Source organism: Cavia porcellus, unplaced genomic scaffold, assembly GCF_034190915.1.
Source record: "Cavia porcellus strain 051 isolate PalLab524CR breed Dunkin Hartley unplaced genomic scaffold, mCavPor4.1 scaffold_28, whole genome shotgun sequence".
Classification (NCBI taxonomy): domain Eukaryota; kingdom Metazoa; phylum Chordata; class Mammalia; order Rodentia; family Caviidae; genus Cavia; species Cavia porcellus.
Window position 1 is genome coordinate 20,939,458 of NW_026947511.1, and position 72,089 is coordinate 21,011,546.

At 35.5% G+C, this 72,089-nt stretch overlaps 1 protein-coding gene across 1 annotated transcript; it reads right to left on the minus strand.

Moving 5' to 3' along the window:
* Positions 1-1,884: 1,884 nt before the first annotated feature.
* On the minus strand, positions 1,885-44,639 carry Tmem26 (transmembrane protein 26). The gene is made up of 6 exons (XM_023566695.2): positions 43,929-44,639; positions 29,604-29,682; positions 25,213-25,326; positions 20,071-20,291; positions 9,310-9,386; positions 1,885-5,820 (listed from the first exon to the last, which is right to left on the minus strand). The coding sequence occupies exons 1-6, from the start codon at positions 44,117-44,119 to the stop codon at positions 5,402-5,404; spliced, it is 1,101 nt and encodes a 366-aa protein (XP_023422463.2). The 5' UTR covers positions 44,120-44,639; the 3' UTR covers positions 1,885-5,401.
* Positions 44,640-72,089: the final 27,450 nt, after the last annotated feature.

The following is a 72,089-nucleotide window of genomic DNA, read 5'->3' on the forward strand; positions in this document are numbered from 1 at the left end:
CCAAAAAGGCTTTTGGATCTTTGAATATCTAATAAATAAAATGTGGTTATGTTGTCGTTTAGTCTGCATTTGAAAAATGGTATTTCATTGCTGTTTGATTTGCCTTTTTTTTTTTTTTTTTTTTGTCTTTTTCCTTTTTATCGGTACCAGGGATTGAACTCACGACTGCCTGCTTGCAAGACAGGCACTTATGCCGCTGAGCTAAATCCCCAGCCCCTTGATTTGCATTTTTATTCCTTTTGCAGTGAATCATATACTTATGCCTTTTGCACATTTTTCCCGTAGCTTTTCACCTTTTTTCCTTACTCAGAATAACTGTTCATTCACTAAAAAACTAAGATTGTTTAGAGTTGTTACAAACATACCTATCCAGTTTGTTTTTATTGTCACATTTACTCAATTTATTGTTCACCTTTTGAATTTGTATATAATATTTTATGGTGCTAAAATATTCAATGAGCTAAATTTATGAGTCTTCTTTGCTTTCTTGTTTTGTAACTTGTTCAAAAGCATTTTCACTGTTGCAGTTACAAAATCAGTGTTTGCTATGTTTGGCTTTTATTTATTGTTTAATTATTTGATCCATCTGGAAATGTTTTGGACATAAGGATTGAGGTGGAAATGCAATTTAATATTTTCCAAAATCTAAACCATTTATAATATTTATCCCAGCCCTATGATTTATGATATATCAAAATCTCTTAGTAGTTCAGTCTATTTATTAATTTTATTATGTTCATCTTCCTGCCTGTTCATGTGCCAGAACTAAAATATCTTGGTTAATTTAGCAGTATAATACAGTTAAATATATTGAAAGCACAAGTTGTATTTCTACACAGTATCATTAAAACATTTACACTGTTTTCTTCAAAATACTGTAGAATGTTGTGTTTGTAGGGATGACATTTGATTAAATAAGATAACAAGAAGCATTTTCTTCTTTCTTTTAATATTTTTCAGCTTTCTTTCATGTTTATTTTAGCGTGAAATTTTTAGAATCAGGTTATCTAGTGACTAAAAATTAATAACTTGTTATGAGCCTTACGGAGATTGTGTTACACTTATAGATCAATTTAGGAGAAATTATTAATTCTTAAAATATCGACATCTTACCACTAAGCAAAGAATGTATCTTTGTATTTTTTAAATTATTCATGCATGATTCTCAAAATTATTTTAAAATTTTCTTCACATAGATCTTATACATTTAAGTTCATTCCTATGTATTTTATAATTTTAGTTTATAACATAGGGAATCGTTTCTCCATATATGTATTCTGTTATATTGGCATATAGAAAAGTTATTGCTTTTGTGTTATTTCTGGTTAACTGTTAATAGTTACTTAGGCTTTCTAAAATATCTAATCTCATATGACTTCTTTCAATTTCTTGGTTCTTTTATATGATTTCACTGATTTTTTTCACAAAAAAACAGTGGTGATATATTTATGATACCTTTTGCTATTCAGAAATGTTAAATGATGATGCAGGAAAATATGTCAATCTGTTCTTTAGCTTCTGGGTCTCATATCTTGCTTCAGAAGATCTTTCCCAACCCCCAAATGGTAAAGACACATTCCATATTTTCTTCTGATATTTATAGTTTTCATTTTACACTGAGGTCTTTAATCCATCTGGAATTTATTTCTATATATTGTATGAGATAATAATCTAACTTTATTTTTTCCAGATGTATTGCAAAATTTCCCAACATCATTTATAAAATTGGTCATCCTCTTTTCATTGTCTTGAAATGCAACTTTAATCATATTCTAAGTAGATCAGTTTGTTTTTCAAGTTACATTTTGAAAACCATAAAGGAAATGAATTATAGCAGAGAACAAAGACATGAAATATAGGCAAAATATAGTAGACACTGAGATAAAAATTTTCACTCACTATTTAATGTATATAATACAATACATAGGTCAATCATATCAAAATACAAATATTTTAAAAAACCTTACACAGTGTTCCAGTAAGAAATAGTCAGAAAATAAGCACCTATAAAATATAAGGCTGCAGCAATTAATTATTCAAATATTATTTGGTTATTCCCCTCACAGAAAGTTATTTGAAGTCTTGAAGCTGTAAACATCCTCTAGCTGCCTAGTTTAACTTTATTAGATATTTCCAAAAGCAGACCAAAATATACCCTAATTTAAAAAAGCAAAATATGAAATTATAAAAAGCAATGATTTTTCTTTTTCTCTGAAATTCAAGATTGTTTGCTTTTTCTTTTGTATCTCTGAGGCTGTGTAACATACTTTAATTAGCTTTTTTTGGAGTGAAGGGAGACAGAGGCCTGTTTTTTGCCACTTTTTTTCTTTGTTAATAGAATAACTGATATTGAGTCATTTCTATTCAATGCCAAAGATGAAAAAGAGTCAATGCTTAACTCTGAAACCTGGTGGAAGCTGCAAACCATGAGCATTCTACTCTTTTGAAAAATTTTTTTATTAATTAATTGGCTAATGATTTATATTACAATACCAAATCTTGGCATTTCTTGCCTGAATCTATGTAGCTATTAAGGAGCAATGAAGCTATAACCATGCTAATGGATAAACTTGTCTGAGACTCTTCACTGAAAGATTAGAAAGAATATTACTTATCAATTCAAGTTTTTACTTTCTTATCACAGTTTAACTAAAAATTAACAGAAGAATCAAAGATAAGAACAGTTTCCTCATTGTTACACTTTGGCATGTCATCTGAGCCTAGTCCAATAAGGGAGTGAAACATACAAGATAGGCTCAAGTTGTATTTCTACACAGTATCATTAAAACATTTACACTGTTTTCTTCAAAATACTGTAGAATGTTGTGTTTGTAGGGATGACATTTGATTAAATAAGATAACAATGATGGCAATCAAAACAGATCCAGCAACTACAAAGAAAGCTCTCTTTTCAGTGTGGGGAACTGACCTGTGTTGTGTCTGAAGGCTGGCGCTGGGTGGGGCGCGGGTAGAGGGGTTGGCCTGTGTCACATTATACACATGATATGAATCAGTTAGCTTATTCCAAATAAAATGCAAGTCCCAGGATGCCATTATACAAGAGATAACTGATACTGTAACCACTTTAGAGTAAATGCTTAGATATTTTAAAACATAACAAGGTTTAGCTGTTCAAGCAGAAACATACAATTAACTGAATATGTTTATAAGTTTTTATCAGGCACACAAACTGTACTTAGGGTTCTTTTCAAATAAACTAAGCAAAAACAGATTTAAAAAAAAAAACTATAAAGACAGCCAGTCTAAGAGAATGGAAGTACAAGCAATTCGATTAAAAAATGTTGCCCTTGGCAAGTTTCCTTGAAAACTTTGCAGAATATACGTCTATTTTTTATCATCATTAATTTCCAAGATGGTCCTAGGTGCTCTTTGACTTCCTGGCACTCTAAATAAAGCCAGATTTGGAACAGGCCTTTTCTTTCCCAGGCCTTTGGAAGAGTGCTAATTACAAAATACTTTATTTAAACACTAGAAACTCATTCACAATTCCAAGCCAAGTCTCAGATTTAAAAGCACTTAAAATATCCTTGCAACAGCCTTACTACTTTATACTAAAAATAGAGGCTCAGTGTTTGTTTTGCTGGAAGAAAAAAATTAAAACATGAAGAGTGTGCCACAAGCAAATTTGCAATAATAAGCAGCACATACATGTTGTGGAAGAAAGGAGTCAACATAAAACAGTCAACATAAAAACAGATTCTGCAGGCATTTTTATAAATAGCAGTTATTATTTTGCTTTCCATTGCTAAGCACTTGAAATAACATGCCCTTAAAAGTTGTCAAGTTCTTTATTTTATATAAATATAATTTCCTCATCACAACTTGCATAGAATTATTATGTATAATTATAAATGTATTCCACTCATTTTATGTGTAATTTTATAACCCTTATATTGTTAAAATTAGAAGCATAGGAAGAAAAAATGATTTATTAAAAAACATGCATTACTCTCTGTAAAAGCAGAAGGTATTTGTGAAACTTTTTTTATCAAATGTTTGGATACTACGTCACAGAGAGATTTATAGATAAAATTGTGACACAGGTCACAACCAATTAGGGGTGCTCATGTCTGAAAATGCCCCTTTGAATTCCTGAGCATACTAACATAGGAGGAATGATACTTGGAACCCTTACCGTTTTGGAATTCTTTGCTTCATATGTAATTACTGCTACACAACCAAGTAAATTTTTCCACTTTATCATCAAAAACAAAAATCACTTTAAAAGTTTCAGAATCACCTCCCTCTGGAAAGTACAGAGGTGCGTAAAGAGGACCAAATGGCTATTTAAATTGTGGAAAAACGAAGTCTTAACACAGAGAGATGAAGTGAATTGTCTGAATCTAATGACGTGGAGGCAGTTCCAACGCCCTCTGTCCCTCATCGTGGGCCGTGGCTCAGGTGGCCACAGTCGTCCATCCATCTTCCTGGCCCGAACCAAGGGCCAGCTCCAGGGGTGCCAGCCTGGAGCTGTTGCACCTGTGTTTGCTGCTGCTGGCAGACACTAGAAAGCCTGGTCACCCTGAAGGCCCAGAACACCTTCATTCATGCTCCAAGCATCCCTGAATCACCTCCGGTGATCCGACTTAGTAATGGAGAAAATGGTGATGTGGGGTTGACACCACTGCAAGTTATATTCCAAGTGGAAACTATGACTGTGCCAGCATTTTGCTGGTGTTTCCTGACTTGCCACCAGCAGATAGGTAACCGAATGACTTCCTGTGAGTGCTGTAGTACCCAAGCCAAATACAATAACACTTCTATAAAAGAATGTGTACCGTGGTGTAGCACCACATCAGCCCAGCAAAACAGTTTTCCTGGGAAGCTTGTGCAGCGGTAAATGTGGGTCTCTGATCTGGAAGCTGAGCAGACGTGTTCACTGCCGCCAGCCCCCAGTGAGGTAATTGTACAGGCACTGGTCCTTCATTTGTTCTGCATTCAATGAATGTATACTTTTTGATGTCGGAGGGATATGGCAGAACAGATCAGAGGAGACAGTCAGATTTGGGAGCCAAGGTTCAAAGTGTCTGTATTTTCAGGTAACAGCCGTCACAGTTTGCACTGAATCTTTCAAGGACATGTCACGGCAACCTTGTGCATAGCTCTTCAAACAGTTCAGCACCAACAAATCACTTAGTCGTTGAACAACTGTAACATCTTATACCATCACGAAGAAGTTGTGGCCTTCACCACTAATCAAAGTTCCTTCCATTTCATTGAAAGAAGAAAATTTCTTGACTTTAGTTTAAGATCACCTTTGCAGGATATTTCTTTAAAAATTATTATGTGCTAAGATGGAAAGAAAATAAAAAGAGGCAGAAGTCTGTAAGAAGAGCTGGCAACGTCCATCTTTCTAACGCATCCTGCTGGGAATAAATGACTATGGTGTGGGAGGGGAGGCGTCAGAGGTGGCTGGTGAGACTTGCAGTGGAATAGCCAGGCCCTCCCTGGAGCTCCCCTCGCAGATCCCCAGTCCACTCGCAGGTGGTCCACAGGAGCAGCTCTGTTCTGCTTTGAGGCCTTCTGACTGCCTTCGTAGGGAAGCACGGAAAGCTGATGCCAAAACTACCAAACGGTAAAGGTGTAGCAGCAGCACCAGGAGATTCTTGACGGCAAAGAACACCAGCATCTGATTGATCACATTGAAATGAGCCATCAGGATGAGGCGCAAGGTGAGGAAGGGGCCGTCTTGGATGAAGACACTGATCCCGATGTTCCACAAGTCAGAACTGTACTGGCAGAAGAACAGGCTGGGGAATCCCCTGGCTGTCACAGAGGAGGGGCACACAACCTGCTGCACTGGAAGCACAAGACGGACCAGTTAGCTTTGCCCTCGGAATGTGGACGTGTTAGACAGGTGAGCTTGGACAAGTTGATAGCTCTGGGTGCCCTGTCATGAATGGTGGGAAATGATTCTGCAGTTTGGTTCTGGGTAAAACGTCTTGCTACCTACTTCCCAAACACATAAGACTTTTCAGATTGCTCTCACTCTGAAAAAGGCACAGCTAAATAGAAAGAATAAAAGGAGATGCGTGCTGCAGTTTAGAGTCTGCAGTGTGGGGAGACAGCACCAAAGTGGGCTCAAGGACTTGAGTCAGGAAGCCCAGATGCCTTAAATCTAACAAGGAGGTAGGTGCTGGCACCATGACTTAACCTCTCTTAACCTAGGACTCAGCTTTTTCTTGTGAAGACTGGGATAAAAATAGATGGGAGAAGAGAGTCTGTTCCCTTGACTCCTTTTGCTTCCATGAGAATAGCACTTCACCCTTCTCTCCACTTTCTTCTCTATCTTCCCGTGGGGTAGTGAGTGACTTGCTAGACTGCGAAGTGTGGAGATGGAGCTACACGGTATGGCCCAGCTCACTCCAGGTATTTTCTTTAGGATCAGCATGTTTAGTGGTTCACTCACTAAGTCAGATGTGCAAATTATGCTGTGAAAATTCAAGTGCTTAGATTCAAATTTAAATTCAATCAACTTCTTTTGCTAATAGACGAACCCCAAATAAATGGCATTGTTATTTGCTTTGCCCTGATTTCTTATGCTTTTGTTTCACAATTTGCAAGAAAGACATTATAATTATTGATTTTACAGATGAACAAAAAGAAGTTGCAATCAACAGATAAAGTTTTTTAAAATTTCTAAAATGTAAAATTAATTCAGGGTCAGGGACAAAAAATTATTCCTTCGTAATAATGAAGCCTTCCATTTGGAGTTTTTAAACAAAGAATGCCTTCTTCTTACTACAGTCTGCAAGTATTACGAAGCTGCTTTGATATGGGCACACACAATGTACTGTTTGTTGGAAAATACAATACTGATTTAGTCACAAGTAACATTTGGTCTTTGTTTTTCAAACAGCTGCATAACATTATCACCTCTCAAAGTTTACAAAATTTCTTTCTTAAATAAATTTTTCTGCAAAGCAGTAAACCACAAGATAGCAGAGGGTGAGAATCAGCAGGGTGAATGACAGGAGAAAAACATTTTAGGATTACTAACTGCCTTTCCTAAGAAGTCAGGGTCATGAAATAGCTCACAAAGGGCTCCCCAAAGATATTAAAAGCGATATGTAAAGGGATGGTATCCATCATTTTATCAGTAGGCCAACTAACCAGCTATTATTCTACCAGGTGACTAATAAGTATGATGTACTAACTAATGATATATTACCAGCTTACATTTGTTCCTAATCAGTAATTAGGTTTTCAATATTTTGAAAAAATCACAGCAATTTTTCTGTTTCTCCTGTTGACCATTTTGGGTGTTTCAGAATGTGGATGCTATGATCTAAAATGTTTCAAACTTAACTTATCAAAGTTAACCCAGAATAGATACAAAAAATGTTCAACATCTCTGTCTCAAGGATTAATGCTAATTCTGAGGCCAGTAGGTAGAGAGATTCAAAAAGTGAGCCAGATTCATATATAGTTTATATATAATTAAATTCTAGAATTTCATCAAAATAATGTGACACGCAAGAAAACTCCCAGATCAAAATTCCAGGGTATCACAAACTTACAGTATCTCTCTAGGTGAGAGTGAACTTGTGAATTTTCTGAAACTTTCAATGATATAAACAGCCCACTCTAGCATGTGTGGCATAGCATTGCAACCACTGCTCTAGGCTAACAATGTCCAGATGAACTTTCTATGGTAGTAAAAATGTGATATATCTTTCCTGTCAAATATGGTAGCCATCTGAGGATTTGAGCCTTTAGTTTTACTTAACTTTAACTTTAATTTGAAAAGCTGTGTGAGGCTAGTGGGTACTCTACTGAACAACGTGGCTGTGAGGCATCACTGTCACAGAAATCCACCCCGCCACCAGCCAGCAGACTTTAGTTTGTTAGTTGCCCAGGTAATGGTCCCTGCTCCAGTTCTATTGCTTCTGTGTCTTGGAAATGCTGTTCTCTCTGATCTGCAGCTGGTCACTGTGATGCACATTGTATAAGCCAGTCCCCAATTGGCAGGCCACTTTGCCTCTGTACTTCCTGTTTGCTCATGCAGTCTAAGCCCTAGATCACCAGACATCAAGGCCTGATATTCTGGGAATGAGCCTGATCAGTGCCCATCAACATAAATAAATCTGCCTCTAAATCCTGGATGTTGTTTCCATGTGTCTGCCTGCCATTGCATCACTAGTATGAAATTCCTAGGAAATAGTTTACTTTTTGGAAAGTCTGTTGAGACAGGGTTTCACTCTGTTGCCCAGGCCGGCCTTGAATTCACAGCAATTCTCCTGCCTCCGTCTCTCGAGTGCTGAAATTATAGATTATAGATTACCACCATACCCGGCCACTTCTTGAAAAGTCTTCAAGATTTATATCTTTGTTGAAGTAAAAACAAATGATATCCAAAGGCCACTTCTGAGGAAAATGTTAGTATTCCATATGAGGCCCTGGAACTGTTCTTATTAGCTTAATACATGCTTGATAAAGAAATGAAAATGATCCCTTATAAATATCAACAAAAACCAGATGTGTTGGTACACTTGTAATTTTAGCTACTTAGGAGGCTAAGGCAGAAGGGTTACAAGTTCAAGCTCAGCCTGGACAATTTAGCTACTTAGTAAAACTTTCTGAAAAGAATAATTTAAAAGGCTGGATGTCCTCAGTGTGAAAACACAAGATTCAATCCCTGGGACCATAGAAGGGAGTCAGGGGGAGGAAAGGAAAGGGATGACAAGGCAATGGAATGAGACACTTTAGCAAGCCTTCTTCAAACTAAAGCTGACGGAATCATTATAAGCACTGTCAATCCCAGCTATTGGGAACACCATCCCATTTCATGGATGAAAACCTGAGGTACAGATATGTTAACTAATTCTCAGAAAGTTTCACAGATCGTAAGTGGCAGAACCAGTGTTCGAAGTGAATACAAATCTATATTTTCCAATCAATTATCTTGAGCTCACTACACTGGAATGAACCAGTCTACTTTCCTTCTAAACTGAACTGGAACTAACATAGGGATATCAGAAGGATAATCCCATCAATCACTCTCTTTTTAGTGGTTTGTAATCAAGAGTTATAATTTTCTGTTTCTTTGCACAAATATTGAAGATAGAGCTGTAGGACACAGTTGCCTCAATGAGATAATAGTGGGGTCTTTAAAATTTGATTTGGAGATAGGATCTCATTATGTAGTACAGACTGGCCTTGAACTCACTGTGTAGCCCAAGTTGACCTCAAAGCTGTTGTTATCCTCCAGCCTCAGCCGCTTGAGTGCCGGGATCATAGGTGTGCACCACCATGCCTGGATCTTTGCACAAATATTAAGCCATTTACCTGCCAGGTCAAGTGGAAACTGCAGCATGCTCCACGTCCATATCACAAGGATGGCACAGACAAGGGAAGTATTTGTCCTAGGATGTGAATAAATTTTTAAGTTAGTGATTAAAGGAGTGATCACCTTCAGAAGATAGAGCCCTCTACCCATATTTGAGTGTATTTTTAACAAACCTTTTGAGTTGATGAAGTATCATGGTGACATAATAAATACATGGAAAAAATCCATGCATGATTATGAAACATGAAAATTCTAACACTTCGGCCCAACATAAGCATAAAGTATAACATATCTTCTTGGCCTAATATTGTTTACCTTAGTTTTATAAAATAATACAAATATTACAGGAGAAAAATATTAGGGGAAAAATTAGATACTGACATGAATTTTCAGGAGTCTGATTTCAAGAAAATATAGGAATAAATACTGATAATTCTTCCCAGAATTCAAGACTAATTGAAGAGAAATCTCAGAAGGGCCAGATGATACTCCAAAATTAGAATCTCAGCATGTAAAAGAAAACTGCTCTTAAGTGGAAAAAAGTGGAGAAACAAATGCAATAAACAAAATTTATAGTAAACTAGTATATTCGAGCGTGTGTGTGTGTGTGTTTGTGTGTGTGTGTGTTTGTGTGTGTGTGCACGCTCCCGCATCTGTGTTTGGGTGGGGTTTTCATTTGTTGGTTCGTTTTATGATGGATAGGGATCAGACCTGGGGTTTCATGAATGCTAGGCATTTGCTCTTCTCTCATGTACACCTCTGCCTGGGTACTCAACATGCACTCCTGTAAAGAATAGTTACTTGGGGAGCCATACAAATTTCAGAAACCTAGAAGGGCCTGGAAGACTAAAGTCCAAAAGCATAAAGGTTAGAGAAGTGCAAAGGATATTAAAAAACTACCAAGTCACATTTATTTTTGGTAAATATATCAAAGAAATAATTGAAAGTCAGTGGTGCAATGACAACTGGTTTTTGGGCTTTTTTTCCCATTTTTTGTCGAGAGGGATTTTCAACTGCAGAGGGCTAGGAAACGATGACACCAGAGTAATTGAAATATAACTACATAGAGAGACAGCAAGGGTTGAGATGCTAAAAATTAAACCCCAAGACTCAGAGAATTCGTAAATGAGATTTCGAAGCCATCATTATCTGTCTAGGCAGGTAATGGTAGACACAGTATTGGAGACAGAGAAATGAAGTCTCAACTTTCAAAAAGAAATAGAAATATATCTGAAGCTACCAAAGACATATTGCTATTGATGTGTAGTATATATAAGTGATTCTTCAAATGATTTTTGAGAGTCCTTACTGAAGAAGACAATAATTATTAAGAATCAGTACAAGTTTCCAAGAACAACTGCATTCAACTAAGATTATTTCTTCTTCCATTAAAAAAATACAATTGGGGATTACCAAGCAGGTACTACTACATAAATTGATAACGGACATGGATTTAAATAATCCTCCTGAAAAAAGTCTCCCATAGTTCGGTGTTAGCAAAATTAAGAAATATTCTCAGTGTGAGAACTCAGTTGATTTCTAACTGTGTAAACGACTCTTCAAAGAGTGGGAGTCCTCTAATGTGTTTCATTGCTGTAGGCTCTATCTGTGATTCTCTTCTTCTTCACATTTCATTAGTGACCTGGGTAATACACTCATAGAAGGCTTCTCATCTGCACATATGACACGGAGCTTGGATAGGAAACCAGCACCTGGAGAACACAGTCAAGGTTTCAGAAAATACAACTATATAGTATTTTTCTATACTATATAAATTAGTATAGACTAAGATAGAAAAGATGCCTTAAGGATTTTCCTTATTATCTAACTATGGGTCCAGAATGTGACATGATTAATGATTGTCTACAACTATATGCATTCATGGATCAATTCACGAGAAATATAGTCTATAATTTTAAGTGAAAGTGTGTTGGGCCTGTATACTATACTTTTCCCTCTTTACAACATCAATGTCAGTACCCAGTAAACCTTCAATAGAATGCCTCAATTTTTAAATAACATCAGGTACAGTTTCTGATGTCTCCCCTTATGTAAGGAGCAGTTTTCAAAATGTTTAAATTCTTGATCCCCATGCATAGTCTTCCTATCAACTTGACAAATTAGACATAATTATTATTTCTGTTGACCAAGAAGAAAACTGAAGCATAGAGAGCTGAGGAAATTGGTACGAAGTAACGTGGTTATAAAAAGTGAGAGCAAAAACCAAAACCAGAAGTTGATTTCAGCAGACACCTTTTCAGTAATTACACTGTTCTATTTCCAGGAAAGAATGGCAAACGTCAGTCTAGTCTATTTGGCAATGTTCAGAACATACTTGAAATGTTATGTATTGAGCTTTGTGTTTTATGAGAGTTTTATAAATTGACTTGTAACAAACAGAGACTGTAGGGTAGAACGGGAGCTTGAAGTTATATTATACCCGGATAACTAAAGAAACTAAAAACTAGAGAAAATTCCTTAGAGACTGTTTTATGTATTTAAACCACTATAATGGGGAAAAGAAATTACATTTGCATCTTATGACTTCAGAAGACAAATTCCGGTTCAAAGGATTTACTTGTATCTATAAGAATCCATAATGTTATAAAATACTTTCTAATAATAGCACCTCAAAGCACAAAATGTATCTACTTGATTTATCTACTACAGGATTTTTCAAACAAACCTGCAGAAAAAATAAAACTTATTGCTATTTTGGAGTGGATTTTCCAATAAATGCAAAATAGACTTTTCCTAAAATGGTCACTTTTAAAGTTTCCTATAATCTCAAACTTCAGTAATTCACCAGAAACAAATGTGCTGTTTAACTGCGAGGCAGTGAGATGCAGTAGTAAGGTGCCAATTTAACAGAATTTTAAAACAAGCTCCCACTCTTTTTACAGAAATAGGATGTGGGGCTCTAATCCCTGATCATTTATCAGCAATATGAAAGAGAACAACTAGTTTAACATCCGAATACTTTTTCTCAGCCGTATTGTGAAGTAAGATTATAATGCTTATTGGATTTTATATGACAATTCTGAGTGTGTTACATTAATTTGTTAAGTGTATGAAGATCTTGGAAAAGCACCTGACAGGCTAAATATGACAGAACATTGCCAGTTAGTTAGTTTTTATTACATGCAATCTTGAGAATTTCTAAAACTCTTTTGCTCATAAAATAGCAATAATAATAATATCTGCTTTATAGTGTTAAACAGTAACTCATTAAATTTAAGACCTTACTGTATTTGATACACAGCAAGTGGTAGATAAATATTATGTAAAACTATTTATTACTAATAAATTTTAATACACTTCTTAAATTCTTTGTGTCTCAATTTCATCCTCCAGCCCAGGTGTCTCCAATTTGAAACATACAATATGAATGTATTCCTGTTATATATCTATCCAAACTCCAAATATAGAAAAATATGTATGTTGAGAAAGATACTGAAAAAGTGAACAAAAATAGTTTTGGAAAAGTAGGTCAAAATTTTAAAGCAGACAAGTATGAATTATTAAATTAGACAGTGTAATTACTCAGGAAAGTTAAATGTTGGAATGTAAATAAAATCACTGAGTTTAAGTGGCTAACACTCAAGATTGGCGAAGGAAATTTGGAGTGGTTTATGAACTAGTATGCCATTTGTATAATCTGCCTTCACAAGTGTCAAATGAGAAGCACGGTTGGAAATGGATTTTATGCATATGGAGACAAAAGATCTGTATAAATGAGATTATCTATATATCACTTTTCTACTTGTGGCATTTGGCCAATCAGCACACCCAACCAGATGGGGGGAAATTAAAAATAAAAATTTCCCAACTTGCTTGAGTATCTCTTTTTGGAAATATAAATACTTTTACAAACAAGAAATAATCAGGGAATAGAGCTAGCTAGTTATTAAAAAAAATTGGTCAACACATTAAGAGGAGGAAAAAATAATGTAGAATTAAAGAAAGAAATAAGGTTTTAACCTATACTGAAAGAAATGTTTTATCAACTAAAATAAAACAGAAACTGTATAAACATAAGAGGATTTGCTTTTATGTAAATACAATGAAGTATCAGTGATGCTATGGAAAAGCATCTTTTTAACTCTTTAATAAATGATTTGTGCTCAGAAAAATATTTCTCTGAGTAATATCCGTAGATGTAGATAACCAATAAACTGTTTCTAGCAATAACGTTGAAATTCAGACTTGTGAAAATGTTGTAAGGTAGCTATAGAAAAATGAAAAGGTCAGTAACTTCTCCTCCCATCAAATATATATAACACTGGACAGATTGTCAAAAATAAACATTCAGCACTTTGGAAATCAACCAGGGATGAACAACAAACTGAGTGAAATTTATTCATGGAAAGCTGGCAGAACAGTCTGTAAGAACAGCAAAAATCTACAGCACTCTTTCACCTGTGTATTGTTATATCCTTAACTTGTCTGAGTTAAAGAAAAATTCCACTGAATTCGGAATTTTAAACAGGTAAGGAAGCATCTACTCGCAAGTATTGCAGTATGGAAGGGAGACTATTTCAACAAGGCAGAAAGACTGAACTTAATTCTGGAAAAAAAAAAAAAGCAGAGATTTAAACATTGGAGTGAGCTCATAAAAAAAAGTACTGAAGGATCTCATTGCTGAAGTAATTAGGTCACCTGAGTTTGGTAATTGGCAGAAATCAAAAGAGACTGGCAGATAGGATCCTATCCTTCTCTATGACATTGTTAACACAAACTACATTCTATATATGTTTCAAAGATAGGACTCCAAGGTCCTTTAAGAAAGATAAGATTCTTGGGTTAGCAAGGCTGGGAAAAGATTTATATCTCAAAGACGCAAAGAAAGAATTTAAATTTTTTGAAAGTAAGTGATCTAAGGAAAAGGAAACCGGACTTATAGTCAGAAAATTTTTGTATAAAATTAACTCAACTTGTGAACATGTCAAGGATATCTTGATCCACAGCATGATAGCCTTACGAAGGATGGTTTGTTGATGACGAAGAGGCTTCTTGTGGCCAGAAGTTGCTGACTTGATTTGGTGAAGACTATAGAATTTCACAGCAGGAGATGTGATCACTAAAAGTAACAAACCTAGTTCAAAATGAAAGGAAGAACTCACAGCTTCTACTTTGAGGTTGCAATTTAAATTGGGGTGAGTGATGAACTCATTTTAAATTTCAGGGGGAGATTCTAAAAGTGAGAGAAATATGGAAGGGCTACATATGTTATCCAGTATGCTTGACTGACTGGCAAATCAAGCACAGAGAAGACTCGGGAGGGCCTAATTTAAATTAACAGCTGACAAATATATGAAAACATCTTCAGCTTTAAATGTGCTACTTAGTCTATACACAGATCATCATAGGGTGGAAACTCTAAGGCCTCAAAGTGTTTGATCACAATTTATGTCCAAACTGTTCGCTAAACATACACTAGTTACACAATTCAGTGAGTAGAAAAGTTTGAGGACAATCCACAGTGCCTAACAGACCTAACGGGCATGATTAAGTACTTTTAAACAGGAGTCCCAGAAGAAAGGAGAAAAACAAAGCAGAGAAAATATTTAGAGAGATAGTGACTAAAATTCCTGAGGTAAAACAGTTAATGGAGTTCAACAAACCCTTAAAATAGTTAAAAGCAAACATATGCACAACTAGATACAAATTAAAGGACTAGAAGACCAATAGGAAGATGCATCTAGAAAACAGACAGAAGGTATTGATTCATCATGTACAGGACAACAACTTAATAGGTAACAGCTAACATCTGATAAGAAATAACAAAGATAAGAAGACAGTGGGATGGTAGCTATAGATATTAGCATTGAAAGAAAAAAAAAAAAAAAACCCTGTCAACCAAGAATTCTATGTATGACCAAAACTGTTCTTTAAACATGAAAGTAAAATAAGCATATTTTCAGAGAAATAAAGACTAGAACAATTTTTTGCAGATTTGGCTTAGAAGCCATGGTAAATGAATCCTTTAAAATAAAAAAAGAACTACACTCAAAAATGGTAAATATGCAAGTAAATAAAAATAACATGAATATATAATATAGCTATATACACATATTCTTCTTTTACTCTCTTTTAAGAAAACCTAGCAAACAGTGTGTACACTTGTAATGCTAGCACTTGGGAGGCTGAGACGGGATGATCACCATAAGTTCAAGACCAGCCTGAATCATATAGAAAGAGCTTGTCTCAAAATAAATATATAAATCACCCCAAAAGATGGCAAAGAATAATAATTATGAAGTGATACTGTTTGCTTTATAATATACAAAGACACAACATACCCATTATAACAAAATCCTAAGAGCAAAACAGGAAGGGAATGAATTGGAGCTCTGAGCACTGAGAATGAGACTATGATCAAATGGAATGATGTTGGCGTGTTTTACCGGAATAAAGTTAGTATTAACCTATGAGAAGGTGTGAAGAGGCGTGCACATTCTTCTCCAGCATACATAGAACATGTAGAATAGGCCATATTCTAGACCAGCAGGAAGCAGAGTAGGCTATATTCTAGATAATATTCTAGATCATGAGTCAAGTAGAGCTTATTCAGGAATAAGCCATGTTCTAGCCATGTTCTAGAGTAGGCCATGTTCTAGACCATGAATCAAGACTTGATTAACTTTAAAAATATTGAACTAATTTAAATAATATTCTCAGACTATAATAGAGTTTTATATTGAAAAAATCTACAAGAAGTAATTTGAGAAACCTCTATATATATAGAAGTTAAGAAACTGACAAATACTTAATTAGTCCAAAGAAAAATCAAAGGTAAAATTTTAAAATATTTTGAATTGCATTAAACACAGGGTTGCATATCAAAATTTACAGAATTCTAGGGAAGCAGTATTAGAAGGAAATTCATTGCTTTGGTTCTTTATATTAAACAAAGTAGGAAAGCGTCAGGTCAATAACCTAATATTGTATATGAAGAAACTTGCGGGTCAATTAGTCCAATGCAAATATAAGGGAAATATTATACAGAGCAGAAATGGAAAAAAAGAATTGAAGAGAAAGATTAGCAAAGTGAAAAACCTGTAGTTTGTTAAGATCAACAAAATCAATAAAGCTAATAAAAAATAAACATTTCCATCCCCTCAAAAAACATCATAAAATGCATAAATTTTCAAATCTAAGAATGAAAATAGGGCGTAACACCTGACTCTACAGAAATAAATTCCTATGTAAGTATCTTTAACAATCATATGTCAAAGTTTAGGCCATTCAGATAAATGGAAAAACTCCTAGAAGCAAAAATACATCCAAAACTAATAAAGAGAAAATAGAATATCTAAATACACCTAAAAGGAATAATAATATTGAATTGGTAACTTTATTTATTTGGTACTGGGAATCAATGCTTGCCAGGCAGCCGCTTATGCCACTGAGCTAATTTCCTGGCCCTGAATTGGTAACTTTAAAAAATACAACTTTATATAAAGAAAACCCTTGTCTAGATGGCTCTCTAGGTGAATTCTATAAAATATTTAAAGAAGAAATAACACTAATGCTGAGTAAAATTATTAGAAAATAAGAAAAAAATATGGATGCTTCCTGAGATATTCAACAAAGTCAGTGTTATGCTGATACATAACCAAGAAAAAAAATTAGAAAAAAACACTACAGATAAGTACATCTAATGCCCATAGATAAAAACAAACAAAATGCGAGCAAATTGAATCCAAAAAAATATTAAAAAATTCTATATCATAGTAAAGTGCAGTTTACTTCAAGATATCAAGATTGATTTAATATCTGAAAATTAGTTAATGTATTCTTATAGAATAAAAGTCAATTGATATAAAATCATCCAATAAAAGCATTAAAATTTAAGGGCTGGGGAATTAGCTTGATGGCAAGTGCCTGGCAAGTGTGAGGTTGCGAGTTGGATCCCTAGTACCAAAAAATAAATAAATAAAATAAAAACATTAAAATTTAATAAAATTCAACACATTAGGAAAAATACTCCTCAAATGTGGAAATTGCCTCAAGTTGATAAAAGTATGTATAGCTAATATCGTATTGAATAAAGAAACTGCATATTCCTTGAGATTGAAATATTTATTCTTTCTACTTCTGTTCAACATAGAAAAGTCTAGCCAATACAATAACTTAAGGAAAAAAAAAACTAAAGCCATGTAGATGAGAATGAATAATGTCTTTATTCACAAATCACATCATCTTATGTGTAGAAAAAGCTTAGGAGATAGAACAAATTAGTAGTACCATACAGTAAGTTCATGGGGGAACTGGAACTGTCATACATTGTGGGCTGGGAACACAAAGTGGCAAACCTATTTTAGAAATAGTTTGATGACTGTTTCTCAAAAAGTTTAATGTGTACTTAACTTAAAACTAGCCATTATACTCTTAGGTATTTATGTAAGAAAAAATGAAAACATATCCACCCCAAAACTATAAGTAAATCCTCCTTATATCATTTTTATAACAAAAATTATAATTAATACACATATACATGTATAGTTTAAACATGCATTCAGTGAAATAGTATTTAACAATAAAAAGAATAAAACATGTAACAGCATGGGGAACCCCAAGATCATGTGGAAAATCCAGTCAGTCTAAAAACAAAAAATCTATACAGACAGAAAATATATCACTGGCCGCCTAAGGTAGGTGGCAGAAATCAAAACTGACTGCAGATAATCATAAGAAATCTTTTTGTAGTGGTGGGAATATTCAAAATCTTGTGGCATTTATAGTGACACAAATCCATAATTTACCAAATGTCAATATAATTAATAATTTAGTAATTCACCAACTATAGAACTACAATACTTGAATTTTTGTTCTTAATGCTATTAAGAAAAAAATTGCAAGATCACGGATTTTGAAACCTTTGTAAATTATAAAAAGAGAGAAAATGAACTTCAGAGTATTGCTTACGGAAAAATGACAAAAGTTTGTATATGTTCTGTACATGAGAATTATTACTGTATTGCTTACTATCCATGAACAGGAATTTGAAATATATAAGGCCAACTGTGCTTTATATATAATCTTGCTTGGAATATAACTCATCTAAAATTTTAACAATATGCTTTCATGAAGCAGTCAGACTAATTTGTAGCTGAAAGAAGAAATGGGTTTTACAATGTCTTGAAACACTGTGCTCTCTAACTTCTTAATGAATTGAAATGATCATTTTTTTAGACAGAACTGTGCATTTTTTTCTTTTTGTTTGCTCACCATTTGTTCCTCAAACTGTGCCTAGCACAGTGCTGGCACAGATTAGAAAACAAATTCATAGTTGATAAATGAAAAAAAAAACCTCATGATTTTCAAGGTTGTGTACTTTGTTGTTATTGTTATTTGGGTATGTAATTAAAAGTATTTAATAATCAACATTTATTGGCAAATACAGATCTATAAAATTTCCTCTGGTGTTATTTCTGGATGGGACAGATAAAGAAAGAATTCATTAATATATCTAAATTTGGCATAACTCACATTTTTATGACCAGCTTCATAAAACTTAACTCTATTTACTACTTTTTTTTTCTTTCCTATGTTTTCCCCATCTTCTGAGATGTATGTATTTATTTCTGGAGAGGTTAGTTTGCTATTATATTGTTACTTTATGATATTATAAATATTCATTATTTTTATGTGCTCTATCACAATTTTTCACAACTTTCTTGTCATTGAATAGAGTTTATAATTATCGTAAAAGTACTCATAGTATGATATAAAGCACTGATCAACTGTAAGGAATTAAAATTACAAAACTAATAATACTTTGAAGGCAATGAATCGATTACATGTGATTCTTTTTTTTTTTAAAGTCACCTTAAATAGCTAAAAGAAAAATTAGTATGAATGAAACAAGAAATGATCATGCTAAGATAACATATAGTTATAAATATAATTCATACTATAATTGAGATATTAAGTTTACTCAATAAGTTAATGTATTTTGCTCAGCTTTATGTCACATTGCTTGAAAAAGACAGTACAAAGTAAACTGTAGCATTAAAAGCCAGCCCCATTCCAATTTATTTTTATAGCATAGTGCAAAACAACTCAAGCTTAAAGTACATTCAGACACTAAGACTTAAATCCCTAATGGGACGAAAGTAGTTCCATAACCAGATGTGATCATGGATTCTGAATTTATTTGCTTGTGGCAAAAATAAAAGTACCAACTCAATAAATTTTAATTTATAAGCATCTACATCAGAAAGCCTTTGGGCACTTTGAACAAAACTGACTAAAAATAAATTTTAAGAAAATAAAACTTCATCTGCCCCATTCTGTATTCACACCAGGGAATGTAAATTCTCCAACTGCAGAAAAGAGAGATTTCTCCACATCTCTTGGAATTGTGGCTATTCTGTGCTTTAGAAGGTTTCACAATTGTCTCTGCTTGCGAGACTATGAAAGGCATGATAGGTGAGAAACTCACTGCAGATTTCTAGATAATCGCAAGCCCACCCGATCTGTAGTCAGTCATGCAAATACACATAGCTTTTCTGTTCTCACTCACAGGCGTATTATGTGTCTCCTTCTCTACCAAAAACCCCATTTGTGTACTTTTCATTATGAAACCTGTGCTATTTCCCAGTATGTGTCTAAATAGCAGTAAATGCTACAATCCTAACAATAAGCATATGCTACCCTAAAGTGTTTATTCATGCAAAATATAACTAACAGAATAAAGAGACAGATGTGTGGTCCTGACCTTGAAAAGAAGGTCATTTCATTGCAGGGCTCACCTCACATTTTCTAAGTCCAAAGTCTCGCTGGTAAATTCCAGTATGTCAGCAGCGGTTCCCACGAACATGAGAAGGAGTTCGGAGAGCTGGTCTCGAGTGATGGTGCCTCCAATGGGGAGAAGCCATCTTCCAATGATGAGCATTAGCAGGAATGTCTGATGGAGGCCCAGGGTCCAGTACTTCTCACACACCGTAGACAGGTTATTTACAAAGACTTTAGCCTGTTTAACAGAGATGTGACAGAGAGAAAAGCAGTATGAGCTGCCAGAGAAAACTGCCTTCTTCATCATGGTCTTCAAGCAAGAGTTTGCTTTTCAGTGTTGTCAGGAATTATTCTGCAATTGTTAACAAAAGTAACACTTCTTTCAGCTGAACACTCTAAAAATTTTTTAAAAATATGATTCTTAACAACCACCAAGTAATTTAAAACTTACAGTGAGACTGATACTTTAAAAAGTCAGTTTTATAGTTTTTAAAGAGTTATTACTTATTTTATTGTATGCTATAATAATGTATAACTCACAAAAATTTTTATAAACTCTGTAAAAATACAAAAAACAATCTTGTATTTGTGCTCTATGGATTTTAAATCTGAAATTACTAAATTGGAAATATTTTTAGCATGATACAATCTTTCCTTTTGTTTATTATTGCTTTAAAATTCTGTCATATCTAACCATGAGGAAATGTAATAATGGATACCATTTATATAAAGAAAAATGATGATAACTACAATTATTATTTTTATTTTGAATATGTAACATACCCAATAATCCATAGGCTCAAAAGCAAACCTTTCTCTGCCTTCACTCTTGGACCATAAGAAAATTTTTCATCCCACTAATATACTCTGGATGATATCTCTTATCCATTTACCTTTTAAATAAATTTCAAAACTGTTACAGACCCAACAGGCTATAATCTTTTAGACAACAAGGTCATATATTTCAAGGGGCTGGGATAATGACTCCAATTCATTTTTTTCAAGTGACTTAATTATATTTGTGCCAAATCTGTTTACTCCTCTTGATGATTTGCTGAAAACAAATGCACCACTACAGGAAGAAAAGGATAAAAGCGTGCAAACCCTCACGGAGATCTTTCACTCCCAGTTCTTTATATGAAACTTCATACATATCTTATTTAATTCATAAAGTACATTAATAAGATAAACATTACTATTTTAATTGTCAGATGAAATATAAAGAAACATAATTAAGTTACAAAAATAAATTGTGGTTAGAAGCTGGAAAAAAAAAACCCCAAAATTCAGTCTATTCTACTTCAGGGAATCAATAGCCTGTCCAACTCTGAGAACATGTTTCAGTGATACAGGCCTTGCCTGCAATCTCTCCTTTATAACATTTTAAAACAAGTTATGGGCATCTCAACAAATATCAGACCTAAAAGGAAAAAAGAAGCTATTCTATTTTTGACTAAAACTTTTTTCATTTTATTAATTAATACTTAAAAATATAGAAAGTGGAATTTTTAGCTAGCTTAATAAGACAAAATAAATTAATAAAAAGATACATATTGGGGAAGGAAGATGTGAAGCTGTCTTTGCTCACTAATAATATAATTGTCCATGTAGAAAATCCTAAAGAACTGACTAACAAACCTGGAAATAATAAGCACGTTTGTAGGATAGATGTTGATACACAGAAGTCAATCTTTTTCCTACATATTAGTGAGGAAGTAGAATTTGAAATTAAAAATGCAGTATTAGTTATATTTGAGCTCTCAAAAATGAAGGAAAACTTAGATATGCAGAAAAATACAAAATTTTGAAGAATGAATTAAAAGAATTAAATAGTAACATATTACATGTTCATGGACAACAAAACTCAATATTGTTAAGATGTTACTTCTTTTTAAAAAATCCAAAAATTTGATACAATCTCACTCAAAGTCCCAGCAGGACTTTTGTGGATATTGACAAAGAGTTTCTGAAGTTTATATGGAATGCAAAAGGTTAGAATAGTCATACAATATTAAAGAAGAAAAAGCCACCTGACACTACCTGACTTGAAGATTTCTATAAACTAGATTAAACAAGATAGTGAAAGAATAGACAAATACACCCATAAAACAGAGTTGACAGCCAGAAATAGACCCACATAAACCTACAGTTGAATTTTTAAAAATTAGTAAAGAATACAACGCAAAAAAGATACTATTTTCACCAAATGATGTTGACACAACTGGACAACCACAGGCAAAAAGAAAAAAAAAAATGAATCTAGGCCTAGAGCGTCTACTCCTCACAAAAAGTAAATCAAAATAGACCATGGAAGTAAAGTAAAGATACAAAACTATAAGCTCTTAGAAGACAATATAGGAGAAAATGAACATGACAGTGTGTATGCCTATGTCTTTTTAGATAAAACACCAGAGGGGTGATCCATGGAAAATAATAATAAACTAGACTTCATTACAGTTAAACTTTTCTGCTTTGCAAAAGGCAATGACAAGAGAACAAAAAGACAAACACCAACTGGGAAAAATATGCAAAAGACAAATCCAATAAGGGAGACAAGACCCTAATAGGTATCTCATGAAAGAAGATATAAAAATAACAGATAAAGATAAGAAAAAGATGCTCCATATAAAAGATAATCAGGGAAATGTAAGTTAAAATAGTAGTGAAATGTTACCCACACACACATATTAGATGACCGAAACCCAGAGCACTGACCGCACTGAATGCTGGGAGGACGTGAAGCACAAGGAAATCTTGTTCATAGTGATAGGAATGGGAAGTGATATAACCAATTTGGAAGACAGCTGTCAGTTTCTTACAAAGCTAACCCCATCCTAGCCATACAATGCAGGGATCACGCTGCTTGGTGTTTACTCAGCATTGAAAATACCTGTTCACATTAAAAAAATGCCCATAGGAGTTTATAGCAGCTTTATTCATAATTTAAAAACATGGGAAAACCAAGATGCTATTTAATAGGTAACAGGATAACAAATAGTGGACAATGGAATGTTATTCAACACTAAAAATAAATGAGTTATCAAGCTCTAAGAAGACATAGAGGAACTTTCTGTGTAGTATATTGCTAAGCAAAACAATCCACATGAAAAAGCTACACCAGAGAATTCCACCAGTGTGATATATGCAAAAGGTAAAACTAAAGAGACAGAAAACAGATCAGTGATTGCTGATGGCTGGGAAAAAGAGGAGAAATAAAGTGTGAGCACATTCAAAATATTTTTAAATCTTAATGACAGTGAAAATGCTCTACATGGTATAACATGGTGTGTTCATGTTACTATATGGTAGTCAAAACCTAAAAATGTACAGTACCAAGAATTATTCTTAATGTAATCACAGACTTTTAATGATAATCACTTGCAACGTAAGTTCATCATTTTTTTAACCACTTAACCATTCTGATGCAAAATGCTCATGGTTAGCAAGGCTGTGCCTATGTGAGGACATGGGGCATAGAAGAAATCTCTGTCTTCTCAGTTTATCTGTGAACCTAAAACTATATATGAAGTCTTTATCTTCCTTCATTTCAGGCTAGGATTTTTTTTTTTTTTTTTTTTTGAGAACTTGGCTGAAGCTCTGATGGGGTTTTGAACTCACGATGTGGCCAGGCCAGCCTCCAACTTGCCTCCACTCTGCCCTAGCGTCCATGTGCTGGGATGTGCCCCACCATGACCCGCTCAAACTGGACTCCTTTACTTGGAAATATACATTAAAATTCTTCGTATCTTTCCACAGATTTTTTTTTAAACAGGAAAGAGTAAAAACAATGATAAAGAATTTCAAAACAAAATAATAGTAATATATTAATCTCTTTTATTAATATATTATTAATATATTGACACTGGCTAATTATTGCATGTCATTATCTTCAAAGTAGTTGTTCAGATTACAAGATATAGGCATAAAAATGATCAAACAATTGGATCATGAAAACACAAACTGTTCTTTTTGATGAACTAACAAAGATTAGCAGCGTAGTTATACAACCTCTAATAGGATAGTTATATACATATACATATACATATATATATATATATATATATATATATATATATATAATCTTTTCTCTCTATTCTCTTTTTTACTATCCCAGTTGTTCTTTACTTTTGAGTAGTTTCTTTCCCTTTCACAATATCTATTGTACATTTTGGATCATATTTACTCTTTCAGTTTTTACACTAGGGAAACAGTTATGGTATTTACACATGAGAGTCCAATTTGTTTTACTTATGAGTATGATCTCAAGTTGAATCCATTTACCTACAAAAGCCTCAAGTTTATTCATCTTTATAGCTGAGCAACACTACATTGTATAGCTCATTTATTTTTAGTATTGAATATTATTCTATTGTTCACAGTTGCTTATCCATGTATATAATTTATATATTTAGAAATCATAAATTTTTGAGTATATAATTAAAATATTGAAGTACTATATATCTTAGCTTATGTGCTTCATGTAAATATTGTCTGAATTGTATTCTTTAATGCTGTAGGTTACAAATACTTACTAAAATATTTCATACATACATACATACATACATACAGATATTCCTCATTAATGACCTACTTGTTTAATGATTGTTTGAACTTATGATGGACCACTAGAATTTACAATCTGTTCTTTGATTTTGTACATCTCAGTCTTTTTGTGTTAGGTCTTCAATGTCCCTTTTGTACAGGATACTTTGTTTATACAGTCCTGTGATTTTTTTTCTGATTGTATTGTATTGTAGAGAACCAGAATTTTATGTTCATTATACATTACAGTACTGCATGTAAGAGTTATGCAAATAAAAGCAAAGTCATCAAGTTGGAGTTTCCTGTGACCATTTGTTCTGAATATTGCAATGTAAAAACCATATACAATTCCTCATTTAGCATCCAATTAATTTAATGACCTAGTTGCCAGACCAGAACTTGATCATTACACAAGGACTGTCTGTATATACTTATCGTGCAAGTAATACATGCTTACTAAGATACAAGCAAATGACTGTTGTATGAATTTCTGAACCAAATAATTAAATTGAAAAATTTCTTCAGGGAAGAATAAGCTGAGAAATATAAGGCATGTTTTCTTCATCAAAATTCCAACTTTTTATATCTTTTTACAAATATTGGGGATTAGCTCTCACCGTCTCAATGATATCCTCCACGCCTTTGCTTTCTTCATTGAACAACAATGGTTGTTTGAAATCATCTTTTCTGCTGGTGTTCTGTGATATTCTTTCAGACTGAATACTGCAATCCTAAGAATTGGGGAAGTATGACAAAAAATTACTAAAATAAGGCTTCAATGTATTCAATAGATTATAAACAAATATGTGAAATTTGTACACAACGCATTTACCAGGATCAGAATATAGACTGGAGATTAAAAAAACAAAACAAAACAAAACAACAAAAAAAACTACTTTTAAGTTGAGGTGAGAAGACTGTCAACTATTCAGGACTCACTGTATAGGTCAGTGAGGATGTAGATGCTCTCAGTCATTATAGAAAACTATAGAATTTATGGATTGACAACAAATGTTCCCCCTTTGCCATGGTTTATTTCAGTGGCCCCCAAACCTCAAACAATTATGCGTTTGTGATTGGCTGATTGTGTAGCGCTCGGATTGGTGGTGCGAGTGCTACACCCGCCTGTGGGTGGAGCCAGGATATGATGTAAGGGCGGGAAGAAGGTGTGTCTCTTGCTCCTTCTGGTTCCTGTCTTGCTGTTTGCCAGTGGCCATGAATGGCAGCCCTCCATGCCACTCTGACGCTTGGAGACAACTGAGTATGGACTGAAACCTCTGAAAAACTGTAAGAAATAAACCCCTCTTTTCTTCATTTTGGGTGTTGTCCTAGCAACGAGTCACAAACAAACAAACAAACCCCCCCAAAAACTAAAAAAAGCCCCTACTGTGATTAAAAAAAAGAAACACCCAGTGACAACAATAAAACATTAATGATCTTGGCCTTTGCAGCCTCATTGTCTAAATACCATTCTATTTCAGTAAATAATCCAATTTCTTTGCCTTTTGCCTGTCAAAATTATAATAAGCAAAAAATAGGCATGTTTGGTATTATATAAGTTTAAAAGTCAGTTCAGAAGTCAGCTTACAAAAATTTTAACAATTGCCTTAATATTTGGTTCCCTGTTTCTTCATTGTGCATATAACTTCCTTAAAATGAATTCTACATTATTATTTTCCAACCAGATACTGGGAACCTAATGTAGAGTAGAAGAAGGAAAAGAATATAAGAAAAGACATAGCCACTTGAAAATATAGCTGTAGTCATATTTTACAAACTGAGTTTTTAAAAGGTTGAAGTTTTAAAACATCTGCAGTACTGTAACACATACACATATATACCACAACCATTACCACCTCACAGCCACAATCACACATTTGTTTTTAGGAAGAAACTATTAAAAGGTAATATATATATATGTATATTAATATATATATGTATATATATATATATATGTATATATATATATATATATATATATATAAATTATTCTGGGTACTTCACTGATCATTCTGCACACTACTTGAAAACAATAGATTAAAAAGTCTGACAAGAAACTATTTTTGTCTACTTTCTATCCAAATAACTAGGTTATGAGTGAAATGACAAGAATAAGAAAAATAGCTATGTGCCACATTTCTAGAAGCAAAAATACAGCTGTTTGTATACTTGCTGTGTGTGTATGTATTTATGTGTGCGTGCAGCTAAGCCTCCAAGAAAAAAATTGAAGATTAAAAAGTATTTTTGAACTGAATTACAAATGCCCATTGCTGAATAGTTTTATGATTAGCTAAGAATTTAATGGTCGAGAGGTAGCACATTTTTATCACTTTTTCCCAAGGCTTGAAATCAGATGTATTTTTTACATCCTTATTACTAAAAAATCCATAAGCATTTTATTATTTAGGAAAAAAAATCATTTTAGTGCAATATAAGCTAATTTGGGAGCAAATAATTTTGCAGCCCATTTTATAGTGTGATTTATCCAAATTTCTCCTCACTGTTATTATGTTACAGATTGACAAACTTTCCTTTATGTGACAACTATATTAGATTGTAATGAGCAGGTGATTTACTCCTTAAACCTAATTTGACTTATAATTGTTTTTTGCTTATGTTGTTTATATTCATCAGTGTGTAGGCAATTTTATGAAGATGATTTGAGCAGCAATATGCAGACTTTTCATGGGATATATTTTTAAAAATTTCAGTAGCTTCAAAAATATGTCTTTGGATCAAACGGACTGAGACACTATCAAGACCATATTATGCCATTTCATAAACAGACCTCTCCAGTGCTCAGGGTCACAGTCATCATAACCATTTTGACCCACACATTCTACAAGATTCAGAAGTCAAGGCACCCAGTTGGTCATCTAAGAGCAATGTCTTCATGAAATAGGTCAGGATGTTTTCCTAATGTCAAGTCATAGCTTAGAACATTTAGGATGGTAAATAAATGGAAAAAAGGATGCCATGCTTTTTCATTATGAAAAACTCAAATTATACAAATTCCTCTAAAACATTAATATATATAAATTATATATTGTATTATTATATAAGTGTAAAATGTGTATCATATATATTATCATACATTATCATAATATATATTATGAAGTTTCTATCATACTAACATGTATGTACTGTAATTACAATGCATGATGTCTACAAATGAGAAAATGTATCTGAAAATAGAAACACAGGTTTCTATAAAATGAAAATCAACTATCACAACCAAAATTCCTGAGTGGACCAAGGGAGTTGCTCTAATTTACCTTATTCCATCATTTCTTATTTTTATAAGTGTAATCCCAACATCTTTTGTTTCTCTCACTTTCCCTACTTTTATCTCTGCTTACCCTGCCCATTTCAATCTCTGGGCATTCATTTTAATTCTCAGTGTCAAATCCATTACTACTAAAGGTTCAATTTCTTTTGTAGTATGAAAATTAGAGAGGTACTGCCTGGGGCTCAAAAATCTCTTTTTATTAAAAAGAGAGCTCTTGGTTGCATGCGATTTGTTGTAATGGGATTTGACCTGTATATCAATTAACTTCACAATGCAGACATATTATTAAAGCATGTGGGGAAGTGAGTTGTTATTGTGGATGATGGCCATGTCATAGACTTGCATATGTACAGGAAAAATATTAGATTCAGATCACCAGAGCTTATTTTCATATCCCCCTAACAGTAAGAATGAGAAGGTAGAAAGAGACCCTTAATTCCTCATACTACTTTTTAAAAAGGTCATGCTAATTTAAACAAAACAATCTACAGTTAACAAAAATCTTTTTGGTCCAGATGTAGAAATAGCCTATGACTTTAACGTTTTTCAGAAGGATACTTAAAGAGAAAATAATTTTTCTTTTGTACCTATGGTTGGGGGCAAGCATTAACCATAAGAGGTTGTAAGTTGAAGGTTTATGTTTGCTATAAAATGGCTAAATATAGCAAAAAAAAAAATTTTGCTCGGGGTCAAATTTTCACAGCTTTTGTCCAAATATTTTATCAATGAAGGTAAGAAATATTATATAATAACCACAGTCATCTGTAATACTGTGCTGTAATCTCAACCTTAAAACCCAAGATGCGGGGACTGGGGATTTAGCTCAGCGGCATAAGCACCTGCCTTGAAAGCAGGCAGTCATGAGTTCGATCCCTGGTACTGATAAAAACAAAAAAGACAAAAAGACAAAAAAAAAAAAAAAAAAAAAAAAAAAAAAAACCAAAAAACAAAAAACAAAAAAAAACCCAAGATGGAATGTGATAACTTTGCTGAATGGCCTTTATAGTTATTCAAGAGGAAGCACAGCCAGAAATGATTGAACTCAGGCTAGAGCTGGCTAAGTAGCAATGTCTGTGTAGAAAGAAGCTCAACTAAAGTATCTACATAAAAATTACAGACTCTCATTGGAAGCCACAGTTTATTTTCTAGGTCAGTGTAGTTGAATACATACAAACTTCTCTCCTTTGACTTTAATTTCAGGGCTCTGTAATGACATTGTTCATTAACTAAGATAACCCATAAACCCCCAGAATGAAGCTGCTACAATCTGTGTGACTTGTATTTTAAATAGTCACTTCAAATTTGAAAAAATTTATATAGCACACAAGAAATACCTTTTTGTTAAATTGTTGTTTCTAAATATGTCACTTTGCAGGATTTCAAATTATTAGGGTCTGCTAATTCTTAGCACAATAGAGGAGTGCATTGAAGCTGCCAGGGCTACAATCAAATTGTCACAAGAAAACATTAATATATTGTAAGTGAAGGAGAGAGTCTTAGGGACAAAATTACTAGAACAACATGTTAATTAACTGTGTTAATTCTGAAACAAATGGAATTTTTGGACAGATATTAGAGTCACTTCTTTCCAGTGCCGCTTATTTATTCAGGTCTTCATAACTCCAGCCCCTTAGAAAAGTGCATTTCTGAAATAAGTCAAATCATACTGTGAATCTGATGGCTGAGTATTCCAATTTTTTGTTTGCTAAAGGTTAGTACCTGGGTCTTACGATGCATTTCAAGGAGCCATAATGATGGAACGATGCTAATCAGATATAAAAATATGGCTGGTGAAAACCTGTGTATGGGGAAAAAAAAGATTCACTTTTAGAAACAAATTGAAAGAAAAAAAAGAAAACAAATTAACACACATCAAATCAAATCATTTTATCTTAAGTGCTTAATTCCATGAGGGAAGAAACAATATGTGATTTTTGCCATATGGATTTTAGAGAAACACAGTAACTGTAAAAGGCACTAGCAGCTGTCATTCTCACTGAATTTTTAATCTAATTAATAGTTGTTAATTTTAATATGGTTAAATGGGACACTGCCAATTGGTTACAGGTACAACACTGGATATTTAGTATTTAATATGCTTTACAAAATGCAAATACAGCAATAGTAAATACCTGATTTTTCAACATTGCAATTTCAGAATGATTGGCTATATTTTTCAACATTAACCTGAAATTCAGAGAGCTCAGATGATAACATCCTGCTGGAACAAACAATATCAGATAATAAGGATGAAAAATAAGAAAAACTCACTGACTTTTTGTTGATCTACTAAATTTCAAAAATAAAAATACATAAAAGAAGCCAAAGGTGTTTGGATCTTTTGAAAGGCTATGCATTATTTTCTGGATCAAAATTCAGAGAAGAATCCTAAGGGCACAGTTTTGAGGTCAGACAAGCAGGGGCTTAAATGCCATTCTACCATTAACTACGTAGTTTGATTCTTAATTTTAAATGGATATAGTCACCATATCAGTCAACATGGGATACACTATGAAGTACCATGGTCTACATGGCTTAAACAAGAGACCCTGATCTTTGTCTTAGTTCTGGAGGGAGTCCAAGATCAGGATGGTGGCACTGTGCAGCTCTGGTGAGGGCTCTTACTGGAGGGCTCTTACTGGCCTATTTACTCACCTGTTCCATTCATCCTCACAAAGACTTTCTTCTGCATATATACTAGGAAACCACAGTTTCTACTTCTTTTAAGACCACCAATTTTATTGGTTTAGAAACCCACAATTATGACTTCATTTAATGTTAATTACCAAATGAATCTCCAAATCCTGTCTCACTTGTGGTTAAGTCTTCAATATATAAATCTGGAGGGGGACATCATTTAGTCACATTGAGGTCATAGGGGTTTTTATTACACTTTCTGTAAAGCAGTACCTGGCAGAGGACAGCACTGAATAAAAGACAGGTATTACTAGTAACATCAAGAGACACTGTGCAGTTGAAATATATTCTTAAAAATTGATGGGGCTGGGGATTTAGCTGAGCGGCATAAACGCCTGCCTTGCAAGCAGGCAGTCGTGAGTTCGATTCCCGGTACCGATAAAAAGGAAAAAGACAAAAAAAAAAAAAAAAAAAATTGAAATAAGGTAAAATAATATACTTTCTAGATTTATGTCTTCCATTCACATTTTATTTTATATTGGGCTCCTGTTTGATAGAATGTCTCAAAGATAATATTGTAAGTCAATATATTTTATTAAAATGCTTTTAAGACACACTTGTACTCTGTGTGTGTTTGTGTGTGTGTGTGTGAGTGTGTGTGTATGTGTGTAAATACTGAGGATTGAAACTAGGACCTTCTCAAAGAGATTCATTCCCAGCTGATTTTGTTGTTGTTGTTTAGACAGGCTCTCTCTAAATCAGGCTGTGCTCTAATTTGTATCCTAATGCCTTGGTCTCTCAGAGTTCTGGGATTACAGGATTGTGTCACATGCCCTGTCACACTAACACTTTTGAAATGAAATGAAATGCAATCAAAACTAAATCAAAATCCAGAGAGAAAACTAATGAAAGGGTGAATGAAAAGGGAAATACTAGGACACACTTTTAAAGGCTATTAACTCTTTCATTAAAATCTTCTTTCAGCTTCTCAGAGAAAAGGAGAAAGGATAAGACAAAAAAAAAAACTTTTTAAAAATCAATATTTAATATAGATACTCCCTACCTTTGATTTCCTGCCAAAATCAATTTTGAAACAAAGGTTACGGGTCAAGATATTATTCAAATCTGACTTGGAAGATGGCTGGGCTACAGGGAAATATCAAAAGCTCATGTTGAGCAAGCTCCTTTTTAAAAAAGGAAGAATAACTCTTTGACCTTACATATCAAAGGAAACACCGGGAGAGATTTCCTGTGTGAAACTGAGAAGGAAATAAATTCTGGTCAGAGGGACAGATAGAATATGTAAATTTTTGTTAGAACATGTCAAATGTTGGACAGAAATTTTGTTGGCTCTTGGGATTAATTTTGAGATTAACTCCCCTAACAGTAGTGCTAAAATAATAATCTGGAGAAACAATAGACTGAACATATATTGGCTCTTGAAAGAGGCTAGAAATAAAACAAAGAGCATAAATATCTTCAATTCATAAAATTTATTTCTATAATTGGAAAAATACTCTCATTTCAAGAGTGTTTTCTTAAGAAGCCATTTATAGAAACACATACATAGCACAAGACTTAAGATTCTCTGTTATCTAGTATTGAAAATCTGAACTCTGAACTCTGATATTTGAGGCCTCTTTATTTGGTTTGATCTCCATTTCCTCTTCCTTTTCCCCTATGACGTCTTATCAAGCTGGACAACTCAGTACTTCCTCTGGCCGGTGTACTTAAAACAAAACAAAAATGCACACTGGGGTTGTTGCTTAGTGGTAGAGGATTTGATATGAACACTAGCACTGAAAAAATAAAGGATTAGAAAGTTACCTTATCTCAATGTCTCATCATTAGATTTACTTTAGGGAAACAAAAAAAGAGATAGGAAGAAGGAACCATCCGCAGACTCTAGGAATTAACTGCATTTCACTCAATCCTTAACATTCTTGAACTCAGCGTAGACCCCTGTTCAAAATCACATGCTTTGCATTTGTCCAGTTTGGTTAATAAAGGCGTTTTAGCAAACATCTCTCCACATGGTGGAAGTTTTTTAGGGAATATAGCCTTTGCTCATGGCGACTCATCTACATCCCACTTGCATTTGCAGGGCATGACAGGAATTACTCTTACCTTACCCTGAACTGCTCCAGTGACCTGACACGTGTTTGATTAGCTTTTAGTGTGTGCACATAACCTTTCTCATGCAAGCTCCTTAATGGCAGACCCCAAATCTTACATTTTCGTATGTCTTGCCTTTCTCCACCTCTCCATTTTTGTTCGCCCATAATGTCACAGTCTTTTACTAAACTTTCACTTCATGTTTGTTAAGTGAATGTTTAAGTGTCTGAATTTATGAAGAAAGGACAACTAAATTAATGAAAGGAGTGAAGGCTACTAGCCACTGAAAGACTTTTATTTCAGGGGGCCCAGTATTGTGCACGTTCATTGAGCTGTGACTGTTTAAAAAGGTGTACATGCTAGTAGAAATTTCACAAACTTTGAAGAACCAAACTTGAACTCTGCCTCTTCTTTTCATCTGTCTTTGGGAATTCACTATTGCCTTGTGGCTCAGTGTTCTCTCTAAAATGGGGAAATCACATGACGATTAAATGAGACCCTGTGTGCAATGCAGCCAGTGTTACGAGTGCATCATACATGTAGCTGCTGTTTCCTTGGGCTCGGCTCTCCAGATTTATTCATGACAACAGGTTTGGCACCTACACTTCAAGATGACTCAGGCCACCGGCTTTGAGAGATGGTTTCTTCCAGTAACCTGTGATAGACCCTGGTTTTGAACCATGATTCTCAATACTAAACCTGTTAGACATGACTTGAATTAAGAAGTTTTGCAATGCAGAGGACATCATGACGCCTAACTCTGCAGTCACAGTTAAGGCGATTGCTGTCACACAGCTACGGTTTGCATGGGTCATTTCCCACCACAGTTCCCAGACACTGCACAGCCAGGCCCCTGCCGTCTTCTGGGCTGTGTTATTTACCTGTTCCCTCACATGCTCCTGCAGCAGTGCTATTCTAGTTGGAGGAAGGAAACTAGATGCCTCTTAACTTAGACCTCACATGTACATCAGTCTTCCTAGAAATCTCAACAGCTCTGGTCAGGTGTAGGACTCCTCTAGAAAACTCTGCCAAACCCTCAAGTCAGAATTATTTTTCCTTGTTCATTTTTACTCCAGATATTTTCAAAATTTAAAATTACAGATAGATATGAGCGTGCACACATTTAATGCCATCAAATTGTTGTTCTCTCATAATTTCAAGAAACATAAGCACGAGAACTGTGTCTGTGTGCTCATAATGATAGCCTTTTCTCCTACCAGAGTGTGGCATTTGGGCTGCCCACAAATACATCTTGTGATTTGGTAAAACTCTAGTACATCTATCCTTGTGACTTTCTCAATGCTTTGTGCCACTTTAACTAGGAACCTTATCTTGAAGTATCATCACATGCTGATTTTCATTGGAAGTTTCACTGAAATTAATGTAATATGATTCTGTGCCTGTGAAAGGTCTAATATTTCATTGTGACATTACAGCTATTATTTATTGTTTTGAGGGTTGCAGTCTGGATGTTATCCATATAATTCATTTTGTGAACTGAGATAAACTTGAATTCTAAAAATTAGTAAACCAGCTCTGTTCTTACCTTTTGTTATATAATTATAAACCTTTTCTTAGGAAATTAATTTTACTTAAGTATTGGTTTAGATGCTATCAGGAGTCAGTAAATGACAGGCACCTTAATTGAAGAATAATACTATAGAAGGAAAAAAAGAAAAGATAATACCATAGAAAGAGCTGGACCACATAGAAATGACTTACATTTGGTTTCTAGATACTTCTATATGAAACACAATATACAACATGAACAGAATATATAAATATATATATATATATATATATATATCACATATACATATATGCAAGGGAAATATTTGCAAAACTGATAATACTCTATTACCAATGAGCCAGGTTCTCTTAGAAATTCATATTTATTACAACTGAAATAATTACTCTCCTATCAGAATACTAAAGTTGGTTGTGATAATACCTTAATACCAAATTACTTTGCTCAGCTGATTTCTCTAGATTAAAATCTTCCTAAATAATTCTTTCATTCCACATTAATTTTGGGAGTGTTAAATTCCACAATCATTAGTCAAACCTACTAATTGTCTCCAAAGTACATAAACAATATCTTACAAGTATTTTTTTCTTTATTTGCTTATGCATTTTTTAGTTAAACTTATCTTACTTATTTTGTTTGCCCATTGATCAACTATGTATATATCTTGCTACATTCTAAATGCTGTTCTGAGCTCTTTAAGAGCTATACTTATTGCTTTTTTATTTCATTTTATCCAAAAACAAGCCATTAGTTTTATACAAAGATGTCATTTCAATAAATTATGTGTTCACAAAATGATTATGTCATGACACTTAGCAGTTTAGTCTTGCAATGGATTTATTTATTTGTTTCAGCTCACCATTAGTCTAGAATTAAGTTTCCATTTAGTTCTTTGTAAAAATGACAATTAAGGTTAATTTCTTATTGAAAAAGTAAAATTCATTTTTGAAAATATCTTTTCAGAGAAGTAAAGAAGTGCAGCAAAGACGCTCTCTTTTGAATCCCTAAAGCCCATCCTAAGAATTTAAGATTGTCTGTCCTCCTTACAAATTGGTTGCTTTTTCTAAGCCTTTGCATACACAATTTCTACTGATGTGTTCAGCAAAGACTGTATCAGTGTGCAGGGACAACATGGTGACCAGTACAACAACCTCTGAATTTCACCTCTTTCCACAGCACCTCAAAATGAACCCCACACTGCTGCAGAACACCCAGTCTCTGAATGTCTAAAAAGGCACTAACTAGCCCGACCCCAACCTCTACCCATTTACCTTCTTAACTAGTGGTTCCTTCTCCACCACTGCCCTTGCAAGGGGCATTTATATGTGCCTGCCCATTGGCAAGAGAGGCCACAGGTCAAAAGCTCATCAGAATCTCCAAAGAAATGGGAAATTAGATATGGTCTAGGTATGTTTAATAAGTGCCAAGATCAGATGATAAATTTGCTTTCTCAAGGATCTTGTGGGCAAGTATACAAATAATAACACAGGAGATAGGGAGGAATTTCAAATGGGTCAGGAGTACGTACTGCAATGCAATTATTCTATGTACTTCTGAAACCTTTGAGGAATGCAAACATTTAAAGATTGCAAAGGAGAAATACTTCTAAAAGTGAATATTAGGGCTCTGAAGGGTGATTTCATTGTTTTTATTGTCAGTTTTTAAACTAAAGTGATATTTCCATATTATGATATAAACAGAAAACAAAATGAGTATTCCACATACGTGGCTTAACCTCAAATTTCCCAAGAATATGTCTGAAGCCAGTACAAATTTTATTATATTTCTACTTGAGCAGTGTACTTCATTAATACAGTAATCATAGGGGGAAAAATCTTAATCAAATTTAGGATCTACTGTACTACTTTTCCAATAAAATATTTCTGAGACAAAGAGAGCCACAACATCTTCCTAAATGAATTGATTCCACTATCATGATACTTCCTCAACCTGAAAAACCTGTCTCTCCTCTCTCCTCCTGTATACCTCTGGCTACTTGAAAGACCAGTACAGAAATTCTGCCTCTGATAGTCTCCTAGTATAAAAAGCCAACCTTGCTGATTGCATCTGCATGATGTACTTCCTGTACTCTGGGCCTTGTGGAAAATTATTTGATCCTCAGAATATTACTTTGTACTGCTCTCATACAACTGCTTGTATTTTATACTCCTTCAAGAACACCCTAAGAACTTCTAGTATAATACATACCTGTTTAATGAATAAGTGAACTTAAATTGCTGGTGACTCTAGGAATTTTAAGGCTCTCTGAAACTATAAAATGCATTGAGAATGTTGTGTGTGGAATACTTTATTTTCTTTTTTATAAAGACAATGTATTTATGTCTGTTCTGGAGAAGAGGTTGTTTCTTTGCTAGGAGACCCAAATTGAAGACAGTCTAGATTTTTTTCCTTTTATTTTTTTCTACCACTTTCTGTTTTTACAAGGATATCTATTTGTACACAAATGTCTCTGGGCCTCATGTTTGCATAAAAATTTTTACAACCTCATACTCATCGCAAAATCATCCTTATCTTCCATCAGTAGGTCACCTGGAATTTATCTACCCAAACTATGACAAAGAAAAACAGCAACTCTGACCTTTTACTCACCAGAGAAAAACCTTAATTCTAATAACTACAGGTGAAATCCAGTTTATTGAATGCAGAGCTCAACAAAAACGGTAATGGACTAAGGTGACGACTCAACATGGGATTACTATGTTTTCAGTCCTGGGTAGAGGAATCCTAAAACTTGACTTTCCTATCTGGAAAGAGGAGCAACAATACCACCAGGCCAATGTAAAGATGTTGTGAAGTCATGCGCAGAAGACAAATGTGCGCCTCAATAAGTGTGAGAACCGACCAGATGCTTAAAATTGCTTTTGTGATTTATTATGATTAGTTGTGGGTGTAAGTAAGAGAGGTGGCCTTGTTGTGTATCAAGGTCCTCATCCTAAAATGGTAATGCACATGGGAATGAACTCATAGAGTCATCATGAGGATGGCATGAGAGAATGTCTGTAAAGCAGGCACAGAGTGCTGTCAGTGCACAGTCATTGATAACTGTTACCACTTCTATTATCATTATCACTGTAACTGTTATCTGCAACATCATCCTCATCACTACAGTTAGCAGAGTGCCAGAGAATGGCACAACCAATTTATCAGCACGTTACTCTGGGTGAACTAACATTTTATGAGACAGGAGGCTCAATCTCGGAAATAAGAAAGCAAAGAATACGTCAGAGTCCAATCAGGGCTGGCAGCAGAACTGATGTTAGGCAGATTTCTCTTTTTTTCTTAAGAATAATTAATCTTTATTACGCGTGTAACATTAAGTCAGTTGTATATTGTCTGCTCTTTGAGGGCAATCAGATAAAAGGAAGATAAAATATAACCTCTTCCCTAAATACCTAGGTACTAGGTATATAGTCTGAGAAAAATAATAAAATCGATACCCATCTTGACTTTTTGCAATCTCTTTGCAATGTGATTTTCAGAAAAATGTTTTGTGGTACACATATTAATTATTTTTGTTTTCTTAAAGGAAACACACCTGTTATTAAACAAAATTACTTAAGTACCTGAAACTTTACTGGCCTATCAGCATTTTATAGAAATTTCCAGAGCAAGGGGGATATGCACTCAGAGAAAATAAACCTTGATAGACACGTGAATTTTCTACTGTTAGAAAAAAATTAAATAATCGTTTATTCTGATATTGCATGCACAGTCACATCACTGTCATGAAGGAGAAATGCATGGAATTTAGAAGTAGTGATATATTTATACTGACCTATTGGAGTTGCCCACAAAAATTTGTACTTTTTTCTCTCAGTCAACAGCAAAAAACTGTAAAATAGTAGTAACCCTAGTTCTCAGTTTTAGAGGCCTTTATGGATATATTCATGCAGAAAAGCATGGTCAGTGTTCAATGGTTCATTTTCTTGGAGATCTTATTCTAAACTCAGACATAATAATTATATTGGTCCCAAGTTCATTGTGAAATAAAGGAAGTAAACATAGACTTCTTGTTAAGAGTGTAGTACAAGACTAACTTAAGGACAAAAGTCTTCTTTCTCAACTATGACTTCAATTACTCAAACAAAGTTATCTACTGGTAACATTCAGTGTTTTCTTCCAAAAATGAAAACTCAAGTCACATTTTAGTTTGAGCTAAAGGCTTAGAATACAGAGCACAAATGTTCACAAACATATCGGAAGATAATATTATAAAACTCCAGATACATATTGTAGGCTGTATGGATAAATACAATGCACAGCAGATAATGTTACTGGAATAACTAAGAAGCTAAGGTTAGATTTCAGGAAACCTGGACCACAAGTATGAAGAGGAAGAGAAATAGTCTATCTTCTTGTTGAATTTCCAGTGTGCAGTAGACCATATGGAATTTCCAGGATGCCCTTCCAAATTTCTCCCCAGGAGATAGGGTGTGTGTGCTTATTTCTCAATTTTTTCTTTGGCATTTTTATAAACATTTTTGGTGAAGGAAAGTACGTATTTTTAAATTCTACAGAATTGCATCATACCAAGTTCTCCTGTACAGCTCAAACTTTTTAATCAAGATCAGACTTTGCACAGTATCTGTCAAATCAAGATTTTTTTAATTTCACTGTTGAACTTTTCACATGCAATTTAATAATCAAAAGAGATTTCATTAAAGTTTTTTACAAAATTGGTTTGAATTTGAGATCGATTTAAGAAACAACCTCCTCTGATTCCCAATTGGTCTTTTCTGTTCTCAGAGAATCATGTTTGGGCCATCTGGACAGTTTTAACATGCAGTGATTAAAATGAGATATGGCAAAGTTTTTTCAGTTTTCTGTGCTTGCTATGCTCAGCTCCTCATCCTTGAAACCTTGACTCAAAAGTCACTTCCCGACCACCTCTCTGATCACACAGTGGAACCTTCCTTTGCATGCTCCCTGGCTCCGCCACCCATGCTGTGTAGGCCTTCTTTCATTTTTGTACTTGCTTATTGCTATGCATTAGGGTGTTTGTTGTCAGTTGCCTTTTTGGTTATTTCCTGAGCCTCTTGCTTAAAATACAAGATTTTATGAAGGCATTAATGTACCTGTTTTGTTTACTTGCAGTGTCCAGGTTGTGCACTCCTCTCTCCAAATGTAGATGCCACCAATTTGTCTTGCTATGACTCAAAGGCTACCAACTGAAGTTCCTACTCCTCCACCCAGCAATCTGAATACAATGAGTAGGAGTTGAGAGATTTTATTAATCTTTATCTTTCACTAACTGTATAATAGAGAAAAGTTTTAAGAGCTCTGTGCCTCAGTTTCCTGTTCTAAAAATGAGAGGAACAGAAAGGCAGAAAATGGTTGCAACTGCTGTCAAGAATAACTAGATTCCTATGTGGGACCCTTGGAAGAACCAGGAACACAGGAAGACATAAATATTTTATTCTTATTCTATACATTTGAGCACTCAATCCAAATATTATCTTTCATTTCAAAATTTTAGTAGTGTTTGTTTTTGGTCTTTTTTTTTTTCCTGCTTGATCACACAAAATTAGGTATAGTGTGTTTGTTTATGCATCAATTCAATATATAATCACTTGATTTAACATAATAAAAGAAAAACTAAAGAGGGATAACAATTAGTTATTTCCAATTAATTAAAAATTTTGGATTTTCTTTGCAGACTTAAAACATTGGTGAACAGGCTCAGTGCTTAAAATTCTCTTATTTTGCCAGTACATTAAATTTATATTTCTACTTATTCTCAAATACTGCCTGCTTTCAAGTGAACAGGCTTCAAGCTTGTCACAATCTTGGTAATTTTTCTATCCTCTGTGGAATATTTTATCACTATTGGCTAGAAAGCAACTGAAATATTGTCTCGTATTTGACTTCACCTAAATGGTAATTCTCAGATCCATTGGATTGTTGCCCAGACAACTGAAAATAAAATCAAGAAAAATATTAAGCTAAGTAATACTCACTTCCATCTTAAAGAAACATAAGTGATTACACAGGTGAAATGAATACTAGGTAGAAAAAGAGCAAAATGTACTTGAGTACATTTGTTAAATTTAACAAGACTTGCGTCATCAGCTCACCCGCTCAATCCTATAGGATTCCAACAAATTAAACTTCTCCAACTGGCAAGTTAATAGTGTTGATGTAATGTTGCTTGTCCCTGGACAGCTGAACTCAGCAACTCTAGTTCCATTTTTCCTTTCCAAAGGATAGCTAAAGAAACATTCCTTGAGCACATGTAATAAGTTTGCTACATTTCAAGAAATTTGGTTCACATGTTCCTCTATAGCATCGTTTCTTGAGCCATTATTTCTACAGATTTTCTTTCTTTGTGTCCAGGTATAAAGTGTAGTAAAAGCAATGTTTAAAATAACTCAAAATACTACAAAGAGATTCATGGATCTGATGTTTAAGGAAAAGGGATTTTTCATCCCATATGCACACGAGGTTTAGTCTATCCACCATTCAAGTTTTACTCTGTTCTGTCCGTTTTCAGAATTGGAGGGTGACTATTGCTGTTGCTGCCTCTTTGTTCTCCTCCTCCTCATCCTATTGCTCCTTATGGTGCTGCTGTTTCTCCTTCTCCTTCTCTTTCTCCTCCTTCTCCTCCTTCTCCTTCATATTTTCATTAATCAAATTGCTGAAACACAACTTCTAATTGATGCAAAGGGTAATCCTATTCCAAGTCTACTTTTTAAAAAAGGAATTATTAGTATGCATCACCGTGTGCTGACAATATATGACGAACATGCCAAATAGTTCAAATCTAGCCCATTAGGTTTAATATCACCAAAATATGATGTGGCATGAGTATATCATAATTTTTCCACTATTCCTCTGATGGATAATCAGATTGTTTTCAGCTTATTTCTCATTAATATGATTCAAGATGGGTCTTTTTTTGAGTTAGTATTTTTGTATGTGTGTTTAAAACTGGAGATTTTGGTTCCATGAGGTAAATTTTCAAATACAAGACCCATGAGTCAAAGATCTACCAATATGTATATACTTCTGTGCACAGATTGATATTCAGTAATATTTATAATATAATATAATATTTATAATAATATAATATTTATATAAATATTATAAATATAATATTTATAATAATAGTAGAAATAGTTCCATATTGTATGCTTTAATGATTTTATCAGTTTAGATTTTTCCAATGAAAAATTGTTCTTAGTATTCAAGAGCAACAAACAATGCCTTTTTTACCTAGACAGCTTCAACTAAGAAATGAAATATGTCCCAACTGAAATTTTTTCTATTATTACTATGTCATTTCAAGGGTAACTTACTCTATTGTTTAGCAGTGTAACTTTTGACTGTTTTTTCTAAAATTAATAACATGTTGTGTGATATTCATCTATAGGACAAATTACCATAATTAACACATTTAGTTGTATCTGGTAACATCAAAGCAGTACATTTGGTAGAACAAAGCATTATTAGGCACATTTCTATTTAGACTGCTTTCATTTGTTTCTAAAGTTTTATAATAACCCAAATCTATCAACTTCTTTGATTATTTTCAAATATAAATTGAGTTTATGCCTTAAGCCAGCAAGACTTCTTTTCAATTAGTGTTAAGATAAGTCTGTTTCATGAGATAAAGCTTTTTAAAAAATTTCTAACCCAGGACTAGGGATTCAGCTCAGCGGCATAAAAAAAAAAATAATTCTAAACCAGTGGCTTAATGGTTAATCTCTCAAGCAAAGTTGTCTGACTGGTACAAGCATAAAATATGTCTAGTTGATATGATAATATTTTAATAAGAACAACACAAAGGGAAACATATGGATCTAGAGAAGACCATTGCTTTTTATTCATTGACCATCACATTATTAGTTCACATAGTTCTTTAACAACCTATGAAATAAGTGTTTACTGATTAGAGTCCAATGCTCAGAGACATGGAGTAATATATTCAATGTATCACAGAATGTAAGTAGGAAGGTGCATATTTTACCCCACTTATATCTGATTTTGAGGTCTATACTCTAAATACTAGCACATTCATTCTCTATTTGACTCATTGACCATGACCTATTTTTTGCTCCAAACATTCTTGGATTAAATTCCATGTCAATTTAAATCAGCAACCAGAAATGGTACAGACACAAAGCTAAACTTCCTTTGGTTATAGTACTTCTACACAACTGGAATAAATTTGTTTGACTCTTGGAGAGAAGGGGGTTATTTCAGGTCCTGCTGAGCTGGCTCCTTTCTGCAGTTGACACTTGCCCTAGAAACTTTGATGGTTGGTGGCAGGATTACTTTACATGAAACATTTTTCAGCCTCAGACTTCATCTTACTGTTATGGAAGATATTTATACATAATATATTAAAGCTATTCAGTAAAAACTAAATGTTATAGGACTTGGTAGATGAACAAACACTTTCCTTCTCTTTTGTTTCTTTAATTCTGTGGTTTCTTTGGAAAGCTAACACCATATTTCTTTGAGTTTTCCAAAAGGCATACTGGAAAGTATGCTGCTTAATGAACTGTTTATGAAAAGCAAGGAGGTGGTAACATTTCAGTCTTCAATGTATTAAATTAATATTGCTCTTGAACGAACATTGATGATTCTAGAAATTTTTCAGCATTGGAATATTTAGGCGAGACCCCCATCATATTCAGAGATAACATATTTTCCTCTATGCTCTATCATGAAATACATACCCTTTTGTAGTTTAAAACTGTAGAGCCTTTTGGTTTTTTTTTCCCCCTCAGAATTAGATGGTGAATATTGGAATGTGTGTAATTTCAAATTGGCTAATAAGATTATCTCCTTTTTTGGTATTAGGTATTTTTACAGGATTAAAAATTGTGCAAATACAACCTTGCTGATGTTAGATAAATACAGGAAGAGGCATAACTTGGAGAAGTTTTCAGCTAAATGTACTGGTAGCTTATGGGTGGGCTTGGGGGAGGCACTTAGAAAATAGCCAAAGATTCTTTTTCTCTATTCTACTGCCATTCAAGGCTCTGGGGAAGACAAAAAGCACCATTGTAGCTCCTGTACGTTGAGGTTAAGCCTGAGCCACTGCCTACTGGTTCCTCAGCCAGTGTGGTACACAGCCCAGGGCCTGGCAAGCTGAGTTCCGAAGCCACCAAACCCAGACACCTGAAGCTGCTCCACCGCGGAACTAGGATGCTGGTGGTTAGAAGGCTGAGAAGTGGCAGAAGCCCATAGGCGCCGCGCCAGGGGCTGGAAAGGAGCGAAGTAGCTGAAATCAAAGATGCCCGGCTGGTGGTTTCTCCCTGTGCGAAGCTGCCCAGGGCGCACAGCTCTTGGAAAGACAGTTGATGCCCAGAGAGAGAAACTGCCACACTTGCGCGCACGCAGAATAACCGGAGCGCACCACACATCCTGAATTTCCAAAAACAGACCACAGCAACCTCCTCCTCCCGGGTAGCTCCTGTCTGGGGGGTACTTTTGTGCTAAGCAGAAGCTCTTCCCCATTCCTTTCTCCCACCCCCGTTCCAAGTTTCCAAACCTGGGCTGAGTGACACTTGGCTGCGCTCAGGGTTCCAGGCTTCCCAGGGATGCCCTGGGACCCAGTGGTGCCACCGACGCGCACTAAGGACGCACAGGCATCTCAAACCGGGGTAGGACAAAGGGGTCCGAAGCGAGCCAAGGAACGCGGGCTGCAGCGAGGTGAGCTCTGAAGCTGCTTCCAAGTGTCACGGGAACAATGCCCAGGGCCCCCGTGCACCCTCCCTTCCCCAGAGCTCTCTCACCATTTGTAGCCTCTGCCGCGCTTGAACTTGAGGGTGAGCACAGTCTCCAGGACCAGCAAGAGATTGAGCAATGCAAGCAGCCAGTACCGCGACTCCTTCATCACCACGGTCACTCGCCAGACCCCGACCAGCGAGTGCAGCAGGAAGAGCAGCCGGGTGACCAAGGCGTTGAACAGAACCAGACCCTCCATGGCTACCCTGCCTGCTGCCCACCACCCTGCAGCCCTCAACCGCCGGCTGCACCCGGAGCCCGCTCGAGGGCAGGACGGTGACAGCACTGAGACCCGAGGCTCTGGTCGTCCCTGCACGCCCTATCGCGCCCGGCGCCGGTAGGATAGGAGAGCGTGGCTCGCCCCTCCCCCAAAACTTCCTGAGAACTCTAGAGAGGAGAATCCAAACCCAGCTTTTCTAGACAGAAGAGATTTCCGGGCGTCTGGAGCCTTCCCTCCAGGGCTCCTGGGCGTTATTCTCCCGCGCTGCCCACCCATCACTGTGCGTCTCCTCCCCCGGCCCCCGAGGGTCTGCGCGCATCGCCCCACGCCCTGCGCCCTGCGCCCTAGAGAGGCGGGAGGCGGACTGAGGGTCCAGGTGCTGCAGCCAGGAAAGGGGAGGACCGGCGGGGCGCCGCCCCCTCACTTTCCTACCCAAGAACTTTCTCTGATTTACTCCCACGTTTCTCAGGAACACGCTCTCAGGGTGACTGGAAGCCAGGACGCAAAGGAGCCAAAGAATTCGCTGTCCAGGCAGTTTTAGAGAGGCAGTTCCTGTCCAGTTTGAAGAACTGAAACTTCCCAGGACCTGAGGAAGTCGGAGGAGCTGGGCCGTCCTGGACTTACTTTCTTGCTGTTGTACCAGGGGAGTGGGTCGCTCTGGCCACTTGTGGTCTTCTGTCTCAGCGTTATTAAAACAAAGGCGTTTTCCCCTGACCAGATGAGAGCAGGGAGACACAGGACACAGGGGAAAGTGAAGAAGGAGACAAAGGATATTTCATGAATAAAAGTAAAAGGTGAAATTGGTCCATAAGGACCCACACTCCGGAGATCACTGACCCATGATTTTAACTCGGGTCTTTCCAGCTCTAAAGTTAGAGGAGTCTGAAGTCAGTTTCCAAAATCATTGATCTCTGCTTCCTTGTTTGGTGTCCAATACCAGTTCTGTTACTATTTGCTTAACATTTTTCCCTAAAGAAATTCAACTTTTACTGCAGTGAATTTATTTTTTAAAGACCTTTTGCATTGTTAGTGAACTGAAAGCCCATATAGTTGACTATAGGTAATTATAAAAGTAAAGAAGAAAAATGAACTCTCAGTAGCTGTTATCACCCGCAAAGCTCTGCACCTCAGTTTCCCCTTTCTTTCCTATACAGGGAGCTAAAGAAATGATAGTCTTGTTACTATTGATAGGAATCTTTTGTCCACATCAGTAATATTGAAGAAAAATATAAAGAGAATGTCTTCCTTCGTTAGGTTTATTCAACTTCTAGAAATCAAGTTGAATAACTGAGTTAAATGATTGTCACCACCAGGTGAAAAAGAAATCTGACTTCTTAAAAAAAAGCATCGAAGTTATTTTTAGTACTGAGACCTGGAAGAATTTATTATTATTATTTTTTTTTTGTATTTCCTGGTCAGAGTTTGCATTCCTGCACATCTTACAGGAAACCTAGCAATCATTTCCTGTTTATTATGTGCCTTTCAATGCAGGCTGAAGTCACAGTGATCCACTACTGGGCCAGAGGAAACAGTGGAGGCAATAGAACTGGGTAGACAGAACCCCAGTGCCCACCAGCTGACTGTCTGGGACTGCTGGCTCAGTTCCTTCACTTGGTAGAGCTGTGGTTTGATATTCATTTTCTTTTTGTAAACTGAGTATTAATCCTGTCTACTTATAAAGCGTTGAGGGATCAGATAGAATACTCCCCGTAAAATATCTGCTAGAAAATATTTGGTAGACATTGGTGATTATTGTTAGGTGCAAGAAAGTCAGTCTAATGAGCTGCTGTTTTCTGAGAGAATGAAGACCAGGAGTGGGAGAACATGACATTTCTAAGGCCCACTGAACTTTCTCCAGCCTGACAGTGGAAACATAGAGGGTTTACTACTTTTTAAAAGGGGGAGGGGACACAGCGACATCGGGAGCCATAAGGCATCATAGTAAGAGAGTGTTAGTTAAAAAGTGTTAGAAATTGCATGCAAGAGAACATTAGGGCTTGGAGTAGGTAATCTTGAGGATTAAGAGAGTTAGACTTTAGATTGGATATTATCAAAAAGTGGGATGACTTTTATGACTGTCTTGATAAATGCAATTTAGATAGAGAAATGTTTGATCACTTTTGTGTCTTGTACCATGTTCACGCTTTGACTGTTCTCAAACATGATTATAAATCAGTCTTATTTGTGTCTTGATCTGTCACAGTCACGGACTTGCCCCTGCTTCATGCTGTGATACATTTTTATGTTCAAAAGGCCGTTACTAAGTCTTGAAGGATGGGGGCAAACCAGTCTCCTGCTGTCAGGATTTTCTCTTCCTCGTGCATACTAGGAAGGGCTGTCTTGAAGAAATTGGGAGATTAGCTGACATCTTCCAAATACCATTGCTTTCCCATATTTTGAAGGTTTAGATGCAGTACAGGTAGCCTTGTTTCTGAATCTGAAAAACAAAGCTATCATTAAAGAGAATTTAAGGGTTATTTCTTTTTAATTTTCTCCTAAGCCCATTTAAAAAGACTGGAGGCTTTGAGAAATATCTTGAGACCTCCAATCTAATAGTTCAAAAGTCTTTTTTAAAGAAGAAAAAAAATAAGCAATTAAGGAAAATCTGCTCTTGTTGAAAAAGCAGTCTCAATCACATGCAGTAGTTCTTGTGATGCAGACTGGGAAACTGTAAAGCAGAAGTGGCTCATCTTACTATCTCAAAGGCCACCAGTCACCAGACCTCTCTTCCCGTCTTACTACAAAGTGAACATCATGTGTCATGTCATCAGGTATCTTTGAATTAGAGTGATTTGGGTCTTAAGAAGGAGAGTTATTCAGGTTAGTGCAAATAAAAGGAGTAGTTATTAGAAGGAAATTCATGATCTAAAAATGGAGGTGGAATCCCTTGGAATGATGAATAATCAAAAAGTGACAGTCAACTGTGGACTCAGTAGCATGTTTGCAGTTCATGTCTTTTGCAGAGCAACTCTCTGACACTATTAGTCCCCATTTAAATGTCTCCAAATTGAATTCAAATTCCAAAGAAAAGGGACTTGAATGGAATGATTTCTTTATCTTCAGATTCCAGGTCATATCATGAGCTATAGATGGACTTCACAGGTTGTAGACGGACTGCAGTATAGTCCTTGACCATGCCTATGAAAAAGACAGTTTAGTGTTGCCATAGTTCAACATGAGATTCTGCACAGAGAAGTTTGAGAAGGAGAGGAATTCAGATGGCAGCCACATTGACTGACACCCAGTACCATCCAGCTGTGGGCTGACGTGCACACACACTCTGCCTGTAATATCAAAGGTACTCTTGACTGATGCCATCTCAATACTGGTATGCAATTGTGCACCTACCTATCACCTAACAATTGGAATACAGTGAAAGCACACCTCCATCCAGAGAGCAGGAAAGCTACAGTTTGTTCTCAGAAGCCACAGTTTCCTGGTGATCACCTATTTACTGAGATCCATTTTGATCCTATCCAGACATCATTAGTGTATTTGTGTATTTGTGTGTGTGTGTGTGTGTGTGTGTGTGTGTGTGTGTAATACCCTCTTCACTATAGGGAGATACAAGTCTAGTCCTTAGAGGAATTTTAATAATTATTCACCTCCCATTTTGTTTTTTTCTGATGGTTACAATTATAACTTTAAAAATATATTTTACATTCCTTCACTTCTTGATTTACCAGCTCATAGATCTTGACATGTCAGTTTGGGGATCTACTAAGTTTATAATATTTTATTTCTCATTCCATCCCTATTATTCATACTGTCTATCATAGTAACATTCTATTTTCTAACTATAATTATAAATATTTTAATTGGCTGATTGTAAAAATTGAAGATAAATAAAATGCTTAAATGTATAATCATTATTTAGTGTGTTTTCAGCTTGTATTTTTTCCGCTGAACTTAGGAAACATGTCTCCATTATTTTCTAGAATACACTGCTACTAATAACAAGTCTGATACTTACATATGTCTCTTTACTTTCTTAAAGATAAGTAATTTTTACTATGTGGAATATTTTAGTATTTTTTTATCACAGAATGCTTATCATTTGACTGTGCCTAAATGTTACACTTTTTGTTTTACATAAGCCCTCCCTATCATAGTAGTCTTTTGTTTGTATTCAGTTGAGTCAAATGTTCTTTTATTAGTTCTTTGTTTATTTCTTCCCCATTGTTTCTTTTTTTTTTCTAAATTTTTTTTTGTGTTTTTCATTTTTATCGGTACCAGGGATCGAACTCACGACTGCCTGCTTGCAAGGCAGGTGCTTATGCCGCTGAGCTAAATCCCCAGCCCCTTCCCATTTGTCCTTCTGGAATGCCATATATATATACCCTATATATATATGGTATATATATATATATATATATATATATATATATATATATAATTTATATCTATATGCTGATGTTTCCTAAATTGATCTTCTAGATATCTAGGTTTACCTTCAGATTATTTTAATTCTGATCTTCATCAGTTTTTATTTATTTATTTATTTATTTATTCATTTTGTACAAATAGTGAAATTTACCCCTGTTTTATTCATAGCCACTAATTCATGTTTGGTAGATACTAGAGCCTTTAAAATTATCTTGAAGAGTATTATTCATAGTTTTTTAATTATTTTGTCTTCTTGGATTGTTTTCATTTTGTTGGTGGCTCTGTTGATTCAAATGTACCCTGTCTACTCAGGGTTTATAATCTAGTGATCCTTAAATAATCTGATGGTTCTTTATTGTTCATTGACTCCTACAAGTCAAGGACTGGGCTGATTGTGAGATTTATTTGGAATGAGTACTCTAGGTTACTGTTTATCTGGAGATCAGGCTGTGGTATTAGGGTATAGGAGCATGAAACACTTGTCAGATGAGGTTACCTGTGGAACACAGTGAGGAAGAGCAGGCAGGGGTGCTGAGGTAAGAAAAATGCCTCTTAGGGTGGGTATACAGTGTATTTCAGTGTATTTCATTCTGGAAGATCTGCCTTGACTGAGCTCCTGTACTTCATTCCCTAGTTCTGGCTGCTGTGAATATTCATAACACCCACAGAAATGCTCTGATTCCAACTATCCTCTTCACTCTTAATAGAAGCTTCTCCCTACACCTTTCTTTAAGGATAGCTCTTATGTTTTATTTTAAGAAAAAAAATCATTTGTAATGACTTCTGTTTAAGGAAACAGAGATGTTCTGCAGCCATTTCTACTGTTCTCAATATAGCTATAGAATAAATAACGAGCATTATTGCTCTTTCTACTTATTTGCTATGATTAGCTTCTTTGGTGGCTCTCAGAAGAAACTGTGCTCATCTCTGATACCTCACACGCTTTTCTTCTGCTCTGTTTTTTCCACTGACACAATTTTTTCTGTAGCTAGTCTTCCTGGAATTCCTATCCCACTTACTCGTGCTTCCGTCACTGATTTTACTGAGTTTTGAAAATCCTCCTGAGTTTTGAAAATCTTCTGTCATTTCAAAGTCAGAGTCTTAGCTCCGAGTTCAAAGAATTGAAATAGAAACTCATAGGTCTCATTTCTCTTACAAAATGTAATCTACATAGTGTTTTTTTTTTGTTTTTGTTTTTTTTAAAATTTTATTTAAAAGGAAAAAGAGAAAAAACAAAACAAAACAAAGCGGTGTAAGGGTACAAGCAACACAGAACTACAAACAAAAACAAAAACAAAAACAAAAACAAACAAACAAAAAAAACCAGTAAGAAATCACCAGTTAACAGATCACATACTATCATCTTAGAGACAGTTGCTCAAGTCACAGTATCAAAGCATACAAAGTGGACATTCAAACAGTGAGACTGCAAACAGTTGTGTTCAATGATCCAACCAAAAACATTAATATGGTCAGCTATTTAACACCCCTAAACACACTTGCTGTTGTATCTTTTAGAGCACTTTTTTTCCTTCTCTTTTTTACAACAAAATTTACACATTTTGGGTTTTATCACTCCTTAGTTCTCATCACTCCCTTTTTTGGGGAGAGAATAAAGTCAGATATGGCAAAACAAAGCTGTCAGTCAAAACCAAGAATAGACATAGCACATGATGCAAAAACAGAGTACAAGGTTATCAACAATGGTTACCATAATGTCTCTTGTTTCCTTAAAAAGAATTCTACATAGTGTTTTAATCAGGGATTGTGAGGAGAATGATTAAAACCGGGACATGGAACTTATAATATTATTTCATGATGGTCACCCAGAGTTAACACAAGAAAGTGCAGGAAATCTATCCATAACACTAAGGACATAGAATATTTAGCCAAGGGCCTGAATCCTACAGCAATGTCCTGCATGAGTCCTGATGAAAACCTAGAGCCCATGACAATGCCTCCCATGAATCCAGCTGGAGTTCTAAAGCCCACAAAAAGGACTCACAGCAGTCTCTTTTATGGGTCTGTGCTGGGAAGGCCCAAAGATCAGTGGTGGAAGCTAGAAAGTCTATGCCAGTAGGGTGAAGGAGCTGTGCTGGTAGATTGAGGGTTCTACACTGCAGCCGAGAAGTCACGCTCAAAACAAAGACTAGGGCTGCCCTGAAAAGTACCACAGCCATCCTCAGTGACATGCAAGCCCCAAGCTCCCCCAACAATAAGCACAGTTGAGTACATGCCAGGAAGCCAGCATGATGAGTTCATCCTGGAGACCAAGCAGCACATGTCTTCCCCTCCAGAGCCAGGAAGCAATGCTCGATGTGAGGACCAAAGCTTCTCCAGGAGAACCAACGGCTCAAACAGCAACACCTAGGAGAACCCACAGTGCCTCAAGGCCTCAACACCCCTCTTCTCCTTCTCCTCATATCTATTTATGCTGGCAATTTTCCTCAGGTGGAGCATCTACACTCAGAACCATGGTAATTTAATTCTGCTGGTGTTAAGTTGGCCACCAGTTTTAATCTATAACACATAGAACAGTAAAGATAAGTATCTCACGTCCTATATAAAATGGAGGCAAACAAAAACTTATTAAGCTAGCAGCAACTATAGAAACCACTCTTCTTAAAACTTGTAATGAAAAGTGATAATTATCAATCTTAGACATCACAAAAGCCAGAAAAGAAGAGAAAGCTGAATTGCACCTGGAAGACCTGGATGAGGATACCTTCTTTCAATGTTTGATCCACTTAAATGGTGTGACTGTTGGAAAATTGACTTTTTAAGTTTTGGTTTCTCATCTATTTAAAAAAATGTTTATTGTTAGGATTAAATTTGTTCACATTTCAGAAGGGATTAGAGCAGCTGGGGATTTAGCTCAGCCGCGTAAGCGCCTGCCTTGCAAGCACATGGTCCTGAATTCAATCCCTGGTACCGGTTTAAAAAAAAAAAAAAAAAGAAGTGATTAGGGAAAGTGCCTGCAATATGGCAGGCACTCCTTAAATATTTGTCGAATAAATAAATAAATAAATAAATAAATAAATAAAGGTAATTTACAAAATCTAAAACAGTAATATAATATTTCTCAACTGATGCTGTCACTGAGTCGCTTGTAAGGCCAGCTGCTTGTAAAGTATGGAGTAAGAATAAAGCTAATACATTTTAATACTATGAGATCAATGCCTTTTTTATCATGTTAAGGGAGGTCACTAATCAGTAGAAATATTACTTCCTTTTCTGTGAGGTAAGAATAACTAAAAATCTTCATGTTTTGTAGAAGGAAGACATCCTTGGTCGCATTTGTCACCTAATGCAATGGAAGGAAAATTTCGTGAAATGCTTTTGCTTGCAAACCAAGTTAAATTGAGTCATTGTTATATTTCAGTATGTAACTATATAAGGTATAATCATAAACAACAGTGAAGGCTTAAATTTTTAAAATTACAGTACCATTAATCCCCATCAAAATACCCTCCTCACTTTAAGCATATTTAGTAATTCTTGCTACCGTTGAAACAGTTATGGAAATCCTCCTTCTCCTGACTTGCACTGAGATGGCTCCCTTAATGTCCTTCATCAGTCGGGAATGTTTGCCTTTTATTGTCACTTTGAGTTTAGGGAAGAGACAGAAGTTGCACAATGCCAGATCTGGTGAATAAGGTGGATGAAAACACACTGTAATGTTTTATTTGATAGAAATTGCCATAGTAAACAGGATGTGTGATATGGGCTTTCTTGTGACAGAGAATTAAAACATCTGTACATTTATCCTGTTGTTTTCTATATACATATTTTTTGTATTGTATTTCTTAAACTAATAAATCTATATACTCAGAAGTCACCATATTGTTCCTGGACACAAACTCAGCTCACAATCTTCTATTAAGTTAAGAAAACAATCAATGTCATCTAGATATTAGATCTTGACACTCACTTTTTTTTTTCACATAGGATGCTTGCGTGATTTCCATTTAGAAATCTGAAACTCGGTCTCAAGATTAAAACTGTGGAACTACGTTTCAGCTGCTGTGATGGCATCTCTTTAAAAACTGGAATCCAAAGCAGCACAGTCATACACCTTCCATGAAGCTGACCAAATTTCATGTTTATGTATTACTCATGATCCATGACTTACAGCACACTCACACTTCTTGACCCTAACTCATTATCAGTTGATTCCACCAAACAGGCTAAAACCTCAAAGTTCAACATGCCTCTTTTGGCTTCTTGGTCCCTGTCTTTCCATTGAACAACACTTGGCAGCATGATTTACTGCAGTTTTTGTTTTAACATACTTCTAATTTAGGAAAATGTCTTTAAAAGTTTAAAATGAGATCCCTGTCTTAGTTTATTTGTACTACTACAATATACTTAACAATGGGTTCTATATAAAAAGCAGAAATGTATTTCTCATTGTTCTGGAGTACAGAAAAATCCAAGATCAAGGCACTGGTAGATTTGTTCTCTGATTAGTACTGCATTTCCCTTAGAGGAGAACATAGTGTCCTCAAATAACAAAAGGCAGAAGGGCAAAAAGAATTGCTTAGTCAAATCCTTTTACAAGAGCACTTAATTCCATTCATGAGAGAGGAGTCCTAATGGCCTAATCACTGTTTAAGTGCTCCATATATATATATTTTTTTTCTTTTTCGTTTTTATAGGTACCAGGGTTTGAACTCACGACTGCCTGCTTGCAAGGCAGGTGCTTATGCCACTGAGCTAAATCTCCAGCCCCAAGTGCTCCATATCTTAATACTATCACATTAGCAATACCTGAATCTTAGAAGATATACTTGCAAGTCATAGATACTCTTATGTCAGGTCTTATTCCAACATGACACATGTGCCGGAGAGGAAATTTGACATACAGACAGATGCCAGGGATGTGCCTACTCAAAAGACCATGGAAGATAGAGTGAGCAGTCAGCTGTCTGCAAGGCAAGAAGAGGCCTCTAAGATAGGAAACCAAACTTGTAGCATTTTAATCTTGGACCGTAAGACATCACAATGTGAGGAAGTGAATTTCTGTTGATTAAGCCATTCAGTCTGTGTATTTTGTTATGGCAGCCCTAACAAACTAGTATTTCTCCAAACACATGATCTATGTAAACTTGAGTTCCTTATCTCTCTGAACCTGTTTCCTCATTCAAATCTATCATAGGTTTTAGACAGTGGAGTGATGTCATTGTTTAGGATAAAACCTGCTTCTTATTAAGGGTTAAGTCTGTTAGCTGTTATTTTTGCTAAAATACTAATCTCATTATAACAATGTAGGAATGTGCATATGATATATGTATAGATAAAAATTAGAACAATTATTGTTTTCATTGTAAATATCGCCACAGAGACAGCTGTCAGTGTCCCTCCCTATGTGACTGAAAAGTGAGCAACATTGTTACATGCTCAAAATATTGTGTCTTTTTGTAATCACAGTCCTGCTTTCTGGATGAGGAAATCATTTTTAAATAACTTTTGAGGTCCAGAAAAAGCTTGATTCCTAAGAAAATAATACATTACTACCACAATATAGTTTGAAAAAATAAAGTGTATTTTAAACATGAACTTAAATCATGATTTTTATTTTGTATAATTTGTTGTTTGCTATTTGATCCATTATCATTTTGATCTGAATTTGTTTTTTTAAAGTCTAACACGTATCACTGAGTCGTAACACACTGCTAACCTCAGAAACATTGCAATGAGTTTACACCAGAAAGAACTGTAAGATACTACTTGTTATAAATGCTTCTTTTATGTTTTATTTAGAAGAGGTGGTCAGGGTGCTGTAAAGAAATCATTGAGGTGAACAGACATAGAACTTTAACCCTGGTCTCAAGGTCTCTTAGTGTGAAATAGAGTTGAGAATGGCAGCCTTATCCATTTCATGATCATTAAAAGATTAACATAATGCAATAAATATGAAATGCTTTGTACCATGAGCTCAAGGTGATCATCAGAGATGGGTCATATTGGTGATATGCATCTGCGCACTGATGTTTTGAGAATAGCACTCTGCCTCTGTGACCTTCCTCTCAAAACCTATCACCTCAGTTGTTTGAGTAAAACACAGCTCAAACTAAGGGTTATTGTGCAGGGTATCCAATATGTACTTCTCAAAGCTGTCAAGATCATAAAAAGCAAGCAAGGACAAAAGTCTTGTGGGACCTGATGAATTTGAAGAGACACAACAAGTCAATGTACTTTGTTACCTTTGATGGCCTCCTGGAACATGAAGAGGATATCAGTGTGAAAACTTGGAAAATCCAAATAAAATCTAAAGTTTGGTTGGCATAATAATAGAAACCAATGCTGGTTTCATATTTGTGACAAATATAATATAGTAATATAGGATACAAACAACAGAAAGAACTGAGGGGTGTATAGGAACTCTGTAGCATTTTCTCAAATTATATAAATTTAAAACTATTATAAAATTATTTTTTAAAGTAAATTGATATATAAACACAGTTGTCCCTTGGCATCTACAAGGATAGGTTTCAGGACAAGGAAACCAAAATGCATTGTTCCTTCAATTAAATAATGTAGTATCCTATATGAATATAGCTGATAAATATTGCTATGGCTTATACCTAGATGTCTCGCCAAGGTCTTATCTGCTCTTGTGTGAGACTTTTGGGAGGTAGCTGAGTCATGGGTGTGTGACACTGGATTAGGATGTGTGATACTGGGATTAAAGATGTGTGATAACTATAAAGGGTTTTGCATATATCGAGTATGATCCAGATATCTGAAGCTTTGCTCTGGGTAGGTGGCAACACTCAAAAGGCTGTAGCCCAATGTGATAAAAGGCAAAAGGAAGCTTGCCCCTTTGATGCTTCACTGCTTCATGCCTGCTCTGCTATGGACTGTTTCTCCTCTCTGCTGTGCTACCCTGCCTTGGAGACAGCTGATTATGGAATGAAGTCTCTATGAACTATGAGCTGAAATAAACTTTTCCTCTTTAACTTGTGGGTGTCAAGTATTTTTGTCTTAGCTATAAGAACATTTCTAAGACAAACATCCACATCCTCTCCATATTTTTAAAGCATCACTAAACTACTTATGACACCTAATATAATGTAAATACAATGTAAGTGGCTGTCATATTATTAAAGGAATGACAAGAAAAAAAATCTGTCATACTTAACATAGATGTAACTCTGTAAGCACAAATGGATCTATTAAGAAGATATTTGAGTCAAACAGTGCCCTCACAAGTTGGGGAGAAAAATTGAGGACCTGTAACACAGAGGGAAGCTACAGCGGGATATATACTACCTGCTGTGGATTTAGCATGGAGCTTGGCATGTAGGAAGTTCAACATTTGTTTTGAAGAACATTCTAGAATTCTTAACATTTATTTTTCATCCATAATTGGTTCAGTCCACAGATTATAAACCTCTAGATATGAAGGGCCAATCATGTAAGATCTTATTTGATTGTTTTATTTCACCTGAATGCAACTTATAAATTAAAAATTTTAGAAATACAGGTGAAGGAATTATTCCATGAAATTCTGAAAATACATTCAGGGCAACAGAGTTAATCATCTTTCTATTGTTTTCTACTCAGGAAACTTTTTATTATTATTGTCATTGATGAAATTACTGTCTGAGTGTGGTAGAGTTCATAGGGCTCCCTGGTGTGGCCTTTTGGCTTTACAAACTGAGGCCCAGAAAGGGTAGATTGTTTGTCTAGTCACAATCTTTTTTGGTTTTGGTAGTTTCTAGCATATGAAACAAAGAGCTGGATATAGTGGGGGACACCTGAAATCCCAGAACTCTGAAGGCTGAGGCAAGAAGATTGCTGAGTTTGAGGACAGCTTGGACTACACAGAAAGTCCAAAGCTAATCAGAACTACTTAGCAAGATCCTGTCTCAAAAACAAAGCAAGAAAACAAAACAAACATGAAATATGAAGCAAAGGATATTTTTGTTGTACATAAAATAGTAGGATATGTGTGTGTATATATATATATATATATATATATGTACATTTTTCTATGTGAACACACATATATATCTTTAAGAGAAATAAGATGTCAAAGCATAAAACATTTTCTCTGTGGGGCTGTTAGCCACTTGGGTTTATTTGGTGTGTGTGCATGTTGCCAGGGATGGACTCAGAATCTTCCACATGCTACATGAGCAACAACCTCCCCACCACAGCTGGTCTGATTTTTTGTGGGGTTTTTGTTTTCTAGACTGTTATAAAAGTATATCCAGGCTCAGTTAAGGATGAAAGGCTAATTGCAAAGCAAATACAAACAAATGACATGTCTGCCTAGGCATTTGCGATTTGCAGGTGAGCACAGTCTGTTCCCTCACTTTGAGTATTTCACAGTCTGGTTGAGAAATTAAACATCTAAAGGGCTTTATTGCAGAATGTCATACACACAGGGTAGATGTGTGCAGTAAGAAAAATTCAAGAAAAGATGTATAACCCAACGATGAGATTGAATTTAGGGAACCCTTCCTGGAAGAGTAATTAGCTGAGAAGTTTTAAGGGATGAGTGAGGTGCTAGTCAAAGGGAGAGACAGGGGAAGGGATGCTAGGTAGGAGAAGGGCATCTTGTCTTCCAATATTGCAATGAGGAAGGAAGGAGGTGGGGTTAGATAAGGTAAGGGCTGCAGGTAGATAAGAAATAGGCATGAATCAGACCTGATAATCTCATTCACCACAGCCAAGCAGGGTAGAAAGCTGAGAATTTAGCTCAGCAGCAAAGCACTTGCCTGGCAAGCACAAAGTCCTGAGTTTGATTCTCAGTACAAAATAAACAAGTAGGGTATGAGACTGTGCAGTGGAAGTGAGGGTTGGGTATTAGGTAGGAAACTTGAGAGTGACAAAGATTTGGTCCTGCCTTAGAGAATAGAATACAAGCGAAGGTAAATAAAGGGCTAATGAGAAATTTTGAGCAGCTATTGGCGCTGACATATAAGAATATGCCATTTCCTCCAGCAGCCCTCAGCTATCCAGCAGTAGAGAAAGTGGACTGTAGACCTCTTCTGAGGCAGGGTCAGCATGGTATGAGGACCTAAGCAACCAAAGATGCTGATACCAATTGTTCCAGTACCAGCTGGGTAGTCTAGGATGGGTAAGGCAAAAAGGGATTGGAGGACATCAACAAACTCAAATAAAATAGAAACAAGAAACTGAATGTCTCTATGAAGTCACAGCAAATTAAAATTCTCTTGAAACTAAGCTGTTAATTTCTGGCCAAGTTTGAATAAAATAAAAATAGCTGGGGGCACAGCTAAGGAGAGGCACAGAATATTAAAACCAGATGCCACTGTCTTCAAAAGAGAACACACTTAAAGAGAGAAGTTTATTTGGGTGCCAGGAGAATGCATCCTGAGATATTTGAGTCATTAGAAGTGTGTAATTATAAAATGGTAAAGAATGAAAACCCATCAGTGAACAGAGATGAGGTCAGGATGCTTTGTGTTTGGTAACCATGAGTCACAAAATGAGACAAATGGCTGCACTAGATGGCCTTTAATATGGCAGGAAGAATAGCAACACCACGTGAACATGGAGACTTTGATTTCAGATTGACAGCATTATGTAACTGTAAGCAAGTACGTTAATATCTCTAAGCCCCACTTTTCTTATTTTTAAGAGCAATGTAGTAACAGGTTGCTGTGGCATCAGGATGGAACAGCGCACATGCACCACAGTGTGTGGCAGACATATAATACATGAGAGCCAGCGGCATTTTCAAAGCTTTGTTGCTGAGGGGTGTTCAGTCTTGCTATTCTATGTAAGGCCTTCACACTCTGGTCTAAAGGCATAAAGGCATCCTCATGCCTCATGGGCAGGGCAATGATGGGGATCTGGTATGGCTAAGGGTTTCCATGAAGTTTTTAGCAATATTAGCAAATCTAGTATTGAAGCCTACCTTGAGAACAGCAAATAATGAGAATCAGTGTCTCAAGTCACTACTGTAGACAGGTGTTCTAAAGAAAACTCCATTGCTCCAAAGAGTGCCAACCTAATGCCTTGAGGTAGGAAGGAGGCAAATACATGGCAGAAAGAGCAGAAAGTTGAATTGAGTAAGGGATAGAAATAATTAAATGAGAAACTGATACAGGCAGAATTGTCAAGTGTACTCAGTTGAATTGCATGGCACTAGGCTTGGACTGAGTTCATGAAGAAAAGACCATTTATGAGATCCATGGTGTCTATAGCTCTCATTATGTCTAACATGCTGGTTATATTTATAAAATAGAATCGTAACTACATCTGGAAGTTTTACATAGAAATTAAGGTTGACTTACATGCCAGATTGATTTATATTCCCTGATAAGCTGGTAATGTAAAGATTTATTTTACTTTACACTCTTACAGCTGAGATTATTATTCATACTTTATTTTGCAAATTGGTGGTAACCCAACTGCAGCCAAATCAAGAGTTCACATGCCAAGTTTTGGTCTGAACAAGTTTTCTATCCAATATACACTTGGCCACAAAAAAAAAAAATAAGGAAAGAGAATAATAGATGAGAAAAGAAAATGTTTTATGCATTCTAAGGCCCAAAGCAGATGTAGCAGGGTTCTCATGAAGTGTGGCTAGTTAACATCTGGTAATCCCTAATGCATTTCACTGTCCATTTGTGAGTTTCTCTTCATGTTTAATATCAACAGCTATTCAGTAACAGTGCGCTGCACAAAGAATAAATTTATAGATATCAAAGACAAAGCCAGAAAATTACTCTGTTCTTGGCATCCATCCTTCCTGGGCAAGGACTGCATATTTTCTTTCTGGGATGCTATGTTTAATAAAGCTATGTGATTGGTTAGATTTTGATTGGGGTGAATGTGTTTTGTTTTGTTTCTTTTTTATGACTCAGTGACAAAAGGAAACATAAAACTTTCTGCTTACTTGAATCAGAGAACTCTGCTTTTTTCTGTGTAATTTGAAAGAGAATGGAGACAATATTTCCAGAAAGACTAGCTGTGCCTGTTGTGGTGGCAGGAAGTTGAGAAGGTGGGGGAGGGAGGAGTGAAGAAGGTAGATGCTTTAGCCAATTTTCTCCTCTTGGCACACAGTGTTTCTGATTTCTTATATCCTTTCAAATCATTCTTCTTCTTCTTTATTTTTTTTCAAAAGCAACTCTCGAAAACTACAGTCCCTGGAAATTTGAGAAGCAGAGAAGTTCCTGCATTTCTTACCACAAATGTTTAATGCTCAGATATGTGAGATATGATTTAGAGAGGTTGATGAGGAAGAAGCCATGATTCCCACTGTTACCTATTGCTATGGAGATTGTACATTTGTTCTCCTCTGCATGCATAGATTCATGTTGCAATAAACTACATAAATTAATAGTAAGTTAGATGTTACTGTGACAGAACAGACTGAAGTACTAAATGGATCAGTTGCTGAATAATTGAGAGATGGTGATAATATATTGACCTATGTGTCTACTGGTGGTGGCTGCCAGGAACAGTGAGCATTGGAAGTTTCTAAAGTCCTTGACATCTCAATGGGCAAGAACCTTCTTGGTGGATTTCAAGTGTTTTCCTGGGCAGTGGAAAGGGACAATTGGTGCATATGTGCTCTTAATTGTCATACATGATTTAGCCAAAGGAGTGTGTCACCAAAATATCTTTTTCCTAAGATTTGAGAGTTATTTTCTTGTATTTGATTTAGGAATGCGAGGGATCAGTATCTTATGCTCTACCACTGAACTACATTCAGAGCTCAGGTTTAAGATAGCTTAATTCAAGATAAAATGATCATAACAGATACAAGTTTATATCATACAATACTCATACTAAACTTCTCACACAATAGCACTTTGTACATTTAAAGGGACTTTCACATGTGCCACCTCATGAGATCTGAAAATGATTATATGAAATAAAAAGAGGATGCATTTTGATCCCCATGTGATAAATAAGGAACTGAGTTTTACAGAATGTAAGTGATTCACTGGAAGTCATTCAGCTAGTTCACTAGAGAGCTTAAGAACTACTTTACTGTCATTTAAGCATTTTGTAATCATTCAAGCTTCCAATTAACATTAGGAGTCAGAAAACTGTAGGAACTAATACTGAGTTTTTCTGATTCTTAAATTTTGCAGTGAGAAAAAGAAACATGACTGAATGCTAGGAAAAAGAAAAGAAGAAACAGAGGTGTAAGTTCAACAGGACAAGTTTATTTCAGAACAAACCTCAAGGGGACTGCTCTGGCACTGAGACCAGACCGATACTCTGGCAGCCTATGGGTCTTTTGTGAGGGCATGAGGAGGCGGGGGTTCAGGGAGGGGGCACTGAGGCTCCAGAGCACATGTGGTAACGGTTGTCCAAGGACAAGTGAGGCTTGGGAAAATGAGAGGAGTAGTGGCTCCTATCAGTAGCAGGGCTGATAGTGCTGTGAGTCCCCAGGTGCAGCTGTGCTGGGGAGGGGGAGGATTAAAGGGGTCTCTGATCAAGACAGTGGAGGAGTCAGATTCCTTTACCACATAGGAAACATTTCCAACACACATGATTAAGTGACAAGTAGGAGATAGCTAGGCTTTGAAATGCCTTTGTCTGCATTAGTCAGAGTTCCTCAGAAAAATAGACTCAAACAGACTTCTGCAAAATCTGTGGAGCCTAAATCCAGCTTGAATTTGAAGGCTGCCAGGAAGAAGAGCCTGTACCTCTCATTTCAAAGACCTTCAGTTGAAAACAATTGACTTACAGTTTAAAGGATATCTAGCAAAATAAACTTCTTTCAGTTGGGGAGAGACAGTCTTTTGTTCTATTTATGGCTTATTGCATGAGGCCCACTTATATGATGGAAGGCAAATTATTTTACTCAACCCACCAACTCAAATGTGAATTTCATCCAAAAAACATTGTTGCAGAAACATCTAGAATAAGGATTGACCATTTAATGACCAAGTCAAACCGACACACAAAAATTAATCATCATAAACCCACTGTTTTCTACTTGGTACCTTATACTTCAACTATGTATAACCTCCACAAGAGGAAAATAAGGTCATATTTCCACTACATGAGGTAACTGTCCTCCAACCAAAAGCATACTAACTCGATAGAGAAGAATGCAAAGTGCTTCAGGGAAGTTTGTTCTTCTCCTTAACAGTCCATAGCATAAAGGCTACAAGAGCAGAATGCTTCACATAGTGAAACCCTACTTCATACTATAATTAAAGTGGTACCTTGGTTCATGAATTTAATTCACTCCAAAATTCTGGAAAAGATAGTCACATTCATGTTCATAAGAGAAAGATGGTTGGATATGACACCCAGAGCAGAGTTCACACACAAAAACCAAATTTTGCCAAATGCTTCCCTCCGTCTCTTCCTCCCCTGTGTGTGAGGAGGCAAAAGCCTATGTGAGGACATAGTGAGAAACTAGCTTTTCACAGGCCAGAACAAAAGGCCTCACCCAAAATCAACCTTGCTAACATTTTGATCTTGAATTTCCAATATCCAGACTTTGGGGAAAAAAATACCTGTCTTTTTTTTTTTTTTTTTTTTTTTTTTTGAGTGATTAGGTCAGCAATATCCTTTTCTGGCAGCCTGAGCTGATTAATACAATGATCAAAGTCCTACCTAAAGTATTTTTCATTATCAAAGACCAAGTTTATGTTTAAAATATCAACCCAATAATTATCCTTATGGTATAATTTCCAGTCGTACAGGTATAACTGGGAAAGAGAACAGACAACCAACCTGTTTTTAATGAGTGCCTACTTAGGGATGATTCTTAGATACACAACGTGAAAAGCCATATATAATTCTCACTCCCTCCTTGAAATCTAGTGAGGATCCTAGGTTCCAGAGTGAGAACAGAGTACTACTCATTCTTAGCCTTTAAGTTTGTTGGCACAAAATTGACTTTTGAAATGTTAATTGGAGATTCTAGCAGAAAGTACAACTGCATCGGCGATATCTGCTTGAAAATATTTCTCCCTGACTGAAGATGTCACTCTCTTTTTCATTTATTATCTTTGACTACTATCAAGGGTATCTGATTCCATGGTCTGACTGTCCTGCCATCTTGACATTGTACTAAGAAAGGATTTTATGGGAAGACTTGGCTTACATCTAAAGGGTTTTCAATTAAAGTACATCCAGAATGTAAACCAGCCTAACAAAAGCAGCGTGTTATATCTGTGTTCATGTGCATGTGCATGTGTGTGTGTGTGTGTGTGTGTGTGTGTGTACACATTGAACATCATACTATACAACCCCAATTTGTTGTTCATCAGTAGGTGGATTTCATAATTTGTGCAATACTTTCTAAAAACTAAGTTGAAGAAAGCTCTTGAAATATTTTCATTGTTAATATAACATCTTTTTCTGTAAATCCTAAAGAAAAAACAAACAAACTGTGGTGTGCAACAACACTAAGACATTTCTATTTTTCACTGTAGAGCATTCATAGATTTTGGAGATGACCCACGAAGCTGTAAATAAAAGCAAGGCAATTTTGCTGTGAAACAATTTCTGAACTCTCCAGAAGGTGCAATGTTAGATTCATTTAATGGATTGGTACAGATTTTCCTTGGGGATTCTAAGGGTATGTTTTTTCTCCTTTTCTGAATCAAAACTTGATAATGCAGAAATATTGTACAAATATCATGACTGCAGATTCTTTTCTTTTTATCAAACAGTTGTAGTTTGAAGAGTAACTTTCTTCAGAAAATTGTGGAGACTGCACAGTAATAGTTGAAGCCATTTGGACTCTCTAAATTACCTAATGGAACAAGTAAGCTTTATGCTTTTAAAATGAGCTATGCAGGTTTTTTTATTATTATTATTTTCTTTAAAGCCTCTGGGACAGAATTTTCCAGCTTGTAATATTTTGTATTGAGCATGAAATTGAGTGCAGTTCTTCCTGCTTCATATTTTCAAAGCCCCCAATGTAGGAAAAATGGATTTTTTAACAAGTCCCAAATCCAAGAATTACACCAATGTTACCTTTGTTTCCCACAGAGCCTTAAAAATAAATCATATGTCACCATGCCTCTGCTATGTTGCTAACTTCTGTCAAGCTGGTGGCCTTCTAACAACAGCAACAACAAATTCCCGAAGTCGGGGTGGTGAAATAAGTGACAAATGATAAATGGAAATAGTGGGAAGTAGACTAATAAAGAGTGGTACTTTTATAAAAGATTTAAGAAGCTTTGGAAATCATCCTTTATCAGTCCACTCAATATGATTTTGAGATGGGACATTCAGGAAAATTTTATCATTTTCTGAAACTATTAAGAGCTGAAATTTTGTCCATAAGTGAAAACACATTAAATGGAATTAACTAAATATTTATTATCATGAAGGAAAGCCTTGGTATAGTTGACTGAATACATCTGTTAAGGCGTATCAAGTTCGGAGCATAGAACTGAACATGCTACATGGAGGGTAGATGGTAATTCCTTTCACGCATATTTCAAACCTCTCAACCCCTTGTCTCCTACACATTTACCTGTATAGAGCTACCAAAACATACCACTTGCCTTTAGAGAGAAAGAGACCATTTAGTCTTCCTTAAGCTCTCCACTTTGAACATTTCAAACTAGAAGACCTGGCTATGCTTCCAAATTCGTGGGAGATCCATAAACCTAAAAAAACTATTGAATTCTATTCACAGAAGGGATGTAAGCCACTAGGGAGGAAGTTAAAATGGTAGATGACTAATAAGAAAGACATTAACAAGAGAATCAGAAATCACTAACTAATCTGATGAAGAATTCTGATTCTGTGAGGAAAGAGAGCTCTTTATGAGCTCTGCATTTATCCTGGAACTCTGCCAACCTAAGACACCTACATGATCATGGTACGTATTAAAACAAGCTTTCAGTAGAGAACTCAGTGCTGGAATGGGGTGTGAGAAGAGTAGGGCAATTTCTTATTGTCAGGTGGAATAGGTGATGGAGGTCTGCATATTAGTGGTGGAACAATCCCATCATATGAACATCTTAAGTAAGGACCTGCAATCTGCCACACACGTACTCCCATGGAATCAACAGTACACATACTTCTGGAGATAGTTATTTATGAATCCATAGTACAGACACTTCCAAATATGATCATCCAATGATGTGCAGCCTGGGAAGTTTTGGAGACAGTCAAGTGGAATCTGTAGTGCTAGCATTTCTAGAGATGATCACCAAGAATTGGCAGTATAAGAACTTTGGAGAAGGTTATTTAGGAATCTGAAGTGGGGGCAATTTGATAGGTAGTCAGTAGGAATCTTCAGTTTAGACTCTTTGGAAATGGTCATTTTGGAACCTGTGTCAACAGTTGTTGGCCATTATTTGGAACTCCACAATCTAGGCACTTCCAGAGAAGATTTTCTGAGAATGCACAGTGTGGGAACTTAGGTCATACAGAAATGTGCAGTTCTAGCATTTCCAGAGATGACCCACTGGAACTTTGCAATCCAGGTACATCTAAAAAGACCATCAACTGCAAATCTGTACCTTTCAGCAATGATCATCCAGGAATCTTCAGTGTAGGCGGTTCCAGAGATGGGGATCTAAGGCTTGGCAGTCAGTAATTCTGGAGGTGGACATCTGTTAATCTGCATTCCTGGCACTTCTGGAGATAGTCATCTGCAAATGCACAGTCCAGCCACTTTTAGGGAAGATCATCTGGAAACTGGCTGTCCAAAAGTTTGGAGATTATCATAGACAAATCTGTAGTCCCAGCATTTCTTGAGATGGTTGTTTGGGAATCTGAAACCCAGGCATTTCCAAAGATGATCATCCCAGAAGTGGCAGCCCCCACTGTTCTGGAGATCATCATGAAGAATCTGCCAATAAGGCACTTCTAGAAGTGATCATTCACTAATCAATAGCCCAAGGGCTTCTGCAGATGGTCATTTATTATTGTAAGATAGATGATTCTTAAACAGGGCAGGGAGAAGGTCAGTTATATGTTGGACAAACATTGTTCTCGGAGACTTGAAAAAAATCTTTTGATGCTTTTTTATTTTTCTTAGAGTTATAAATTAGTGAGTTCTGGAAACATTTGGATTATTTTGACTAAAACCACATTAGATCAAGGATTATATATGATTGCAGAAAAAATAAGTCTAGTGTTACAATGTAATTTAGACTCTTTACTGTTAGCTTAATGGACTAGTTGTCCCATTTCTCTTTTTTTAATTTAAGTTATATCAATTTTAATTAAGACAAGGAATAAGTGTCCTTCTTTAATTTTTAATATCATGTTTTTATAGCAAAAGGAGACCTCTTAATTCTGTAATTCTCATCTTACACTTTCTCAGTGAGTTATTTCTTGTTCCATGAGGCCAGACACCACAAGCAATGATCAGATTCTGAGAATACACTGTAATTAGAAAGAATACAGCATTGAAGACCAAGCTTTTGAGGATATTCACAATTCGATAGAGAGAAGAACCCTAGCAGAAGCAAGAATTTAAAGTCAGTTGGGCCATACAAAAGTTAATCAGCTCATATATCTAAATTAAGTACTTAAAATATTGACTTTCATTTGTACTTGAAATGCAGAACAAAAATATATAGAAATGAGGATTCTCTGTCTTTATCTCTGACTTTGCTTTAATCTCTTTCTTTCTCTCTCTCTGTCTCCAAACTTCACTTTGAAGAACTCTTCAGACCATCTTACTGAAAGAAAAACAACCTAAAGAAAAGTGAGTATTTGTGTTACTGTCACTGGGCTCTGGGATGCTGGAGTATCCTTTTTAAAAAGTGATTTCTAGGTCTTTTCTGTCCTGGACAAAGAATTAACAAAGTGAGCACAAATGGTGGCAAAGTTTTACATTTATAAAGGTAGGGGGAAAACACAAGACAAATGCAAAAATAGACACTGCAGAACAAGTTTAGATGGAGTAAAAATGGAAGGAAGAATACCTTACAGTGGAGGGCGGGTTATGCTGAAGAGGAAAGATAGTGAGTCCTTTATAGCTACTGTTCCCTTTCATATTTCCCACACTGGCCCATGTCTAAACTGTCCTATCAAAAAGGTATTGGTGGCCAGAAATATAACTCAGTGCCTGTCTGGCAAGTGCAAGTTCATGAGTCTGACCCTCAGTACCAATAAATAAATAATAGTGTTGGAGTTATTGCAAAGAGTCCACATGCAAGGGTCTGAGAGCATGTGTTCTGGGATCTCGTTGGGCCTCCTTTCCCAGCTAGTCTTAGCTACCCTATCTTTCTGCCTCATCACTGTTCTGTTTACCTAGAAAGAAAGCATTTTGATAACACAGGAGTAGCATTACAATGAATTGCCTTGCTAAGATGAATCATTGAGATAGATTTCTAACAGTGAGATTGCCAGTCATAGTGGAAATGAATGTGTGATTTTGTCAAATATTGCCATATTATTTTTCTTATAGGCTGTACTATTGTTTCTACCAAAATATATAAAAAGGATTATCCTCCTGACACCAGGCTCATCCAAAGAATATGCAGTTATACTATGTTTTGTTTCTTTTTCTTGTTTCTTTGAAATCTATTGGTAAGAAATATATTTAGTATAGTTTTAATTTTATTTCTTTTTATGATCCATTCCAAGTATTTTTATATCTTAATCCTACACAAAAATATATAATTTAACTCTCTAAAATTCAATTTACCTCATAACAACATTACTAATATATATCAATCTATCTCTGTAATCTTGAAGTGAGTGGTTATTTTAAGACTTTGTCTGGAAACACCAAAATATGAGCTACTTTGTAAATATATCAACCTATCTCTGTAAACTTGAAGTGAGTGATTATTTTTAGACTTTTCCTGGATATACCAAAATATGGGCTACTTTGTTCCTTTTTGTAGCAATGATATTTTAAGTCCAAGCATCCCACACAAGGAAATTAACTTTTTCTAAGTGTTTATAAATTATATTAGCCTACCTCCAAGTTATAACTCCTTTATTTGCCTCTCAATTTATTGCGTTTTCTAATTCAATAATACAAACTTATTGAGTTTCTACTACAGACCCAAAATAACAAATCAGTGAGAGTCTTTTTCTGGGCCCCTGGAATCAATCATAAACTGTAAATTTTCTGGTCATTCATAATTTCCAAGTTCTTAATAAGATTCTTTTCATCCCAGGTGTTTTCTTTATCCAACAATATTTTATGTAACTGATACAAAGATGACATCTTTACTTTCAAATTGACTTTGGATTTCAAAAATAAAGAAGAGTGGAAGAAAGGTTTGTTTTTAACAGGATAAATTTACCTGAGAAAAACAAATGACTTAAGAAGCAGTTTTCAGCTTCAGAGTCAGGGTGACTAGCCATTCAGGATGCTAACACACAATGGTTAAATAGCCCAAAACACTATAATTTACTGAATTTTATTTTCTTAATCAAATTGTAATTCATTCTTGAGTCAAAAGAGAAAAACTATACTTTAGTAATTTAAAATCATTAAGAAAATACTAAATATCATAAAAGGAAGGCTGTCAATAGTCTTTACCTTGAATAAGTAATGCAAATAATTCATAAATGACACTTTGTGAGATAGCTGACATTTAGGCCATACTTCAGAGTTCACTAAAATTGTTTTTTTTTTAATATCCTGAAAATTCATAGCAAATTCTACTTTCAAAATACACCCTAAATCCTAAAAACTTACAACACATTAGTGTTTTCCCGGCAATCCATGTTTGTCCTAGACTACAACCACAGTCTCCTCATTAGTCTCTCTACTTATAAACCTGAGCCTATCCTAGCCTTCAACCTTCTGCCAGTTATACACACAGTACTCGGGGTGTGAATTTAGAAGTGTAACTGACTCCTGCCATGCTGGTACTTCACACCCATCACACTCAATTTAAATTGCTATCACCAGCTGAAGAATCCATGAGCAGGATCCTAGCCCCTTTCCTCTTTTCTGACCTGGCTTGCATCTGGGCTTAACATTCCCTCCTCCTGTGCTTATGTGTACCACAGTGGCAAGGATCGTGGCTCCTTGTCATTTCATTCAGAGCTCTGTTCAAATACCTCATTAGCAAAGATACCTGACCAAAATAGCAGCTCTGTTACTCTCTAGTTGCTTGACTTGATTCATTTTTTTCATAGTATATCTTTAACACCTGGAATAGTTTATATTTGTTGTTTATTGTCTGTTTATTCCTACAAGAAAGCAAAACTCCCATTAGAGGATAGGCTTTGTTTTGTTCACAAATCTACAAGGATTAAACTTGCAAACATTTATTATAGTGAACTCATCCCAGGAGATGAGCATGAAATAAAATGAAGTGGGATACTGCATTACTGACAGCTGTTTGTATTGTGAATGCTCCTTGTCACCACCTGGAAGCCTCTGCCTAACAAAGAGGCAGAGGCAGGTTGGAGAAGGGTAGGGGCAAGACATGGACAAAGAATCAGGCTATTCCTGATATTATCCAATGGAAAATTAAAGATGGTTTGAATGAGATTTGTGGATTCTCAGATGAAGAAAAAAAAAAGGAAAGAATGAAAATAACCCTTGATTTTTTTTTTTCTTTCATGTGAGCAGGTGAGTATCTAATGGTACTTTCAGTAGGGCAGGATAAGGAAAGAATGGGATGTGTGTTAATTTTGAAGAATTGGTGTAATAATTGAAGACATACTGCCTCCCAACACACACACACACACACACACACACACACACACACACACACGCACACATGCACACACGCGCGCACACACACACACACAAACCTGCTTGGAAAAGTGAATTAGGGAAGTAGGTGGCAACTGCAGGAGCTGAGAGGAGACAGGAGGAATAATGTGTCCTTCTGGTCCCTCCAGTTGTGCCAGTGATGCACTTCTGGGATGACTGCTTCAATCCTATGAAATTCATTCCATGGTTCCATGCTTCCCCCGGGCTTCTTCTCCCTTTTCCTTGCAGGGTTAAAGTGGGTGGCAGCTTTCCAGTGTTATCACAATGTTTTAGGGCTCTGACTTGGCTCCTCTATTTCTATTCACACTGCAAACTGTGCTTCATCAAATTTCCAGTTTATCCATTTGTGCATGCAGCTATCCATGCTGAGACCCTGACCGTGACAAGAGCAGAGTTCTTGTTGGTCTGCATTCCAGGCATCCCAGTGAAGATACTGTAAACAAGCAGATATGAGTCTAGAGGGATATGAAGCCTACGGACAACCTTAACTGAAGAAAATAACATTTAGGAGTCTTCAGAATATATATACAGGGATAATTCATCATTTCTGCCTCTCCAAAATAAAATAATTATCTCCTCTGCTGGTCAACCCATCACTTTGAACAATTTAGAATCTTTTGGACTCTAGGTTTCTGAACTGTTCTGGCTCTCAGGAAACCTGAGTTCCAGTCCTAAAACTAGAAATTCATCCTCTTTCCTTTAAAACCTGTCAAGACTAATTTTGTACTTCAAACCACTGTTTACCTTAGTTGCTAACAGTGGACCAAATTTGACGAGGTATCCACTTTCAATAATACTCCTCTCTCCTTTGCTAGTAAACACACCCAAATAGCATGAACTAACAACACTTCTCACCCTTTCAAACTCTTCTGCTATCAATAAATTTTAGATTCTTAATCATATATATGGGCAGCTAGTCTACACTCATAATGAAATATTCAAATAGCAGACCAGCTAACATTTGTCTAACAAGAACACAAAATTAATTCACTTATGCTGTGTGTTTTCTAACTACAAAGACCCACAGTATACCTTATCACTGAACAAACTCCATGATAAATGTTTGGCTAAGGGAGACAATAGCAAAATTATACTGATCAGTTTTTTTAAAACTATTTTTTTTACATACATGGTCATTAACAGTTAATTGAATCTATAAATACTTAATAAAGTTTATGGTTTGCTTTGCAAAAATCTCAGGTTGTAATAACTCTGATGGCAGCCTTTGATAAAAATAAAATTCCAAGAGCAGTTTATTTAAAAAATTTTAACCAGGAATATGCTCTGATGGAAAAAATGAGACGAAATTGGATAAAGGAGAAATCAAAGTATGAAAAGATTAGTTCCTTTGTAAAAAGCCAATATAATTGTAGAAATATTAAAATCCCAATAGGAGATTTACAGAGAAGTCTGCCCTGGATTAGAACTTGATATCAAATAACTGAACTGAAGTCATACAATTTCTGTGCCATTTGTAGTTGAGTTAATAGCATATGTTCCTGGAGGATTACAGTCAATGATTAAGGAAATTAGGTTTTGTTTGAATTTAATTTAGCTATATAAAGCTGCTACTATAATTTACAGCTTTGATATTTAATATTTAATAACCCAGATCTTAGAAGAATACTAGATATAGCTGTGTCATTATGCCTTGAAATATTATTCCCATAAGTCATTTATATTTGCTGGCTGATAAGAATGTTCATCAACTAGGTGGACTCAGCAGGAGTCCACTGATAAAGCCAAAGCAGTTTCACAGTTTTCTGAGTCCCTTGTATGTTTCCACCCAATTTCCCACACCTGTAACTTACTGAATCATTATTTATCTGGCTGGTCAATTGTCATAATAAAGAAACATGGCAGACTTTACCACAGGAGCCTGCAGGAGGAATGACCCATTCTGCCTTTCTTTCATATTCCTATGTAGCTTTTAATCATTTAAAATCAGGGGATTTTTCTGTAAATATTGTCATCTCAATATTTTCCTTCTCTACTTTTGTTGTTTACTTTCCTTATTCATCTCCTTGATTTCTTTCTTTCTTTCTTTCTTTTTCATGGTTCTATTGCTTTCAGTGTTTCTAATATTTTTTTCCCACATGCAGCTGCATCTCTTTATAGACATTTAATGTTTCTTAGACTGACATTTATTTCTGAATATTCTAATTTTTTGCTTCTCATCTAGGTATATTATTACTACTTAAACTGATTTCTTCTTTTAGCCCTTGTGTTATAAACGCTATCTCTTTAGTTAATATTTCTCTTATAGTCCTTAAAATTAGTAGGACTATTTATTTCACTCCAGTTCTGGCAAGCTTTGCTCCTCTCTTGCCTTTACTTCCCAGTTTGGGATTCCTTCAAAGATAAACCAAAACAGCCTTTCAGAAACTTTATAAGGTACAACCTGTAGCCTCAAAGATGTTAGACTTTTGTCAGAGGATTATTCAAAAATACTTAACTTACCAAAGTTTACCAATATTGATTACATTATAAATGTACAAACATTTAAGATGAAGTATTAGGAATTTTTTCCAAGAAAATGTAAAAATGTATTAAAATAATACAAAGAACAAGTTCCTTTTTTGCTTTGTACTTCTCTAAAAATTCCAACCTGGAAAAATTTTATAATACTTTTTAAAATAATAATAATAATAATAATAATTTTTAAGGAATAGTTACTCTTTTCCAGTATTTGTAAAATACTTAAATCACCCCTTAAATACATAGTAAACCCTCAGAAACAGATATTGTTATTAACTATGACATTATTTTTGTTGTTGTTGCCATAAAACAAAGCACCAATTAGTAGAAAATAACAGACTGCAAATACTAAGAAATAAAAATCCCTAGAGTGCATACAGTCACTTACAAAATTTGCAATCTTTTCATGTTTTAGAGTTGAAACTTTGTTGGTATTCTTTGGAATACCAAAGATGACATATTGAA

What these genes read in the sequence shown, in the direction of transcription:
- Tmem26 (XM_023566695.2), bottom strand. Translation starts at nt 44,119, where the DNA reads ATGGAGGGTCTGGTTCTGTTCAACGCCTTGGTCACCCGGCTGCTCTTC. An exon ending in AAATGCATCGTAAGACCCAG is followed by an intron (nt 25,327 to 29,603) that starts GTACTAACCTTT and finishes CCCAATTCTTAG; the next exon opens with GATTGCAGTATTCAGTCTGA. An exon ending in TTGGACTTAGAAAATGTGAG is followed by an intron (nt 9,387 to 20,070) that starts GTGAGCCCTGCA and finishes TTCACATCCTAG; the next exon opens with GACAAATACTTCCCTTGTCT.